At 44.1% G+C, this 72,089-nt stretch overlaps 1 protein-coding gene across 1 annotated transcript; it reads right to left on the bottom strand.

Annotated features, from left to right (window-relative positions):
- Positions 1 to 20,423: 20,423 nt before the first annotated feature.
- ONECUT2 (one cut homeobox 2) lies at positions 20,424 to 69,639 on the bottom strand. The gene is made up of 2 exons (XM_024235972.3): positions 68,064 to 69,639; positions 20,424 to 28,257 (listed from the first exon to the last, which is right to left on the bottom strand). The coding sequence occupies exons 1-2, from the start codon at positions 69,280 to 69,282 to the stop codon at positions 27,971 to 27,973; spliced, it is 1,506 nt and encodes a 501-aa protein (XP_024091740.1). The 5' UTR covers positions 69,283 to 69,639; the 3' UTR covers positions 20,424 to 27,970.
- Positions 69,640 to 72,089: the final 2,450 nt, after the last annotated feature.

Below are 72,089 nucleotides of genomic sequence, written 5' to 3'. Positions count from 1 at the left end.
AAGCTTAAGAAAGTGGGTGATCAAATAGGAAGCTATAATATTAAAAGCAACCACAAAACCAAGCTCTAACATTGAAATAGACAAGCTGGTTTTCTTTTGTGATTGTTAAACGAGCACTGGAGTTAGCCCTATGAAACGTCCATTGATCGGATCTTTCATTAATTGTAATTGGATGGTTCATTAATTGTAACAAGTGTACACATTTTGAGCCATGGCAGTACTGTTGGAATGAGGGCTAGTCCCATAAGTTGACTACTGTAGATATGTAAGTCCTAGAGTACTTATTTCAGACATATTCACACTACTTTAGAATGTTATTTAACCATATTATGTGTGTACCTTGACTCCCAATTGGATTATGAGCTTCTGAAGGAAAGTGGATTATCTTAAACTTTTTGTGTGTTTTTGGCTGTTAACGTAAATGTTGGGCGCAAATGAGAGTGCTCATAATTATCTGTGAAAAGAATAAGACGACAGAGTACTTATCTTGAGAATAAATAGACAGTAAATGCTGTGCTGTCTGGACTTTTCTCAACAGGAAAGCTTTGGAAGTGGGCATTTTTGATAGTCTCTATTGCAAATCATTGAATGCAGTCATTGAAATTCAACTGCAGCGCCAGCACATTTGAAAGACGCCTGATAAAAATGCAAAGCCTATGCTGTCTCCAATGACTTCAGCCAAGTAAAATAAGCCTAGAGGGGAAAATAAACCTTTTTCTAAAACTTCACACAGGGAAAAAGTTGCCTAAGGTTTTGAGAAATGACTAGTATTTCCAAAATGGAGTTGGATTGGGAATGTGAGAAGCCAAAGGTAACCACTGTGAAAAATAACGGGGCAATTGGGAAGCACAGGTTACCTTAATCAGGCTTGGAGAGGGAGTGATAGAAATGTAAATCTAAAGCTGCCTCTAGATCCCCTGGCTAAATAGAAACTCCTAGAGGCAGAATCAATTTTTCACTGTTCGATGATGACTGCGTTTTCTATAGGTTGAAAGCACAGAAGTAGGAAAGTTTTAAAGTTCTCAAGAAATAACAGGTGAATGAATTAAAAATCATTGCTTTTGCCAAACCACCCTCCCTGGCCTCTTTCTTCCCCTGGAGAGAGTTTGGTGTCTCCATCCTGCTCTGCCTGTCCTGGACACAGTTTGCAATCTCAGCTACTAATTAGCTTGTTATTGTTTCCCAGTTTAGGAAGGAGGAGAGGCAAAGAGACCCAGGGCTACTGGAGAACAGGCCAGGATGGGGGCTTTCATGGGGGACCTCTAGGGAGAGCCTGAAAAGGCAAGAGAGAGGACATCAAAGATAAATTCCTTTTGCTTCAGAATTTTGCGGAGGGTCTGCTCTACATCACACTGTGTGTGTGTGTGTGTGTGTGTGTGCATGCACATTAATGATCTGATGAACTTTTTCTTTTTCTTCCTGAGTTGAGGATTGAAGCATATTTAGGGAATGCTGGATGAAACTGCTGAGATTGGGACTTTTGTAGGAACTGTGACACCATTGTCTCCATCGCAATGGGAGATATAGAGACAGGTAACTTTTCTCAAAGATGGGGCTGCTCCTCCTGAGTCCAAGCTTGGCAAGGCCAAAGAGAGGAAGGGAAGCAGCTTGCAGCTCTGTGTCACTGCAAATGAACTCTTCGCCCCTGTCTAGGATCGAGCTGAGCTGAAGATTTTGAAAAGATGGGAAACGTGGGACAGAAAGTGGAAAAGAAGAAAGACAGCTCACTCTTTAAGTGTGGGCTGCACATAGTGAGTTCCCTCCAAAAAGGACAGTATGGAAGGGGGGTGGGTAAAGAGTAACTTCACAGTAGAGGAAACGGACAAGCACTACCTCAGCCAGGTGACTAGGTCAACATCAACAATGATAAGTCATGTCAATAGTGTATGCCCCTGATATGATGTGATAAGAATGGGACTTTACTTCTGTGGTTGCCCCCAAACCCATAGCCTTAGTCTAATCATGAGAAAAACATCAGATAAATCCCAATAGGAATACAGTCTATGAAATACCTGACTGGTAATCCTCAAAACTGCCCAGAGTGTCACAAATAAGGCAAGTCTGAAAAACTGTCTCAGCCTAGAGGGGCCTAAGGAGATAGGATGCCTAAACATAACATGGAATGAACAGGAAAGGACATTAAGTAAAAACAAAGGAAATCTGTCTGAAAAAAAAAGGACTTTAATTAATAATAATCTGTCATTATTGGTTCATTAATTGTAACAAATGTACTGTCCTAATGTGGGATGCTAATTATAGTGGAAAGTGGTTATGGGGTATGTGTGAACTCTCAATACTATCTTTGCAATTTTTCTGTAAACCTAAAACTGTTTTTTTGTTTGTTTGTTTGTTTTGACAGAGTCTCGCTCTGTTGCCCAGGCTGGAGTGCAATTGTGGGATCTCGACTCACTGCAACCTCTGCCTCCCAGATTCAAGCAATTCTCCTGCCTCAGCCTCCTGAGTAGCTGGGATTAAAGGTGCGTGCCACCATGCCCAACTAATTATTTTGTACTTTTAGTAGAAACAAGGTTTCACCATGCTGGCCAGGCTGGTCTTGAACTCCTGACCTCAAGTGATCCACCCGCCTTGGCCTCCCAAAGTGCTGGGATTACAGGCGTGAGCCACTGCACCTGGCCAAACCTAAAACTGTTCTAAAACATAAAGTTTATTTTAAAAATCAACGTCCACATGAAAATATGCTCAACATTATCAGTCACTAGGAAAGTGCAAATGAAAATGAGAATCAGATATGGCTTCACACCCATTTAGGATGGCTATAATCAGAAAGACAGACAATATCAAATGCTGGCAAAGATGTGGAGAAATTGGAATCCTCCAGCGTTACTGGTGGGAATGTAAAATAGTGCAGCTACCAAGACAATGCATGGGGAAAGAACAGTCTTTTCAACAAACGGTGCTGGGAAAATATGCAACAGCTAGACCTCTACCTCATAACATATACAAAAACTAAAGTGGAACAAACATGTACATGTGAGGGCTAAACCTATAAAACTCTTCGAAGAAAACATAGGTGTAAATCTTCATGATCTTGGATTAGGAGATCTTAGGTGTGGCAGCAAAAGCACAAGCAATCTAAGAACGTGAACTGCGGGGAAGAAAAATGAGTGGGAACTCCACGGATGAGCTGGAATCCACATCTGTCCCTCACTGCCTCCTGACGGCCAACTTTCACGATGCTGGTGCTGCAGAAAAAGCTGGCACCCTTCATGGAGCTGCTGTCACCAGCCCAGGATTTGGAGCAGCTAAAGGAGGAGCAAGGGCAGGAGCTGCGGGGTGGACTGCTGCCCTGCACCAATAAAGGGATCGGGGACAGCACGTGTAATCTGTGACAGCACCAGTCACCAGTGCCCTGCACTGTGCTTCCTAGGATTGAAAAAAAAAAAAAAAAAAAAAGCCCGTTGATTTACTTTTGATTTCCAGTTTATTGTGCAAAATGTCTCTTATGTTCATATGAACCCCCAACTAATCAGGGAAGAAAATTCTGGGAACTCAAGATCTAAGCGGACAGAGCCCAAAGCTACCACAGGCCATAGCATTTCCTCATTTCTTCTTCTTTTATTTATTTATTTTTTTTGGAGACAGGGTCTCACTCTGTTACCCAGGCTAGAGTGCAGTGGTGTGATCACAGCTCACTGAAGGCTTGACCTACCGGACTCAAGCAATCCTCCCTCCTCATCCTCCCGAGTAGCTTGGACTACAGGTATGTGCCATCATGCCCAGCCAATTTTTGTATTATTTATAGAGATGGGGTCTCATTGTGCTGCCTAGGCTGGTCTGGAGCTCCTTGGCTTAAGTGATCTGCTTGCCTTGGCTTCCCAAAGTGTTGAGATTACAGGTGTAAGCCACAGGACCCAGCTTTTCCCCTTCCCTCTCCCTCTCCTTCCCTCCTCTCCTTTCCCATTTCCTTTTTACTTCTTTTCTTTTTTCTTTTCTTTTCTTTGCTTTGCTTTGCTTACAGGATCTCACTCTGTAACCTTGAACTCTTGGGTTAAAGCAATCCTCCTGCCTTGGAGGCTTAAAGTGCTGGGATTACAGGCATGAGCCACTGTGCCCAGCAGCATTTCCTCTTTTTTACAGCTTAATCTCATTTACAATTCCCTGCATCATCCGAATTCTCCTTCCAGGCCTTTGTTTCTTCCACAGCTCTTATTGTAACTTTCAATTATTATTCTACATGCTGATTTTTTTAATGGTTTCTATATGTCTCTGCACTACTTACCTACAAACTCCCTGAAAGAAAGGACTTTGTCTTACGTACATTTGAATCCTCAGAATCTAATAATCATGATGACAATTATGATGATCAACAATAAGAATAGCAATCACTTGTAGAGCTCACGCCGTGTGTGAGGCCCAGTTGTAGTAGTTTATATATATTACCTTTTGCCTGATTGAACATCAAGTCCAATACCTGGCAGAGAGCAGGTGTTCTGCATCTGGCCTGAAACTCCCAGGAGGGTTGTGCTCATTGGGAACACCAGGGCTCAGCTTAGTTGCCTAATGACCCATGGGAGTGGATAAAAAGGGATTTCCTAGTAGCTACTCCTTGTTCTGAGGTGAAAAATATATTAGAGGCCTGGCACAATGGCTCACACCTGTAATCCCAGCACTTTGGGAGGCTGAAGCAGGTGGATCACTTGAGGTCAGGAGTTCGAGACCATCCTGGCCAACGTGGTGAAACCCCCGTCTCTACTAAAAATACAAAAATTAGCCGGTGTCGTGGCACATGTCTATAGTCCAAGCTGTTTGGAAGGCTGAGTCAGGGGAATCACTTGAACCCAGAAGGTGGAGGTTGCAGTGAGCTGAGATTGTGCCACTGCACTGCAGCCTGGACGACAGAGCGACACTCTGTCTCAAAAAAAAGAAAAAAAGTATTAGAAAGTAATGGGGTTTTGCAAAATCCCTTTTCTTACCTGAAGGAGCTGTTTATTCTACAGAAGATTTCATCCTGACCCACCTCTGAGAACATTTGGCCCTCAAAAGCACTGCCATCGAGAGCATAAGACCCTCCCAGGGGGCTCCCTGTTGTCGGTCCAACCCCTCTGGCATCCCCAAATGGCCTTCCCAGCAGTCCAGGCCCATCTTTCTCACAGTCAGGCCCATTGTCCATCATTTGCTAACTCGGTAGGAATGAACTTGAGCTTCAGGACATTGGAGTTGGCCAACTTTGGAGTCGAATGTTATTGAATCTTCTTTAAAAGTTGCTTTTAAACACTCTTTGCTAATATATTGCTGATAGGCCTGTGTTATTTGTGGTTCTATCGCCTTATTGATTGCTTTATTGATCCCGTGGGCGAGCTGAATGACTGAGGAAGCAGGAGCTGTGCTGTGATGAGCATGATCGCCTCTCAGAAGTCTGAACCCTGCGTGCTTCTGTTTCTCTAGGTTGTTCCCCTTGATTTAGGCTGAGACTGCTTATGGAAAAAGAAAACACCCTTCAAGTTGAAGTTATAAAAGTTAAAAAGAAAGTTTAGTAATGGAAGACACAAACAATCCATTAAAACGGATGGCAGCGAATTCAGGAGGGAAGAAAATTTTCCCAGATGGCAGAAGAGGGTCTGTCTTTGGGTCCTCCCACTTTTCTTTCTGCTTATATCCCCTACCTGAAGGCTTTCTAGCCTAGGCACCCAGGCCACTGAAGCTACTTCCTGTGAGGAAGATGGTCTGATGGATTCATCTGGAAGGTAATAATGATTTAATATGCTAATCTTATCATAGGTTATGTGCATTTTCAAGAAGAGTACCTTTTCAATGAGGGACCGACAAAGCGTCATGGCCTGGTTTCAGTATGGACTGGGAGAGTCTTTCTGGAGAGATGTCTGTCAATATCTGGTCAAGTTTACAATACACCTACCCGATATCCAGCAATTCCACTCCTGGTATTTACCCCACAGATGTTCTCATGCAGGGCCATACAGGAACATGCACAAGGACGTTCTCTGTAGCAAAGTTTATGATGGTAGAATGTAGGAGGCAACCTGGGGATCCCTTTCCAGAGGTGATGGATGGGAACAATGTGGTGATGCATTCTGTGGATTTCTATGTAGAACCCAGAAGCAATGCATCAGAGTGCACACAGTAATATAAACAGACCTCAAAAACAGTATAAACCATAAGGTAGAGTGAGATAATCTAATATAATACTAGATACATAAATTAAAAATGCATGCACCCTACAATGCAGATTTTATGTCAACACATACAAACAAAATGATAACATTGCTATGAGAGAAGGAAATGGGTATGGAGCAGAGTGTCTCATTCTTGGACTACTGACACTCAGGGTTGGAGAATCTTTGTAGCGGGTGGCCATCCTGTGCATTATAGGATGTTTAGCAGCATCCCTGGCCTCTACCCTCTAGATGCCAGCAACACTTCTTCAGCTGTGACAACAAAAAATGTTGCATATATATATATATATATATATATATATATATATATATATATATGTAAGAGATGTACTTTAAAGGAAAGATAAACAAAAGTGAATACCCAAAGAGGACAATGCCCCCTCTCCCCAATACGCTGTGTTGGTGGGGTTTTAGACACAATGTCAGAGCAGGTAGCACTTTTATCTCATATTCCATAAAGGCTACTGTCCATTCTCTGTGTGTGTAAGGTTTTCCACTGTGCATGCAGGAGGTACAAACTCATTCTTTGTTCTTAGACTTGTGGTTTTTGAAAGCTGTCCCTGAAAGAAATGCCTGAGCATAGCTCAATCCTGAGTAGCTAGATGGCCAGATTGGGTTTGGAAGGTGCAACTGCTTCTCTGAAGGGATACTAGTTGCCTCATTGGTACAGTGGACCATGAACATCCTTCTTCAGCCTATCAAGGAACAAGGACGTCCTGTCTCCTGTTCTGCTCTTCCCTGGGGGTAGAGGAGAGCCTGGGGGGCTGCTCTAGAATGCTGAGCAAGAAGAGGCCCAGCCAGAGGGAGGCAGCTGAGGAGCAGCGGGCAGTCATTAAGCATGGGAAGGAGGATGGTTTTGGAGGCTGTCCATTGTTCTGATTTGACCTTCTCACAGCAGATCTTAGAGAACTTTGATATTTTATATTGCACATTTTTCCTTAGGAAAGGAATGTCTCTAATTGTAGAATAGGCCAGTTCTGGAAAGAGGTGGAGTAAAGGGAGGCATGTAAATGGGTGTCTTAGGTTAGATTCCCTGGGAAACAGACTCTGAGAAGCCAAAATTTACATGTGGAGGTTTATTGGAAGTGCTCTTTGGAGTAACTCCTCCCCGCCTCCCTGTAACGGGTGAAGAAAGAATTGGCCTGCAGATTTAGGGGGGGGAAGCTCAACTTGGGGGGAATCAGCTTTACCAATAAAGCTGATTTTTAAAAAGATTCTCATTTTTGTGTCTTATTTCTATTCGATCTAAACTCAGAAAGAGAAAGCAAGAGTGTTATTTACTGGTCTCCTAAAAATTCAGCCAGGGTGGTGAAGGTGAAGATGATGATGACAACAATGGCAATGATGATTTTTGAGACCATTTAAAGCTCAAGTGAGGTTACCCAAAGTGCCCCTGTTTGGAGATGTATTTGTAGCCACTAGTTCATGCCAATACCAGGCTCTTTCTATCTGGTTTCAATGTGGCAGCTCTTGCAATCCTGTGAATATGCACAGCCAACAGTGATATCTTACCTGCACTTCTGTATGCTTCTGTGTGGTTTGGGACATCCCAAATCATTGGTTGTAAGCTCCACGGAGTTCCACACGCATGTCCTGAATGGAGTTCTCCAAGGGTGAAATGAAGACTTGGAAATGTGAGCAAGTTCTGAGCAGCCATAAACCACAGCATCACAGCTGTGAATGCATTTATATTAGAGATGCTGGGAGGGCGTTAGCACTAGTTACCTTCACTTCTACCCATCTCAGCTGCTTAGCAATCAGAATTCTGCTGAAAGAACACATGAGTCAGAGTCCTAAGCAGTGAGTACTAGAATAAGCTCTGCCATTGGCTGAAGGAAAACTCGACACTAATAATAGCTTAGCCTTGGAGTCAGCCTGTCTAGGGTGTGACCTGAAGCAAGTTACTTTATTTCTCTAAAGAGCAGTTCCTTCATATGTATTGTGGGGATAATTACAGTACTTGCCTCACAAGATAGAACAAGATGAGATAAATCATGAAAAGTTGAGCACAATACCTAGCACATAGTAAATATCTACACATGTAAGCTGTCATTATTAGATAAGGCAGTGGAAGATGATTTAAACTTTTACCATTTAATTATTCAATGGGAATAATAATAATAATACCTGCACTATAGGCTGCAGGAAAAAATGAGATGAATAAATGCACACATAAAGTGTCATTATATTGAAATTAACATATGGTCTTCAACCTTTTTCTTCGTTGCAATGACTGTGACTTATTTTAATAAACTTTGGCACAGACAGCTTGGTGTTACTCGTGTGTCTGTTGTTCAAGCTTCAATATGGGGGCAGTAAATCATCCTAACCAAGAACAGGGAGTTAGTGAACATTATTTCAGAGTGTTCTCACTGCAGGCTGGTCACTAACAGTGCTTCAGCCATCTGCATCTCAGTCTACTACAAGACAGTCGCCTATCACTGTATCATGGAAAATGTTATAAATGGATTCTGGTGACTGGTAAAATTAAAGGTATTTGAGATAGGTGGGTTGGGGAAGCCCTAACTCTGTTCTGTTGCATGGACAGAGTATAAGACTTCAGTGAAACCTTTAGCCTGCTTTAGGGAATACAGGAGAGGTTTGATCCCTAAAAGTTCCTGTGTTCAGTCCTCAGTCTAGAATATTACCTGTTGTCTGATGCTGCCCAAGGACTAATGAAAGCCTGCCTCCAAAATGTTCCTAGGTCTATCTGGAGTATGGTTAGGACTCCCAATAATACAGAGATCTCACACTTCACAGAACTCCCACCGTGAGTGGTATGTGTGGTTCTGTGCCTGATTTGCTAAATAAAACATGTTAGGTAAATACCTATATGTGGCAACATTTGGTTTCAGACTCACTTTCTTTAAAATCTGGCAAGAAGTTGTGGGGAAGTAGTTGACTCTTGCTCATCTCAAAACCTTTGGGTGGCTACCATTAGCTACCACAAGAACCTAAATATTGTGCATAACCAAATTGGCTTAGTCAGCTCATGGCACTTTTTATGAATAGTCATTTCAGGGCAAAACAAGCAAGTTTATAAATTCTTCTACTAGTTGCACTTCCATTGTCAAAGCTAATTGTTAAGAAATAGCTTACGTCTTGTGGCATGCTTCGCTACAGTGCCATGATGCAGCTCTCTCCTGTCACTAGGGGAATTCATGTTAGTTGACACTTTCAGGTGGGCTTTGAAGCTGATGATCCCGGGCTCAAATTCTGGCTCCACTACTGTGTTACCTAGGCCAAGTATCCTAACCTCTCTGAGCCTCAGATTTCTCTTTTATAAAATGTTGGTTGTCTTTAATAGCGATATATTAATATATACACACAACTTTGTGAACCAGGCAGGACAGTGATACAGTTTATATTCTTATCCCCAATTTATAGATGGGAATTTAAATGACTCTCCCAGAGCCACATATCAGTAATAGGTAGGCCTAGGACATGAATTAACATCTTCTGACTCAAACCACTGGTTTCTCTCTCAAATCAGAGCTAGAAGTACTACTGGAGGCATGATTCAGACATTTACATATTGATAATCTGAGGAAAATACTACCTGGGGTAGTTAGGTTAGTTACCTGGGAGCAGCTACCTGGGGGCAGAAATGTAATCCACTCCCACAAACCTAGATCACTTGGCCATGCATTGAGTTATGCTCAGTTAGATTTAGTAATAAAACTGTAGTACTTGGAAATCTTATGAAATGAGACAGCCCTTTTTGGACTAGCCCCGTTTGGCATGATCCCCATTTCTTCTGAACTCCTGGCATTTTTTTTTTGTCTGTGTGACTTATTTGGAATACAGCTGATATGGCTCCACAGCAGGAATGACTTGGTAATATATGCTCTATCACTGCAACCCGAGGAAGCATGCCTTACTAACTTCCAGGTCTCCATGGTGCAGCACCGAGTGACCAGTTGCACGGGGTCAACTCAGACATCTGAGTTTGAATGCTAATTCTGCCTCTTGGTCCTGATGTTGTTGCACCCTGCCCTAGCCTATGTCCCCTGAATGATTGTTGTGCAGATCAAGGAAGGAGGATTCTGGAGGTGACAGCATAGTGGCTGTCTCTAAGGTTGGCAACCACCATCATTAATTCTATTAATAATTGTGCTCAGTGAACCGTCGTGGACTGACCAATGCTTCCTCATGCTTAATGGATCCACATGGATTTATTCCTCCTTTTAATTTTCATTTTGCAAGTGATTTCCCCCCTCCTAGCCCCACTTAAGGAGGGAAGAGTCCAGGGAGAAGAAAAAAGTGAGAGAATAGATTTGCAAGGGCAGTTACCAATAACTTAAAGCATTTTGACTAAAGGATACTTCACACCATCAAATGGCTTTAACCAGAGGCTAAAAAAATGGGCTCATGCCAATGAGCTCCCAAAGTGTGGAAGTATTTTCCTTCAATGAGCCTAATCTCTCATTCAAAGGCCCCACCCAGACTTTTGCGTTTCTCTTAGTTTAGCTATCCTGATGTGGCTAAACTGAGACCAGAGATTCTTAGCATTGAAATTTGCCAGCTTTAGCTACTGTTTCCTTCTCTGAGTAAGAGTGATGGATCATTAGAAACAGGAAATAGCAGAGGTGGAAGAGGTTTTGGTGATTATCTAGTTTAGCATTGGCATAAGCTGAGACTATTTATGCAACTGTTCTCTTAAGATGCTCCTTTCTGTCCAAAGGTCTGCAAATAAATAAGGGCATGACATTCGAGGAAGAATGGTGCAAAAGCAGCACATTATGATAATAGGGATTTCATCCTAGAACCAAAGGCCATGCTGCTTTTTAGTCAAGATCTCCATGATGGACCCCAAGGTGGTGCCTAGGCCCAGTAATATTCTCAGCATGTGCCTGAGACAGCCCAAGATTCCTCCAACAGAAAGAACTCCATGTGTGGCTCCTGCCTTCCCAGGGCTTCCCACCAGCCCTGGGCATGGGATGGCTTAGTGAGTGGTTGCAGCCACCAGCAGCTGAGGCTGAGAGTTCACCTGCCAATAAAACCAGTGTCTAAATCCCTATGGTTTGTGGAAGACTTTTTCATCTGTATAAATTCAGCCTGTAATGATACCTACTCTACAAGTTTGAAAGTTGTAAATTGTTTCTTCATACAATGAGTTCAAGCAACACGATAAAGGCATTTGAGGGAGTTAACACAGATAAGTGTTGAATTGTGAGAAAAAAATAGAAAAGCACTAGGCTTTGAAATAATGCTTTGCAAATTTGGCTGCATATTAGAAACTCTGGGAGAGCTTTTAAAAATATAGATTGTGGTAGATTGTAAAAAATGCCTACAGTCTTTCACTTCTCAGTTGGTAATGTGCTTTTTCAGCTTTTCCCATCAACAAGTGGAATCTCTTTTCACTCCTACCCCTCTGAGGCTGGACCTATGGTGTCCTTCAGTGAGCAGGATGCAGCAGAAGTGATCATACCAGTTCCATGCTTTGGTCTTAAGGGGCCTTGTGTGATTCACCTGATCTCCTGGAACCCTACCCAGGCCAGTCTGCTGGATGATAAAGGACAGCAGAGCTCAGTTGATTAAACTAAGGCCATCCTAGACTGGCCAGCCCCCAGCCAACTGGGGAGCTGACTACAGATGCACGAGTGAGCCCAGCCCAATCAGAAGAACTACCCAGTTGAGACCAACCCCAATTGACAACCAACAGAATTATGAGTTATAAATAGTTGTTTTTTAAGCCACTATGTTTTAGAGTGGTTTGTTCCCACTAACAAACTAACTCTAGCAAAAGCTAATGGCTACACCAATGTTTGAGGCCCACCTTTGTGGAATTGGATGAATTGGTCTGGGATGGACTTTAGGTACAGTATATTTTAAAAGCTCTCTGGGTGATTCTCATGTGCACCCAGGGTTGAAAACCACCAGTCTAGATGAAGGCAATCAGTGCTTCATGGGCTGGGCTATAGGTGAGTTAGACCAAAGGTTAACCCAATGGGACTCCTTTGAAGCTTGTGGATATCTAAATTTTTTTCCCATAAGTTATTGGGTTACAGGTGGTATTTGGTTACATGAGTAAGTTCTTTAGTGGTGATTTGTGAGATTTTGGTGCACCTATCACCTGAGGAGTATACACTGCACCATATTCATAGTCTTTTATCCCTTGCCCCCCTCCCACTCTTCCCCCCAAGTCCCCAAAGTCTATTGTATCATTCTTATGCCTTTGCATCCTTGTAACTTAGCTCCCACCTATCAGTGAGAACATACGATATTTGGTTTTCCATTCCTGAGGTACATCACTTAGAATAATAGTCTCCAATCTCAGATATCTAAATTTAAAATGAATAGATGGGCTGGGTGAGGTGGCTTACGCCTGTAATCCCAGCACTTTAGGAGGCCGAGGTGGGCAGATCACTTGAGGTCAGGAGTTAGAGACCAGCCTGGCCAACATGGTGAAACTGTTTGTACTAAAATACAAAAAAAAAAAAAAAAAATTAAGCTGGGTGCACGCCTGTAATTCTAGCTACTTGGAGGCGGAGGTGGTGGGAGGATTGCTTGAACCCAGGAGGCAGAGGTTGTAGTGAGCCATTGTGCCACTGCACTCCAGCCTGGGTAACAGAGTGAGACTCCATCTCAGAAAATAAAATAAAATAATAAAACGATAAACAAACTCATTAGCTCATTAACTTAGAGAAAATAATAAGCGAAGATAAAATCTGTATAAAAATGTTAATATTTTCAAAAATCTGGGGCAAATTCAAAGATGGAAGGGACTTTTGATAAAACCAGGTTTAACCTTGACCTTGTACAGGTGGAGAAACTGAAGCCCAGATGATTTAAATGACTTGCTCAAAGCCATACAACTAATTTGTGGCAGGGTTTAGATTTCGTATGAGGCCTTATTTTTTATTTGTCTATTTTTCTTGATTCTTCCATAGGGTGACAATAACATGATCCTTCTTTTGACTCACCATATGTGACCTCATACAAAATCTTTGCAAAGATAAGTCTAGGACAGGCTATCTCTAAACTGTTAACAGGTTAAGAAAAAAGGTAGTTTTTATGGAGCATCTCTCATCTTTTGTGATTTATAACAAGGATAACAGGTTTGTTGATTATAAGATGTGTCTTGCATACTGTCAGAGATAGAAATTGTAGTCTCACTAACAACAAATTTACTGTTTTTCATGAAACCACAATGGGATGCTGTAGGGGGAAGAGTGCTTAATTCCTTCCATGAAAAGAGAAAGAAGGCAACTGAGCCATGGTCAATGAATTAAAGCAGTTTATTTAACATTAATTGCAGAATTTACAGCACTACCATTTAATGATAGGAATAAAAATAGAAAGAATCCAGTGTAAGCGATGTTGTAGACAAAACATTGGGGTAGGAAATGAGCAAAACTGAAAATGCAATTAACATTCAAAGAAATCTTCCAAAAGGACTGGGAGCTTATCGGGGATGGGCATCCCCTTGATGATGAAGTGTGATCCTCATCCCCACCAGGATTTCAGGGCAGCCACTGAACATATACCCTGTTGACCGTCCCTGGAAAGTCTTTCAGCACAGTCTGACTTAACATGTTTGAGATGGGGCAAAATCTGGATTATAATACACTTTGGAAATATAGCTCAGGGTGAAAGACGGTAATAGTGTGGATTTGTGTGTGGGTTTTCTTTTTCAAAATGGAAGAGAGTGCAAATTTTAGGGTGTGTTTTCCTGATTTTAAACATGAGAGGTGATGTCAAAGGGATCAACTGAAAAGAACAGTTTAAAGTTTTTCCCTACGATTTTCTTGGAGATAATACCTGTGAAAGCAAGAAAATAAAACAAGAGGAGTATATGTGACTCTGATCTCTTGTCCTTTTGGAATCTGGAAAGAGACTTTTAAAAGGTAGTTGGTTTCTACTAAAGGGCTGAGTTTCTAGAATAGCTACCTAGAAGGCAGGTGGCAGAGTAAGGTCTTTGAGAATATGGTCAAAGGAGGCTCACACTCTATAGCCATTTTCCCATAATTTAATGGGTCCCTTTTTTAATTTTAAAACTTTAAACAGATCTGGGACAAATTCTTCTCTCTTTACCTCCTCCTTTCTTTCCTCATTATAGTCACCTTTCAATACCATCAAGCAGTCAACAGTATAGAACAAAGGATGCAAGTTCTGCAGGCCAGCATGTGAAATTTAAAGGTATTTTTAAATAGCAAGAATAAACACATCTGAGGCCCGGGCCTAAAGAAAGAAAAGACCCAGGACTGACTTGGATTCTGAGAACAAAACTGGATGGAAGAAAAGATACTGGAACTTGTTTTCACTCACTTTGGTGGAAGGATAGTTCCTCTTGTAATAATTCACTGACCAAGGAAGGATCTACAGTATCTGTGTTAATAAAGTATTGTCTGGGTGGAAAAATTTGAATAGAAAGAATGAAAAAAAATGGACTGGCTCTTTCTCTCTGGTCCAGGAGAACACTTTTGAGAAATGCAAAGGATGAAGAAGAGAACTAATTGAAATGCTGGTCAATCCCTAATTATCTTTTCCTGTGAAGCCCTTTGGCATCCTAGACCTGGGGAGAAAAGAATGAACTGCTCTTGGATTGAGGGAAGGTTAGGTGATTGAAGATATGAATTAAAAGAGAAACCAACACCAAGATTTTGCCTGTATCATCTCAGTCCCTGCATCTAAACTTTAGTGGTTATTTATCAAGTCATCAATGTGAAGCTTGTGTTTTTGTTTCAGAAATTTCAGTATGCCAGGTGTTTTACAACATTTCATGGTAAGAAGTTTGCTGGCACCACTTGGACTTGTGTAACACAAAACAGTAAAGAAAGGAAACAATACTCTACCTTCAAGGAAGTATCTGTTAATGGTATGACTACCTATCCGATTGCTAGATAGTCTTTGGACTCTTTTCTTCCCAGGTGGCAGGTTCCTTGTCATAATTTGAAAAAACTTTCCTAGAGATAAAGCTGACTCTTATGCTAAAGGCCAAATTGGACCAAAGCAAAGGATATGGGGGAGAAAAACCTCAAACTCTACAACTTTTTGAATAGGACTTTCAAGCAGAGATAAAATACGCATTGATGGGCCATGTTTTTGGCTGGGGCAATAGCTGTGATTCAGCCTGTCCCCCAAGACAGATCAACAGCATAGGCAACGTGCACTGCCCCTGCCCCCTGAGATGGGAGCAAAGCACAGGGAGATAGTGGGGTCTCCTTTTCCCTCTTGTATTTTTCCAGTTCAAAGAATTGAGAATTGCTAAAACATAACCTAGCAAACAATAGGAAACCCCATTCCATGCCTTTCTTTGTTTTCTAAATAATCATCTCCAAAAGGTATAGATGGGATAGCTAAACAGGATGCAGAGGATGGTGGGAAGGGGACTTCTGATGTGGAAGAGCCCCACTGGATGGAGGGGACCTGGATCCTTTGCAACCCCAGGATGGAGGAAGAAGCCTTTGGTAATGTCCCATGTATAGCCACCAGATGGGCTGCAACAGCCTTGACTGGGTTGAGTGCAAGTTGGGGAAAGGTGAATGCCTGGTGGCCCACAGAAGATTCAAGGTTACTATTTTCTTTTTCTTGCCTTTCATGTATGAATTGGAGTCTGCCTTCATGCTGGCACGTACTCAAGACCAAAGGATTGCAGGGAAGTGTTGGAGTCCAGAGAGAGTGAGGTTAGAGATTTTTGGCCCAGTTCTCTTTAAAGCTGACAGATACACGGATTTCCTCCTAGTACCAAAACCTACCTTCCAGCCTATGACCTGCCTTTTTCCAGGCTAGGCCCATGTTTCCCCAAGAGGGCAGGAGAGAAAACCAGGCCAAACTGAGGTAATTTCATAGTTCTGTGTCTCCTAGGAAAAGGACATCCATTGGCACAAAGCATTGAGTAAAAACCCTTTAATAACAAAATAACATTCATGATGTAGCTACTTCAGTTGTCTGGAAAACTCAGCTTACACTTGATTCAACATACCACTTTCCACAATGTTAAAAAAAAAAAGGACATAAAATGGCATAACAAAATATACCTTGGGTTTCATAAGGCAAGTCTTCTTGGCAAAGTGTAACCAGCCAGACCCATGCATTGCCTGTGATTAAAAAAAAGGGCTGGGTACACTCATGTCTCAAACACCCCTCTATTTTCTTTGGATCAAAAATGGATTTGAACTTTGTAGATTCTACAATATCTGCATTAAGAGGAACAGTTTGTGGGTTTGTGAGTGTCAGGATAACTGCTGAAACAAATATCAATTTTATTGTGGAACAACATATAAAGCTTTCTGGAAGATTAAACACTATTATAATCATCAACTGTCTTACAAAAGCCAATCTGAAAAATTCTTGTATCTGTTCCCATCTTTGGCAGATTAATAAGGGAAAAATAAAAAGACTATATATCAAAGTTTACATTACCACAATCTAATTTATAAGGCCAAATAAAAATGTTGCTTTTTATTATTCACGAAAGCATGTTCCCAATATACCTTCATTGACAGATAATATGAATGCTATACTGTCAGTGATTTCCAATATTTTGCATAGCAGACTGCTGCTTTTCAACCAAGGTTCCCTAGGCTGCATACTCCTATGCAAAATAAAGTGTGCTTGGCAGTTGATTTGGCTTTATGTCAAGCATTTTGGTTTGGGAAATATGAAACTCGAGAATGGGTCTTTGAACCCAAGTATAAGAAAGAACAAGTTTGCCCAGTCCCCTGAAACTGAAAAATAGTTTTGACATATAGAGACCTCAGATAATTGAAGGATTTAAAGAAGATGGTTTTCCTAAAGTGGGTTTCAAAACTTCTTCTTATATTCCCTTTTAGACGGTAGATGGAACATTGTTGGGCAGGTAAAAATTAAGTGAGAGTCACCTCCAAGTCTAGGGAGGGACAGCCATGATAGCTGCACATGTGAAGTTTTGGGAAATGGCTGCGTATTTTTGCCCAAATCACTGGAACAGTTGGCGGGAATGTCTAGGAGAGTGGACAAAAGAGAAGTGGGCAGAGAAGAATTAGTAATATTGATGCCATTTGAGTTTCTACTGGGAGCTGACCTGATCACAAAATACTAGAAGAAACCACACACAGTCAAAAATAGCCATTCCCAAGCAGAGATCAAAGAGGGCCACAGCTGGATAAATTTGCACCTACATATACATGGCCAGTTAGGTCTAAGTTCCTGAACATAAAGCCAAAATAACTCCTTTTGGTGGAAATTAAATATGCAAAGGTGAGTTTTTCAATACTTGCTTTCAAACCCCTCTCAGATATGGTGATATATCTGGGTTATGAGGATCCCAATTTGTGGAATGCAAATTGGCTAACTCAAAAATTAGGAATAACATTTCTCATTATAAAGCTGGAACCCGATTCAATGTGACTCATTTTCAGATCCCAACAGAGGTAAAGGGTATTTTCGAGGTGACACATCTCCCAATAAAACCAATATTACCACCGTCTGAGGCTGAACTGTGTACATTTTCACAGTTTAATGTATACACAACTGTTCCACAACTGCTAACAAACAATAAGCGCCCATGCATAAATAAAGTCCATTGAACCAAAGGGGAAGATCTAGTTCAAAATGAAAAACGTTGCTATTAAGACCACAATGCATCACACTGCTAAATTTTTAGCCTCATGCATAAAATTATAGCACTGATTGGCAGTTGCTAATCATAATACTACACTGTTAACACAGAACAATTAATTGTTCAGACCAAGTAGCACAAATGTAGAAAATAATTATTCTTTTCAACAGAGCAAATGAACACAGATTGTTTTTTCAGCAAAATATGAAACTGTAAACTTTGGGCTCATTCTGCAACTTTCCCCAATCCAGCATAAATAAAATCCAAAGGGGAAAAAAAAAAACATACATTTTCTTTTTAAGCGCACCTTTTTCGTCTATTACAAAAGCACAACCTAAAACGTATAAAGCTTTTTTTTCTTTTTTCTTTTTTTAAATCACAGTTACCAAAAGAAACAGTGAATAATTTATTACATACGCTATAATAACATTACTCTAAACACTATTGTCTATGAGGTATATCTGAGAAAATTCGGTAAGGAATTGCGCGGTCTGCATTGCCAACATGCCCGGGTTCATAGTAAAGCTTTGGAACCATGAAGAACTAGAAAAAAGGGAAGAACGAGGGAGGCAGAGGAGGAGACATAGAGAAAGAACCTTTGGTATTAGTACAAATCTTGTTCTTTGCAGGGTTGCATTGCAAAGCACCACAGTACAATAAGCCCACCAACTGACTGTATGGAGGCCCAGTTGAAGCTGAGGTATTCACAGGAAGAATTAAAAAAAGCACAGAGAGGTCCAGACTGGCTAAATCGTTGCTTTGGTTCAAGCAAGGCACTCGTCCCGTGGTTATGTCACACTTTGCAAGTGAAGCATGAGGCTGGGGGGATTGCTGAGGAGGGGTCTGCCAAGTGGGGATGTTTTCTGTGTTCAGGCTGCCATCGCTCTTTCTAGATCCTCTCTCGTATGGGTGTGGCAGTAGGAAAGATGGGGAAGGTGATGTTCGCTTATAGGGGAGCTCTGCTGCTCAATGAATTAAGTCATCTTTGCTCTGTCTCCCAGGCATTCTGAGAGTTCTAATTCCAATAGGAATTTAGGAAGAAAACCAAAGCAATGTGCTCTTTGGAAGGAAGGCCTTACAGCTTTGCCTTGTATAGGGAGAAGATGGGCCTTGAGCTTGTTTGGACAGGAGGGAACTTTCACATAGGATGGTGCTTGAAAACTTCAGAAAGAGAGTAACAGTGTTTCCTACAGTTTGTCAATCTGCCATCTATATTCCTGTACTGGCTATGCTTTGTTGATGCATGGAACTGATGAGTTGATTGGTCTCTTCCTCTCTTTGCTTCTTTGTCTAAATGGTCTCTTTACAAGCTCAAAGATAACTACATTATGTGAAATGCAAAATACTAGCACTCAAAAAGAGCTATATGGACTAGAGGCAGATCTTTGCATTTGTCTAAAACCCATTTGGTCAGAAGCTGAGACAGATTCATTGGCTAACACACAAATCACGTTGATGAATGGCTCTTAATAGTGATTTAATCATTTAATGGAATCTAAAGAAACTTGAAGAAGACCAATTAATTTCATGAGTAAGAAGGAAAGAGAGAAGCAAGTTTAAGTAGCCATTTCTTAAACTGGCATATTCCTCGGTAATTTTTGGGTCATTTTTCATTTACCACGAATAACCCTTTAGTATCAAATGATGTAAGGCTTAAACTTCTCTCATAAATACAGAGTTGGCTTAGAAGTGAAATGTAAACACCTACAACTAAAAAGGAAAAGGCTGAAGAGCTGAAATGTCACATGTGCCAATGGTGGTCAAGTTCCCTTTCTTGATAAATACTGACTTTAAAGTACCCATAATAATCAAAGCCAACAGGCCAAGAATGAACTTTCTCCTCCCATTGAATTAAAAAGTTATTTATACAATGCTTTGTAATGGAAAGGTTCAAAAGTGATCACACTGTTGGGATCAACATGTTTTTCCTAGGGCAAAAATCCCATATGAGCCCTAGTGTTTCAAGGCAGGCCACCTTCACGAAGCAACCGACCATATGTGACTATGTACTAACGGGACACTGAAAATGCTTGTGACTAATTTTACAGCTGAAAATGTTAAGAGATAAACCCCAGTCCCTGCTCATTGCTAAAGGATTGCCACCGTCCTATTTGTCAATGTGGGACCACTCTCATGCAGAGGTAGCACTGCACAATAGGTGGAGCACTGGGGCAGGAACTAGGAGGCGTGTGTGGGCTTCCACTCTCAAGAGTTATTTGATTTGGATAACTATTTCATTCCTCCGGGCCACCAGGGCTTGGACTAAATGATTCCTAAGGTCTCTTCCAGCTCAACTACTCAATGGTCAGAGCTTCTGTGGTTCAGTAATTGGCAATCTTTACTGTGATAGGTCCCAGCAGGGATAGAGGCCATGGCTAGGACTGAAGGCCATTTCCAACCAGTTTCCTTCCCCAATTTGTAATCAGAATTTAAGGAATCCAATTACAGCAGCATCTGAACTCGCATCTTGAACATGTGGAGCAGACAGCAAACATATAAGAGAAACACAGAAAATATCCCTTTCCAAATTAGCAGCTGCCGTCGCATAGATAATTATTTCTTTGGGGTATCTGAGCTGTGGCTGTACATACCATATGTCAGAGAAAATCGTTCAAATTATAAAAGAGCACAAGCAAGATGCAGACCGCACAGAGAAAGAAATCTTTGGTATCTTTGGTGTCATCAACACGATTAAAATTACAAATGGAAAAAGTCAGTGAGGTAGCCTTCTTTGGTTCTCACTAGAAATAGAAAGTTTTTCCTTTTTTTTTTCTTTTTTCTGCTTTTTGTTTTTTTCCTTTTTTGTTTTGTTGCTTTACATACACACAGAGTTCATTCTTGGAAGCAGCTAGTGTAAGGGTTTCTCTCTTTTTGTTTACGATTTTTTTAAAATTTATTTTTCCAGTTTCTGTATAGAAGCCCCGAAATCCAGGCTGGTGAAGCAGGGTCTCAGCTTATGTTTTCTGAATGCACAGGTTCAGGCTGAATAGTCATTGCTTGTCCACAAAATTTGCTCTGTTGTTCTGACAGCGAACAAACTGCAGCGCTCTCTGTTGTTTTAAATTAAAAATATAAACTATACAGTGCACCTTTCACAGATGCTGAATAAGTTAAATAAATAAGTTACAATATGAAGGCTCTGAGGGCCACAATAAGTAAGAGATGAAGTTCGCCTGGTACCAGGTGGGGCTGCGAACTTAAGTTAAATAATTTAATAATTGTTACTTAGACTATTTTAAAAGTTAACTTAAGAGGGAAGAATATCCCAAATTTTCTTTTTGTAACCTGTATTTCTTCCCTGTCTGTAACAGAATTTCACTGCTTTATAAAGCAAACTAAACTTCAAGAGTATTCCAAGTAGAATTTTGCATCTCTGATGCACCATTGGTCTAGGTTTTGATAAATAAGTACAAGGAGTAGAATCAAACTAAGGAAGGATGATTAAATAATTACCCAAATCCTATACATTTACATACTAGAAACTAATTTAAATAAGTTAATTACATTAATGATACTTAGCTCGTTGGGTCATAACCCAAAGAGACAAGATAAAAAACATTCTGTGGGGTGGGGCAGAGGGTGTCTTCATTTTTTGACTGACAACATGTATAACTTCTTCTGATAGTCTAAATAAAAACAAAGCAGGAAATTATAACCTCTAAAACTTTCTCATGTTAAAGACCATTTAGATGTGACAAGCATGAAAAAAATCACCACTCCCCACTAGCTAACGCAGTCTCCCCAAGACCACAGTACCATTGTCTCAATCCTGGAAACCAGAGCCCACTGTCTCCCCAGTGGTTTGCGCTTGACTTTACTATTTTTTCTTCCTTTTCTTTGTTTTTTCTTTTTTTTTTCTTTTTGTCCTTTTTCAGGTCTTTGGATTTAGCTTCAGTTATGAAAAATCCAGAATAAAGCTATTCAACCAAAGTCATCAAGCACAGATGTCATCCTAACACAGATGATTAAATAATATACAAGATTTCTTGAAAGTTGAGTTTATCTTGGATATGCCCAGATGAAATTAATTCCAAGTGTACAGGATGAAGATGCTGGGATACTTTTGTTTTCCCTGCACTATGGTTTTCAATGTTACAACAAATAATGAAAACAATGTACACTGTAGAAGTACCACATACATGTTAAATGATGATTTAAAATTTATTTGTTGTAATGGATTACAGTATATACGTATGAAGCATGTCTGTACACACTTGTATGTACACAGTCTAGACACCTATAGGTGACGTGTGTTGTTATAAAGTCATCTATGAGAATACATGTTAAAATATGTATCTAATCTGTATACATCCAAGCAGATAGACTGTATAAGCCTTAGGCACACTTATCTGCCAAGGTTTATGCTACATGAAATGCTTGCTGCTAAAAATGGAGCAGAGTGGAAGACTTCTATGGGATGAACAAGCTGGTAGCAATGTGTTTTTCTCCACTAGAAAAGGTATTAGCTGGTTACTTCCAATCAACCTAACTCCAAAACCTCTAAGGAAAGCTTGGGCTCTAGCAAAAACTGCTTCAGGCTGTCAGAGTCATTTTGGTGTCTGAGAATAATGAGCCTCATTTAAGGTCCTGTGTGATTCACACAACAGCCCATCAGCCTCAATGGTAAGTTCTGTATCTAACTATGTGAGGTCCTATATATTTTAATAACTTCTTCTGTATTTTATAAGTATTCTGAGACTTTCTAAAATAGATAAACCCTCTCCTCTTTCCCTCCCCGACCTTGGAAACAAACAAATCGATAGAAAACAGGCATTGAGACATCCATATTTAAAGTCAACATCATTATCTTATAAGACTTACACAACCAACTGGGGTGCCATTCTTCATTCAGTAAGGATTTTTGTGGCCTTATTTTAAAACTAGAATCTCCTGTTGTTTCAGGGGTGACTTGGTCTTAGCTAAAGATAGAAAATTACTAATATATCAAGTTTGGCAGACAAATATCAGAAAGTTATAGATACACCAGCTCTACCCCTTCTTCATCCACCATTTCCACTTACTCTTCCTGGTTAGGCTAAGAAGTCTGAATCACACAGCATCAGCAACAACAAAAACAAAAAGTCAGCTCTAACCTGTTACGAATCTAGAAGATTATCACCAAGGTAGTTGTGTCTGGGCCTTGTGGTCAACCCTGACCATATGTATCATCTTTTTCTCCACTTTTTAATAGAGTCCATTATTCTTCAACAACATTGGAAACAGGCCTTTTCTTCTTAGATTTTAAAATATCCAACTATTCAAACTCCTGAAAATCCGAGTTCACTACAAAGGCATACTGTCATGACAGTTTGGTAATGATAACCAAACAGACATTCCTATAATTCTACCAACATTTTCAAAAGTGGGGAAGTTTCCCCCTATACCCAGGTAATAGTGATTTAAAAAATCTGTTCAACTTGAATTTACTGGCACTAGTAGGTGGGTGCCCAGTATAGACAAAGAAAATAACTGATTATCTAAAAGGTATTTATTTTTGGTTTTGAAATATGCTGTTTGACTTAGAAAAGTGTGTGTGTGTGTGTGTGTATCATTTACATTCCAAATGTTGATTTTATTTTAGCTTGAATTGAAAATTATTTTGGATTTCCTAAAGCCTACAATTGCCAAGAGCCTGCAGGGGGAAAAGGGAGCTTAGAAGCAACTCTTTCTGGATTTCTCCAGAGGAAGTGCCATGCTTCTTGGCTCAACTAGCCTGCACCTTTATGCATGGTGCAAGCTAAACACTTCTTTTACATTTTGGAAAAGCTTTTACATATTGGTGTTGAGTTTTTATTGTTGTTGCTGTTTCCTTTAAAAAAAGAAATGTATTGGCTCTGTTTTTTTTCTTTATTATTTCCTGGAATGAAATAATTACATCCCTAGTACCAAAATCACATTAAAACAAAAACAATGCAAGCCTATTTGTGTAAAGGAATAAAGGAAATTGTTTTTCCACTCAATGGCTCTGAGTGTTTTGATTTCTGTTGCCTCAAGAATGTGAAATTTGGCTGAGAACTGTTCCTTCACACTGTCCCTTTTGCTGATGGCTGAGGAATGCCTTGAATTTTCCTTGGATTGAGGTAATGGATACTAAACTATAACCAAACCCAAATGGTTATTTTCTCTGAAATTATTAACTTAAATTTAAATATCCTTGAGTAAACTCACTGGGTTAAATTCTATTACCTTTCAATATAGAATTTTTTTTCTGTTAGATTTCTAACAAATTGAAATTCTACAGGGCTTAAAATTTTGACACATAACTGTATAGATACACATATATATTTATATATGTATGTAAATAATTTTCTAAAAGCAAGCACTTCTCTCTGGTATGACATTATCTGGAATGAGACATTTATTAAAGCTCCTTGGGGAGAAATTCTTGCCTTTTTTTTTTTTTTTAACAATTATGACATGTTCTTCTGATTATCAGAGGACTGGTTTGACCAATGTTGTAATGTCCGGTCACAAAGGCAGCCTCTACTGGTCTAGACATCTTCAGAGGACGCTGGAGACCCAAATGCTGAGATTAGTATGTCAAAGAATCACTAACCAAATCATACAGGCTCCATTCCTCAATCCAGTCTGGAAAAGAGCAACCATTTCCACTGGACACATGTCACAAGGACTCATTTAGAAATACCCAAGTTGAAATCAACCCACATGGGAACATTCCTCTGCTGAAATATGCTCTTTTCTTAGTCCTTTGACAAAGGAAACATGGAGTATGAGCAAGGGACAAAGGGACACAAGGGAAAAGCCAAGGAACAATCTCCTAGGCAGGATGAATTATAAAAATTGTGGAGAGTCACATTCTCTCACAGCTCCTGCATAGGGAGACCCACATAGGGGGAATGAGGAGGGGGCACAAAGAACAACAATAGGGCTCTCCAGGGGCAGGACTCCAGGAGTATCCCTAAAATCTGCTTTATATTTTCTCTCCAGGATTGAGACACTCTCCCCCATCCCACCCAACACCACTGCCCACCCCAGTGCCAGCTGTGGTTGCACATAGGCTTGTCAAAATATGAATTGGTAATTACCACCCTGAGGAAATCTATCAACCCATTGCAACAGGAATTGGGCTTCCCCTGTGAGAAGTCCCTTTGGTGGACCTGCTCACTGAGGGGGTCTGGCACACCCAGATGGGACAGGGCAGCTCCTGGAGAACAGATTTCTGGGCCGGCCTCATATTCTTTAACTGGTGAAAATGGACCGCCGAGCCTTCCCAACAGTTACAGAAGATGAGCACCCCACTGTCAGGACCCAGTTCTGGGACGAGTCTGTTGGATGTACTTCACTCACCACCTTAATCGAGGCTGAGGGATAGAATAGAGATGACTCCGAATACAAATAAAACTCATTTACACCATGGATCCATTTATCAACAGGTTAAATGCTAAAATGCTTGATCTTGACTTTAAACCTTTCCCAGAAACTTCCATAGAGATCTGAATACTTCAAATCATCCACAGTGGCAAATTAACTCTGGAATGGCATGAGAAATGAGAAAAATTCTGAACCGAATACTTAACAAATGAAGCACTGGATCAAAACTAGACATGAATTTGGACAGCAATAATTTTGGTTATCACCAATGTCAAGTTGATCTATATATGTATTTTATATATTATATATATCTTTCTTTAGAAATGCAACTTTACAGCTGATTTTTAAAAAGCTAATAGAAAAGTAGAAACTGGCAATTATTTTTACATGTTTCCCCCCACCCCAAAATGAAGCCCTGTTAGGATGTAGCAATCACGTGAAAACGAGGTTGTAAATTCCTCTATAAACTCTTTGGTTCTGTGGCTCGGGAGAGGATGCATCACCAAGACCCCTATCCCTGACCCTCACTCCCTTTCCCTCCCCTGACGATGAGACTCTGAACATAGAAGGAACCAAGTCTAAGGGTTAAGCAAAGAACATTCAAATGATAATGTTATTCCCTACCCTCTGCTGAGCAGAGAGAACTGTTCAATATCCCAACATCTTAAACTTGGAGTCCATGGAAACTTTTGAGAGATTCCATGTTGGGGCAAAAAACCATAAAACAAAATGAAAAGGAAACAATAAAATCAAATAAATGGCCCTTTCCTTTTGTTGCTCAGAGAAACATAATTGATTACCTTTATACAGATCAATGGCGCTATTAGTATTTTAGCCAGGCAAGAGGAGATAATGAACTGAAACAAAAGGTGTGAGAAATCCTTATCTTTGGTATTGTAGCTGTTGAGGTTTCTGTTGCTCTGTTCCGTGTTCTTTTGAAAAACTGCATAGGCACAAATTAAAGACAATCTTCAACTTTAAGATTACCACATGAGTTGTCTAATGAAGCAGCAGCCACTGAGGCTCTTCCTTATTTCTATCTTTGTCTCAACCCTTTCTTTAAAATCTGCTTCCAAAAAATGTCCCAAGAGATCGGTTTGAACACAGTGTGTCTCGCTGTTTTTGTTTTCATTTATTTTCTGGCGTGCTTCCTTCTTATTGGTGGTGATTTCCATTGATTTACGGATTTATTTATTCATTTTAATGGGACAGTTTTGTTTGTTGCAGAAGTAGGTGCAGAAAAAGTTTCTTTGGTTTCGATTAAGTAATTCATAAAAAAGTCAGTCTCAAGTGTCTGTAAAGAATCATTGCAGCGTTTGGCTTGCTTTGAACACCCCCATGTGGCCCCACCTGGGGCCATTCACTGGTAAATATGCACATTGTGACCTTTGCAATCTCCCAGAGTTCTGTGGGCGCTCTTCCACTTGCTATGGGAAGGTGACAACTGGTGTGGCAAAGCCACCCCTCTGGGTGGCTTGGCTAACGTCCTTGGTGTAGCTGGTCTGCTCAGCCCGATGATGCGCCAAATGCAAGGGCTGGATGCCATTCGGAGTTGCAGAGGTTTTCTGATTTCTAAAAGTAATCACAGTATTTTTAGGCTAGAAAATGACAAGTCATAAATGTCTTTGGTTTGCAGTATTCTGCTTCTTTGGTGTGCTGTGTTTTCTCCAGATTTATTCAGCTGTTTTGCAAGGATGATTCAACAACAGAAGAGATTTAGGACTAGATGACAGTCATGAGTAACATGTATGCAGGTTTGATTGATTGATTTTTTTTTCTTGCTGGAAAACACAGAAAACATCCCTACTAATAGGATGGATGAGGAAAAACCCCAAATCAGAAAGAGTGAGAATGGATTACGTGGTGGTCATAACACACAGTAGGAGGGACCAGATGACTGATCAACCAAGAAGGACACATTAATGATCTAAAAAAACCTAGATCTTTTAAAATGCTGCATTCGCTCCATGCACCGTTAACAGTTAAATTGGCCTCCTGAGTGTGCGTCTGCATTATGTACAACAGAATTTGTAGCAAACTGCAAAATGTGCTTGAAGCCATGTTCTCATCAATTCCCTAATGACTTCACAATAGGTGTCTTGCAAATCCAGATGTGGTGAACCCAGAACCTTCCTTACTTCTGTTTATCTTTGTTGTGCTTGATACTTTGAGCGCAAGTGAACTGACTGGTTTTTTTTGACGGATCCAAGACCATATGAGATTTCCAGGAGGTAAAGAAAAAAAAATTGTAAGCTGGATCAACTTAAAGCTTTCTAAATCATTCAATGAAAAGATGTCTGGGTTGGAAAAACAGGTCCTTGGATTTTTTTTTTTTTTAACGTCCATATTTAAAACTTGTGCTCAGTAATTACCATTCTGTTGTATTTTATGTTATGGCTGTGAACTTGGACCTAACATGGTATAATGAGGCTAAGCATGTGGAAAGCAAATGAGGTCATTCTTGTTGCTAGATTCTTCTCTTATTGTTGTAGCTTGGAAGCCTAAACTCAGAGTCCTTACATAGGCCAAACTCCTATTGTTACTCATAGGAACTCTGACTGCAAGAAGCTGACAGGACCTGAAGTGGGACGGATGACATTTTAAGCAATCCTGAGCTTGGTTGACACCATACTGGAATTGACTCACTCCAGGAAGGCCCCATTTGGGTTTCTGGGATGCTTAGCATGCTCAGAGAACAGTGTCTGGTTCTAAGAGATTAATTTTTCAGCTTGCACTTGGACTCCGTAGCCATTAAAAACAAAAAAAAAAACACCTGGCCTATGATTACAGCTAGAATATAAGTTTCTTTGCAAGAGAATTGTGCTTTCAAATCACCAGTGAAGGGCCCCAGCTAGGAATCCGGTGTCTTTTTCCTTTGTTTTCTTTTGGTATCTGTTGTCCTCATTTGGAGGTGACTTGTGCCCAAGTGAGAGTCCTTCCATCATGCTTTCGTACACGTGCTGGAGGTGGACGAGGAGCCCCCTGTGCTCAGATCATCTTGCCACTTCTCCAGGCTGCGGCGCCGGGCGTTCATGAAGAAGTTGCTGACGGTTGTGAGCTCCAGGCCCAGCTGCTGGGAAATGGTGATCTGCATCTCCTTCGACGGGCGTTTGTTCTCCTTGAAGATGGCGAAGAGTGTTCGGCGTTGGAGGTCAGTGAACACCAGGCGGGACTTCTTCTGGGAATTGTTCCTGTCTTTGCTTGGTTCTTGCTCTTTGCGTTTGCACGCTTGAAGGGAAAGAGAAGAAGGAGAGGAGTCAGTGGGCTCACCTGAGAAGGTGATCCATGGAAAACATTGACAAAGTTGTACAGAGAGATGTAAACCGTTAAACTTTATTGTGCAAACTGCCCAGCTGTCAGTAACCAGCCTTCCCTGTAATCTCCGGGTGATGGAAGGCATCAGTGAGTGAGTGGAGGATGGGAGAAAGGAGAAAGAGCAGGGCTGTTTCACAAGTCTGGTTTTGAACTAACTGCAGTTGTCTTTCCCTTTTACATCCTCCCTGCTCTAGCATATCCTTGAAATTCTTTATCTCTGAAATCAGGTGCCACAAAGGCAGGGAGGACTCCAGACCCCGGGGTGGGGGAAGCCTGGTGAGGCAGTTCCTCTTTCATATTCACCCTCTCCAATTGTTTACAGCTGAGTTGAAATTACCTTCTGGAGTCAAAACTTAAAAGTGCATAGTTTTTCAAAATCAAAGCTTCTGCCCATGTGACTCTAAAAATTGTTAACAGAATGAATTTAGAAGTGACAGAATGATGGTATCATCCCAGCCCAAATTCCTTTCGTCCAGACTTTTGAAAAATTAGAACAAAACAAACAGAAGACCAAGGGAGAGAAAGACTAGAAAAATTGGTTTAGCCAATTCTCATTTGGCTAGTTTGAAATTGGAAGCCAGTACAAGAAGACAGGGGATGAGGGTGGGGGAAGAAGCCCAACGTTACAATAGGACTTCAGGCTTGTAGATATGTTAGTATATGCAGAGTCTCTTTGATTCAGCAGAAGTGAGTATCCATGCCTGGGCTGACATATGCAGTCAAGGACGTTACGTGTCACGACCTCTCCCTTAGCCTACAAGTTCCTAGAAGGCAGCAACCAGGCCTCTGTAGTATTCCTGACTGATTCTTTTTGGAGCCATGGATACAATGAATGTTTGGGACAATGAGGACAAATGGCTTCTTGACGCTTTCAGGGAATCTGTACACTTCACAGACAGGTTCGGTGTCTCAGAAAAGTGACCTATAAAGGTTAAATACAGTATTACAAATCATAATGCTAAAACATGAGAACGTGTGTTACAATCACTTGAAATGGCCAGGTGCGGTGGCTCACACCTGTAATCCCAGCACTTTGGGAGGCCAAGGCAGGCGTATCATGAGGTCAGGAGTTTGAGACCAGCCTGGCCAACATGGTGAAACCCTGTCTTTACTAAAGATACAAAAAAATAGCTGGGCATGGTGGCAGGCACCTGTAATCCCAGCTACTCGGGATGCTGAGGCAGGAGAATCACTTGAACCCAGGAGGTGGAGGTTGCAGTGAGTCGAGATCACGCCATTGCACTCCAGCCTGGGTGACAGGGTGAGACTCCATCACAAAAAAAAAAAAAAAAAAAAATCACTTGAAAAAAGTCCCAGCTCCCCTAGGGGTGTGGTGACAGTGTGGCCTCAACAGGAAAAACTGGGGAAAGGCCAGGAAGGAGCAGAGGCCCAGATGGGGCAGTCGCCCTCAGAATCCATCCCACTGGATATTCTGGCCAGAGGTTGAGAATCCCTTTGCAGTGGACTGACATTCCCCCAAGCCTGGCACCCAGGGTGCTGCTCAGATGCTTTCCTATGTTTCTCAAAGCACTGGCTTGTATATTTTGTTTCCTGGCCTTCGGGCACAGCATTTCCTACTCATTGTGTTCTGCAGGCAGCATCTTATGTGGAGGGTCTGCTACGGTGTCTGAATGTTTATGTCCCCGCAAAAATTCATATGTTACAATCCTAACACCCAAGGTGATGGTACTAAGAGGTGGGGCCTTTGGGAGGTGATTGGGCCATAAAGTTGGAGCCCTCAGGAATAGGGTTAGTGCCCTTATAAAATAAGCCTGAGAGAGACCTCTTGCCCCTTCTACCATGGGAGGACACAGTGAGAAAGTCTTCTCTATGAACCAGGACACAGACTATCGCCTGACACTGAATCCGCTGGCACCTTAATCTTAGACTTCCCAGCCTCCAGAACTGTCAGAAATAAACTTCTGTTGTTTATAAGCACTAAGTCATGGTATTTTGTTGTTGTGGTTGTTATTGGAGCCTTAACAGACTAAGACAGGATTTAACCTGAGGACAGACACTTATGGGAAAGATACTTGGAAGCTGAATTTCCTTCTACCTAACTGGCTTCCCTCCCTGCTGGATGCTGTGTGCTATAAAGTAATATAAATGAATCACTCCTGAAATAATCAAAATGCATTGATACTCTCAAAGGGCAGGAGGAGGAGAGCCCCTGAATGGGAAAGCTGCTAGGCTGTATCAGCTTGGCTAAACTCTTTCTTCCTGATTTTTCCTTCTCTCATTTCTAAAAGTATTCATATTGTCTTCAAAAATTAAACACACACAACACATCCACATAAAAACAATTTGTTTTCATCTTAAAACTCATTCTCTTGGGGCCTTTTGGCTTTCTTAGATGAGGAGCGCTTCCCCTGCAGTGGGAGCTCAGACAGAAAGGGCTAAGACTGCTCACTGCCATCCTTCCAACAGCTTACTGGTAATGATTTCCTCTTTGCTCATTCCTGTGAGGACTGCATATTTTTGTTGGATTCTGATGATTCCTGTGTGGTGGTAACACACAGAAATAGCCTTTGCAGGGGAACCTTGTTTTGAGGTCTACTCTCTCTTGCTCAATCTGAAGTCCTCTACAGCAGTGCTGCTAAACTTTAAGGTGCATAGGAATCATCTGGAGGGCTCATCAAAATGCAGATTCTCATGCAGTTCAGCCTGGACAGGGCCTAGGATTCTGCATTTCTCATGAGCATCCAGGTGATGCTGATGCTGCTGGTCCACATGCCTCGGTTTGAGTTGCAAGAGTCTGCCTGATTTCTACAGTCTCAGAGGAGCATGTTATGCAATGGAAAGCTCTGGATTCAAACCTGGGCTTCCCCACCTCCAAGACCTGGGGCCTTGCAAATTACTTAGCCTCTTGGTGCCTGTCTTCCTCATCTGAATAAGGAAATAAAAATGTTCAATTCTAGAGAGGCTTAAGTGAGATAACAGGTACATCTTCACTTCATACTTTCCCTCCCATTGTATTACCCCAGTAACTCTGAGCTAGGCAAATCAGGAAAAATGATTTTCATTTTAAAAGGAAATACATGGAGACCTTGGAGTATATGTGATGACACCGACACCACATCCCAGGTTTGCTACAGACCCAGGGAAAGAAAGAATAAACACTTCTCTTGTAGGGAATGGCACCCACACCCAACTGCACATCAGAGGGGACCTCTCTGTAGGGCAGCCTGTGGGTCTCCACCCCAGAAATTCTGATTTTCACCATGTGGGGCGAGGTTCTGGAATCTGTGCTTCTATAAACCTCTGCAGCCCCTTTTAAGATGTAGAAACCACTATGCTTGCCCCTACTGCCACTTCAGGTCCCTGGACAACCATCCCTGACCCTACCCCTGGGATAACTGGTGCCAAGCCTTCATGTGGAGGATTCTGAATAAATAGTGATGCATGATAATCTCCTGATAACAAAATCCAGGCAAATATCTTCTGCAAACATTGGCTGAGATCCTCTGTCAATTCACACTCCTTTGGATTAACCACACAGCTCTCAATTTTCATACCAATATTGATTATTCTTCAGATAATGCTGTATTCGTGCTTTTAATAGGGTGTTAGACAGTTTGGGTACAGGTCCACGTTGGCTTGTCAGATTATATTTTGTGTGAGATACATATATTTAAAATTATATATATACACACACATATTTAATATAAGATAAAAATATTAAAGACAATGTGAAGCAAACTGCACAGAGAGAACAGATCAATACATCCTGCCTATGCCTTCCCAACAGCCTTTGGAAGCCGCCAGATGCCACAGCAGTAAATGCAAAGCTGTAGCTTGCAGTCTAGAAGTGTATGGCAAGTCCAAATGCCCCAAATAATGAGGCAGTATGTCCATATGTTGCCCAGGGTTTTTATAGCTAGTAATTGCCAGCCATTGATTTTGACAAAAGCAGTTGGTCAGGAGCTAAAGGAAAATAAAAACAGGAGGGAGAACACCTGCCTTGAAAGTCTAAGAAAAAGTAGACAGATCCAATGACATCTAGGAGCTGGTGTGAGGCTGTGACCTCAGCATCCTCAGACCCGGGCTGTGGAGCCAGGTGTGTCTGCAGGCACAAGCAGAGTGCAAATGGCTTTGGTGCTGTTCAACTACTACACTCTATAGTCGACATGTGCCCATTTTTGAACAGCCGGGAAAGTCTCAATAGCTCCCTCCAACCCAAGGATGCGATAGAAACCCAACGCAACAGCAGGTGCTCCAGTGGCATTGATGGATTCAGTCTTGACACAGTCACATGCTGGTCATGGTCTCCTGAACTCCAACTGCTCAAAGCCAGTTCTGCCATGGAAGGTGCAAGGTTAGCCCAGCCCTGTCTAGACCATTTGGATCTGTTTCTTCTCCTCTCTCTTTTAGGAGGAAAGCAGGGAGGGCATGCCAGGAGCTGATGTGTCACTGCCTGATGGGGAGGTGGGTGTAGATCCCAAAAGCCCTCAGACATTCTTGAGCTCCCTCCCTCTCACAGGGAAGCAGGTCCTATGTAGGACCACATGGAAGGCCAAGCGCTTGCTTCCATTTCAAAGACGAAGAGAAGTCATTTGTTTACCTACATTAAGGCTACCTATGCAGGTGATAGTGCCTTTCCCCACTTTTTGAAATAAATAATATTGACTCAGATTGGTCATGCTGGTTGTGTCCTATGGCCCAGGACCTGGTACTGACAGGCATGTACACATCTGTGTATAATCTGTGATTAACAAGGATGGCAGACAGCTACTGCCTAAAAATATAGGTTCCTTGGTAGATAAATTTTTCAAAACACTGGGTTCCCAGGGTAAAATAAGGGAAGCCCTGACCTCAGGCACAAGCCCTGTCTGAGATCTTGAGACACCAACTTGCTTTCTCCCTGGCGGCCACTGGATTTTTGCTCCTCAGGAGGTCAGAAATAGAACAAAGTGCGTTTCCAAGAATGTGCTGCTCCCCATAGCTGATCTTCCCCCGCTCTAACCTGGAGAGAGAGAATGTCTCTCCACAACTGACCTTTTCTCCATGCCTTCCCCATCCCAACCCAACTCCATGTGGGCCAGGTCTACTTTGCCTCCAGAGTGGCTGCTCCTGGGCATTCTAGGAGTTCAGCTGCCCTCTGACACCCAGACTAACCGGCCCTGGCCCTGTCCATTGCCTACCCATGGGCGGCACAAAGGTGTGTGGTCAGAGTTGTGCAGCAACGCTCGTCAAGCCAGGGATGATTCCCATCCAGAGGCGATGCAAAGGAAGGCGGGACAGGGTGAGGGATTGTGTGAGACCAGATAACATCATGGAGGACAGAAAAGACCCCGCGGTGTCCTGTGCTCTCCCTTCTCAGCTTGGGGAGGGGCCTTGCCACCAACTGTGTGGTCAGTAACCGAGTAGCTTCCCTGGGCAGAAAGGCTGCTTTTCATGCATCACGCATTTTCTTTCTAGTAACAAAGGTCTTTGGATATTTGGATGCTGAGCAATAATGGGGTGTTGGAAGACAGGGCCTTTGTGCTGGTGGGGAGGGGAAGCAAGGAGAGAGATGGGGGAGGGCCCATTCCCGAACACAGGGTAGAGTGACCTCGGTTGTGTGTGTGTGTGTGGTTGTGTGTGTGTGGTGTGGAGGGTAAGGCAAGGGGGACAGTATCTGGTTGGTTCAGGGAGGCAGATACAGGTTGGGGAATTACCCTGGAACTGCATGTCACCTTGACACCCGGTTCCGCAGGTGCAGTGGTGTTAGCTCTTCAAGGCACCTGAACATCTTTTATCTCTCTTAGCTTGGTCCTCCTCACAGAGCCATAGAACCTCAGTGTTTTGTCCAGTCCAGGGTTGTCAGTTTCACATAGGGAACTGAAGGCACAGTGTGGTGAGTCCCAGCTGAAGCCAAAGTCTGGATCCCCCAGTGGGAATTTCTTTCCACAACATCTTTGAAAGGAAGGTGGGGCAGAGGTATGGATTCCCATTTTACTCTTGGAGAAGGAAACAGGTTTGTTTAGGGTGACCCAACTAGCACTGGATCCTGGATTTGATCTTGGAAAACCCCTTCCCTGCCTCCACAGTTTCTAGGAAGCCTGTGAAGTAAGAGCAACTCAACACCGGGTCAGAATCTTCCAGTCCTCGCTGCCCTGGAACTGAAACTCCCCACTCAACTTGGATGGGTTGTCCTGGCCCAGGCCATCCTGGACGGGCCAGCCCCAGCTGACCCAGCAGCTGACTAAAGATGCACACTTGAGTCCAGCTGAGATCAGCCAACCACGGCCTGTATCAGCAGACACACCCAGCTAACAAAGAGGCTTCTGGGCAAAAATAGATGTTTATTGTTTTATATCACCCATGCTGTGGTTCTGTGTTTTGCAGCATTATTGTGATGACAGATAACTGATCCAGAAGCCAAGAACGAACTTTGCCTTCCTGCCCAGGGGTGAGTCAAATGTACTGTAAGAAGCTCAGATGGAAGCCAAGACCCTCTTTCCTACTCCCTGTCATCCACTTATCAGCTGCAGGACTGTGAGCCTTAGTTTCCTGATCCTGTAGAGTGGGGATGCTAATGCCCAGCATTCCAGGACATCAAGAGGCTTGCTGTAACACTTGGCACACAGCAGACATTCAGGAAATGTGAACATTCTTTCTTCCTTCCTTAGAGAAAGCAGAAAGAGGGCGTGTAAGGAGAGGTTAAGAGTTCATGATTCCAAGTCTTACTCAATAGTAGATGAACTGCCCAGAGGGCTAATGGCAAATAAAAGGTTAAAGATGTTTGTTTTCTTTGTGAGGTTGTCTCATAGCCAATTCCCAGCCTCATATAAGAGGTAAGACTACGACGTGTTTTTACATATGTGTCAGAGATCCTAAAAGGTTTTGGACCACTGGAGTTTCCTAACATCACTAATTTATTGTCCAAATACATTCTACATATGATGGGTATTGTTAGCTCCTAATAAATAATGCAGAAGTGCTCTATTCTCCTTGCATTCAGTAAATACTTTCCCTGAATAGTTCAATGTGATCTTGTCAGGGCAAGGGTAGGGGGTGGGGAGAGAGACCATCCAGAGTGTGCATCTGTCAGCAGACACTTAGCCTCCAAGGATACATGTTTGAAAAGTACGCCTGCAGAAGAGGCCTTTTCACCTTTCAGCTGAAGAGCTTGCAGCTTCCCTCCTAGGAAGGCTTGTGCAAAGTGGGGAGCGTGACCCTTTCCACTAAGGAGGGCATTCCTCGGGAGGACATAGGGGCTGCAGTTCTGTTGGAAAGATTAACTAAGGCAGTCAATTGGGGTTATGTTGGAAAAATCAATTACAAAAGTAGGTTCACATTTGTACCTCTGGCCTTGTTCCCTGAGAAACCTACACGTGTTTGAGGTAAGAAGAATGGAAATAACCCCCCTTCACTTCCCTGCTCTGAACTGGTGGCCCTTCAGTACTGATAGAATGACAAGACTATGGGAGAGGTGATGGTGTCCAGTAGAGCACCCCTCCTTTGGAACTAATCTGCGTGATCAAGAGCCTTTAAAATAAAAATAAGATTCCTTGAATTCAAACAAGGAAGAAAGAAAATAAAAGAACTGTACACTCTGCTAATACATATTTGATATTCAGTAAGCCATAAATGCTGGTAAATCTCAGCAATGCATGCTTCTCAGGGTCAGCAAATAATTAGGTGCCAGCACATTGCCACAGAGACCTTGGGAGCGGGGGCCTAACACACAAGACTTGGGGCTCAGGCTCTAAGCAGCTCCACTGGCCACTCAGGGCCAGCTAGTGCCAGAAGCACTGATCACTCACCCGGGAGGAGTCAGGCCTTGATGGATGGGGAAGGTCTGTCTTAAAATCATTATTGGATTATTTTGTGCTCCCTAAATTTTGGAAACTATAAATAGTTCCCAGTTAGATGCCTTGCAGGTTTCCTTGCTTCATTGTGATTTCTGACGCATCACCAAAGGCCACTTAGGTTCAGATGACCATGGAGCCAGTACCATGAACCTGCCCTCCGCCCCCAACCACCCCTAGAACTAAATAAACTCTAACTTGGCCCTCATTTCTCCAAATGTGCCTGACCTGAGTCAGATGAGAAACTTAATGGCTTTGTTTCAAGGTTGAGAGCTGGCTTTCCTCAGAAACTTGGTCTTCATGTACCAGATGCCAATACGGACAGGCAGTGGAGCCAGTGACGTCCAGACCAACATCCATTTGGGAGGCCAAGGGCAGAGACAGGGTGGATGCTGTGCAAATGGATGTGGAGCCATTCTTGGTTGTTAGGTTCCCCTCCTCCTTTCATTCCCTTCTAATTGTGGGTGTATGGACAGGCCTGGCAAGACAGACCTCTAACCCATTTGGCAAATTATCCTGCACAAGGTACTCCAGTGTGAACCACCTATGGGCTAGTTGGAGCACTGCTGCCTGGCTTATTAGAGCAGGTATTGTGGGCGGGAGAATGGCGGAGCAAGAGGAAAAAGGAGACAGGAGGGAGAAGGAACAAGAAGGCAGGAGGGGCCACGCACGATGCACACATACACACTCCCCTCATTCTGGAGATGCTGGAGGGTAGGGGTAAAGCCCCAAGTTCTGAGCTGCCCGGAGCCCCGGGAGGCTTGGCACTGCCCTGGAATGTCAGGGTGGGCCGTGTCTTGGGCTTCACCTCTGACACAGGATAAATCTCTGATCCTGGGTGGATTTCCTGTAGTACATTCTTCCTCTCATCTAGAAAATGTGGATGATAGGCCAGGCGAGGTGGCTTATGCCTGTAATCCCAGCACTTCGGGAGGCTGAGGTGGGTGGATCACGAGGTCAGGAGATTGAGGCCATCCTGGATAACATGGTGAAACCCTGTCTCTACTAAAAATAAAAAAAAATTAGCCGAGTGTGGTGGCATGTGCCTGTAATCCCAGATACTCGGGAGGCCAAGGCAGGAGAATCACTTCAACCTGGGAGGTGGAGATTGAAGTGAGCCAAGATCACGCCATTGTACTCCTGCCTGGGTGACAGAGCAAGGCTCTGTCTTTAAAAAAAAAAAAAGGAAATGTGGATGATAAATGGCAAATCTCTGCTCTTTCTCCACACCGCCGCCTCTGCTTTCACTTGGATGTTGAGCAAGCTGGTCTTGACAAGCGTTAGAGCAACTCCCCAGTGTCCACTTACTGTCGGATGGAGGCAGACTGCATAGCGACCATTCTGCGTTCCCAAACTTCAAAGACATTCTCTGAAAAAAACAAGTTTTATTTCCTGTCTCTATTTTTATTTTCAATACAAAGTCACTGAAGGGGACTCAGGAAATGAGGGCTCTTGGATGTCTCACAACTTTCTTATATAGAGGCAGGGCCTGACAAAGGCCCCGAGTGCCCCTGGTGGGCAAATCTCCCAGGGGAAGGTTCAGGCCCCCGTAGCTGCCCACAGGTGCTGCCTGTGGGAAGCACACTGGAGCCTGCACACCAAGTGGAGATGTACCTCTTACCTCTGCTTCCCTCCAGCACAGGCTCTAACAAACATGAGAAGCCTCAAAAAACAGGCTTCTAATAGCAGATGGTCCAGGCCAGCTGCTAAAACCACAGACTCCTAGAAAGGCAAGATTTTAGAGAGCACTTGGTCTAACCTCGTTTTTAGAAAGAAGAGATCAGAACTCCCAGCTAGGGTCGCCTATGCAGTGACACAGCCCTGAGAACCCATATTCCCTCCTGTGTAGTCCAGTGGGGCTTTTATTTCCCACCTTCCTATTAGAATACGGGCACTCAGCCTTTGAAATCGCAATTCCCGGTCATCTCTTCTGCCTATGCAGAAGCCTGGCAAAGAGGGATCTTTAGCTCTGCTGCCAAGCTGCATTCCTGCAAGCCATCCAGGAAGTCGTGAGTTGCTAAAACAAATATTTAATTCCAGATACAAACATCTGGCTTAAAATGGGTAGGAGAGCATGGGGCTGCTTCTTCAACTTTCTACTAAAATTGTCTCGAAGTCCTATAATGAAACATAAAACAGCACACCAAAAACCAGGACTGCAGTCAGCCTGTTTTGGGGGGTCTGGAGATTTTTTACCTAAACACAAGGCCAATGCAACTAGGTTGAAATAGGACATCAGGATTGAAAAAATAACATCTGAGTCCTCCAACTGTTGAGAAATTTAAATTCAGCAGCCATCCATCTACTTGGTAGGTGCTGCCTTTTGAAAGAGCCAGAGTACTCCCCACTCCCTTCCACCTGCCAATTAAGAACTGCAACTCTCAGAAAACAACTGGGAAAAAAAAAATTGCGGGGTGGAGGAGGGACACCAAGGCTGGTATATCACTCCCTTGGAGAAGTAGTTTCCAGGGTGCTCAGGGTGAGAGTAGGGACAAAATTTCCGGAGCACTCAGGGTGAGCGCAGGCACAAGGGGAGCCCTCGATGTGCAGTATACTGGGGGTTGTCGTGTGTATTCCATTTGATCAGCTTCTCAGCATCCCAGGATCGGATGCAGGAGATGAGTGCACATCAGTTCAGCAGGACCACACAACAAGGAAGCTGGTTAGATGGAGGCTTGGTTAGGTGAATCAACTGGCGATTTAGTATAGGGCTTAGAGAATGAGTGCACTAACGTCCAGAAAGGAGGTCATGAGCAAAACATACACCCTTTCTACTGACCATGGTGAGCCAGAATGAGTCTCTTCTCATTTGAGAATGAATAAACAGGACAAAACAGGCAATTGAAAAAAATAATAGAAGACAAAAGGGATCCTCATCCAAAAACCAGAGAAAATTTAACAGATAATATCTTCCAGAAACTTAAAGAGCATTTTAGAGAATCATTTGATATAACAATATGATGCAAAAAGAGGTGGCTTTTATGAAACAGGAAGGGAAGATCATTAAGAAGAAAACAACAATTTATAAGTAACCATATGTCAGGAAAAGGTAGTACGATAAAAGATGCGCTGGATGAGGTGGCTCATGCCTGTAATCCCAGCACCTTGGGAGGCCAAGGCAGGCGGATGGCTTGAGCCCAGGAATTTGTGACCAGACTGGGCAACATGGCGAAACCCTGTCTCTACAAAAAGTACAAAAATTAGCCAGGCATGGGTGGTGCGCACCTGTGGTCCCAGCTACTTAGGAGACTGAAGCAGGGAGAACGATTGAGCCAAGAAGATTGAGGCTGTGGTGAGCCACGATCATGCCACTGCACTCCAGCCTGGGTGACAGAACCAGACCCTGTCTCAAAACAAACAACCAACCCCCTCCCTCACCAAAAAAAAAGAGGAATAAGATTTTTAAAATTTGCAGGAAAATGAGAAATACAGTAGTGGCACTGGAGGAAATTAAGAGCAAAACTGACACTGTGGTGGTAATGCTAGAATTTTATGCAGTTCAGGTGGTCTTTCCTGTAGAAAGGCATTCTTAGTTATTTAATGAATCAAAAATTCTAGCTATAGGCTTTCTATGAAAATAACTTCTATGAAAATTTTCTATGAAAATATTTTCTATGAAAATAACTTGAAGACATACTCTAGCTTACTAAGAATTTAATCAAACTTAAAAGCTCAAGAATGTGATATTGTCTTAAAAAAGAATTGGCCAACAGCCCTATGTGGCTACGAATATCCCTGAGCTCATTCCAAACATCCTAAAAAGTTTTATTACATGAATGAAGAGCACCTCTTCGTTAAGACTACATTAATGAATCTGCAGGAAGGAAAAAGGGTTGGTGTCTCCATTCACAACCAAATCTCGATGTTTAAAAACAAATTGTTTCATTATTACTTTTCATCTTTATGTGAATAATATAGTTTGAACAAAAGACATTCCTTTGGAAAAGAATCTCTGTCTTGCATAGTTTACCACCAGATTTGGAAGTCCAGTCAAAGATGATTTCAGATACGTCAAACATGAAAAGCAAAACAAAACAACATGCCTATAAAAAAAAAAACTAGAAAGAAATGTTTCAAAGTGTTGAAATTTCAGATGAGGTGTGTAAGCACCACTATGATTCAATGTTGTATCAGAAAAGGAGCCAATAGAATAAAATAAGAAAAAATAAATAAGAAGTGAAAATTTAGAAAGAAAATTTATAAAGGAATTTAGGAAACTGATGAAATGGCAAAAGCTTACATAAGTTGAGTGCTCATTATTTGACAGGCACAATTCTAAGTGTATAAACTCATTTAATTTTTACAACCACCCTATGAGGCAGCTTATAATTAATGATACCAAGGTACAGAGGATTAAGCAAATTACTTAAAGTTACATTGTAAATAACGGGCTGGGATTCAAATTCTGGTAGTGTGACTCCATACTTCTTTTACTTAACAGCGTCTTCAGCCAGAAACAGAATCCTCACAATTATAAGTTAATATGAGGGCTTTTTTTGGCTTTGTAACCTAGAAAACTCAAGATTTTGAAAGGCAAATTACTAGAACTAATTAAAAAGTTCAGTAAGGTGGCCAGTTTCAAGATGAACATAGAAAATCAATATTGATTGTGTGTACTTAAAAATCCAAGAGAATACATGATGAACTGTTAGAATTAGTACAAGAATTCAGTAAGATTCTAAGACTCAAGTCAGTAGACAAAATCGATTGTATTTCTCTATAGCACATCAAACAGTAAATGAAAACGATATCATTTAAAATAGGATCAAAACATCAAGAATGTATGTAGAATAGATCTAGCAATAGGTATACAAGACTTTGACAGGGAAAACTACAAAACTTTGTTAGAGAAAAGAATACCTAAATAAAGAAAATGTGGCACATATACACCATGGAATACTATGCAGCCATAAAAAAGGAGGAGTTCACGTCCTTTGCAGCGACATGGATGAGGCTGGAAACCATCATTCTTAGCAAACTATTGCAAGGACAAAAAACCAAACACTGCATGTTCTCACTCATAGGTGGGAATTGAACAATGAGAACACATGGACACAGGAAGGGGAACATCACACAGTGGGGCCTGTTGTGGGATGGGGGGAGGGGGGAGGGATAGCATTACGAGATATACCTGATGTTAAATGATGAGTTCATGGGTGCAGCACACCAACATGGCACATGTATATACATGTAACAAAACTGTATGTTGTGCACATGTACCCTAAAACTTAAAGTATAATTTAAAAAAAGAATAAATAAATTGATTGGAAAACTCAATATTGTAAAGAGTTTTAATTCTTTCCATATTGATCTACAGGTACAATGCAATCTCTAATCAGAATTCCAGCAGATTTCTCTCCCTCTCTTCCTTCCTTCTTTCTTTCCTTTCAAGAAGAAAGGAAAGAAAGTTTGAGTTTGACAAGCTGACTCTGAAATTTAACTGGGAATGCAAAAAATCACAGAATAGTTAAGCTATTCTAGATGAAAAAGAACAATGTAGGACAACTTTCTGTTTCAACTACCAAGATCTTTAATGAGGCTACAATGGATGGTGTAATACTGCAACAAGGGCATACAACTCCAGACCAGTGGAAAAGGACAGAAACCCAGAAATAGATCGATACACATATGGACACTGGATTCAATGACAAGATTGGATATGCAGAACATGAGGAACATGTGCTCTCTGCTATAATGGAGCTGGAATAACTGGATAGGCATTGTGGCATGATGTAATTCTTGACCCCTACCTCATGTGATACACAAAAAATGAGTTCTGCATGGATTAAAGACCTTAGTATGGATGGCAAAACAATAAAGTTTTTAGAAAATAACATAGGGTAGGCCGAGCACGGTGCCTCATTCCTGTAATCCCAGTACTTTGGGAGGTCGAGGCAGGCAGATCACTTGAGGTCAGGAGTTCAAGACCAGCCTGGCCAACATGGTGAAATTCTGTGTCTACTAAAAATACAAAAATTAGCCAGGCATGGTGGCAGATGCCTGTAGTCCCAGCTACTTGGGAGGCTGAGGCAGGAGAATCACTTGAACCCGGGAGGCGGAGGTTCCAGTGAGCCGAGATCGTGCCATTGCACTCCAGCCTGGGCAACAAGAGCAAAACTCTGTCCCCCCCACCCCCCACCCCCCCCCAAAAAAAAGAAAAGAAAAAGAAAATAACATAGGGTAATTCTTCATAATCACAGGAAAGGTTTCTTAGTACTCAAAAAGTACTAGCCCAAAGGAAAAATACTTACATATTGAGGCCCATTAAAATTAAGAACTTCTCCTGTGCAACATAGTGAGACCCTGTCTCTACAAAAAACAATTTTAAGAAGTTAGCCGGCAGTGGTGGTGCATGCCTATAGTAGTCCCAGCTACTTGGAAGGTTGAGGCAGGAGGACTGCTTGAGCCCAGGAGGTGAAAGCTGCAGTGAGCTATGATCGTACCATTATACTCCAGCCTGGGTAACAGAGAGAGACTCCGTCTCTTAAAAAATTTAAGAACTTGTTTTTCATAAGACAGGAATGACAGTAAAAGGGAGAGCCACAGATATTTTCAACACATATGACTGCCACAGGACCTGAAGCCAGAATATATAAAATCTTCTGAAAATCAATAAGGAAATGCCAAACATTCCAAAAGAAAAACAGGCGAGAGACTTGAACAGGCACTTCACAGAAGAAATCCAAATTTTCAAAAATTACATGAAAAGATGCTCAAAATTATCAGTAATCCAGGAATTGCAAATTAGACAACATTAAACACCTACCAAAATGGCTTAAATGTAAAAGTCAATACCAAGAGCTGGCAAGGACACAGCCCTGCGGGAGTTCTCCTAGGCTGCTGGTGGGAGGGCAAACTGGGACAACAGATTGGAAGACTGTTTGGCAGTATCTGCAATGGTTGAATATATATGTGCCCTATGACCCAAAAATTCTGCTCATGGAAAGACTCTCTTGTAGCCGACCGTCATGTGCTGCCACACTCTCTTGGCCTTCACCACTGCGGGCACACCAGCCCAACTTCTAACTGCCAGTACCTTCAGCTCTTTGCCTGAGGGCTTTCTCTGGCTGCCAGAGCCTGCTCTGCCCACATGCAGTGCAGGCCAGAAGGGCTGGGGAAGGGTCCAGGAGATTTCCTCAATTAGTGAATAATTGGAGCTGCCAGATAAATACCCCAGCACCCTTATTCTTCAGCTGGAACAACTCTAAGGCATGTTTTTTATGGAGTTTCACAGAGTTACTCAGCAGGATTAAGCTCCATTTACCCACTCTAGTAATGTGCTTCATGAAGTGACTCTTATTGGGCTTCTTCCCTTCCCTGTCTTGCTTCTCCACTCTTTTACTAGTGTTTTCTGGAATCACCTTTCAAATAAACTACCCATACTTGAATTCTTGTTTCAGGGTTTGCTTCTGAAGAAACTCAAATTAAGAAAACCCCACAGAAATGTATGGTTAAGTACATTAGGATGCATGTACATGTACAAGAATGTTCAGAGCAGCTCTGTAATAAAACTGGAAACAATCCAAATGCTCATTGACAGGAGAATTGATTAATTGTGGCATATGAGTTTAGTGGAATATTATAGAGTTATGAAAAAGAAGGAATGACTGCTACTACATGCAGCAACACATAACAGCATGAAGATAATGTTGGAAAAAAGAAATCAGACACAAAGGAATACACATATAGTGAGTCTGTTTATATGAAGTTAAAAAAAAAACAGCAATGCTAAACTATAGTGGTTAGGATACTTGAGTATAGAGAACTATGAAACCAAAATGCAACAGAAAAAAACCTTCACAACAGTAACAAGTAGCTAGAAATAACCCTAACCAAAAAATAAAAAGGCCAAAACTAAAACTTATTTTTACTCGCTGAGGACATAAATAAAGATTTGGGGTCCAGGCGTGGTGGCTCACACCATAATACCAGGGAGGCTGAGGTGGGAGGATCACTTGAACCCAGGCATTTGAGACCAACCTGGGCAAGAGAGTGAGACCCTGTCTCTACAAAAAATACAAAAAAATTAGCCAGGTGTGGTGGGTGTGCCTGTAGTCCCAGTTATTCAGGAGGCTGAGGTAGGAGGATCACCTGAGCTAGGGAGGTCAAGGCTGCAGTGAGCTGTGATTGTGCCACTGCACTCAGGCCTGAGCAACAGAGTGAGACCTCATCTCAAAAAAAAAAAAAAAAAGATTTGAATAAATAGAACTCTGTGACCTATGTATAATTGTGAAGATCAAAATAATATATAAATTCAAGCTGATTCTATAATTCCTATGGAAAAGTGAAAATACAAGGAAGGCTAAGAAGACGTAGAAACAGAAGATGAGGAGAGAAAATATAACCTATCAGAGCTCAAGATATATCATAAAGCAAAAATAATTTAAATAGCATGATGTTGACACAGAATTTAATAGATCCATGGAACAGAATGGAGTGCAGAAACTGACCCGAGTATACAAGGGAATGTAATATGTTATAAAGAAAGTATTGCATTTCAAATAGTGAGAAGAGATGAATTGTTCAGAAACTGTTGGATTAGTTGGCTACCCATTTGAGATTTAAAAAAATAGAATCCAGTTTCACATAATTTATAAAAAGCAACTTCAGACAAATTAAAGAATAAAGATTCAAATGTTTAAAAATGACCCAAGGCCAGGCATGGTGGCTCACGCCTATAATCCCAGCACACAGGCTGAGGTGGGGGGATTGCTTGAGCTCAGGAGTTTGAGACTAGCCTGGGTAACATAGCAAGACTCCATCTGTACGAAGAAAAATAATAAAACTAGCTGGATGTGGTGGCAGGCACCTATAGTCCTAGCTGCTTGGGAAGCTTTTGTAGGAGGATCACTTGAGCCCAAGAGTTTGAGGTTGCAGTGAGCTATGATTGGGCCTCTGCATCTCAGCCTAGGCAACAGAGTGAGATCCTGCCTCTAAAAAATAAATAAAATACATAAAAATGACTCAGGAAGCAAAACACATAAAGTAAAACAACAGCAACAAAAATATTAATTTGGGCCGGGCATGGTGGCTCACGCCTATAATCCCAGCACTTTGGGAGGCTGAGGTGGGTGGATCACCTGAGGTCAGGAGTTCGAGACCAGCCTGACTAACATGGAGAAACTCCGTCTCTACTAAAAATACAAAAATTAGCCGGGCGTGGTGGCGAGCCCCTGTGATCCCAGCTACTCAGGAGGCTGAGGCTGGAGAATTGCTTGAACCCAGGAGGTGGAGGTTGCAGTGAGCCAAGATCGTGCCACCACTGCACTTAGCCTGGGTGACAAGAGTGAAACTCTGTCTCATAAAAAATAAATAATATATCAAAGTTAAAAGAAGCCTTATTAAGTTTCAAAATAATACCATGGGATAAAATGCTTTCAATATATTATAGTCTATCCCTCCCTTTAGATCTATTAATGTTTGCTTTATATACCTGGGAGCCTTAGTGTTGGGTGCATAGATATTTCTAATTGTTATATCCCCTTGCTGTACTGACCCTTTTCTCATTATGTAGTGACCCTCCTCGTCTTTGTTCACAGTCTTTGATTTGTAGTCTATTTTATCTGATATAAGTATAGTTACTCACTCTTCTTTGGTTTCCAATTGCATGAAATATTTTTTCTACTCCTTCACTTTCAGTCGATGTGTGTCTTTATGGGTGAAGTGGGTTTCCTGAAGGCAACATATAGATGGGTATTGTTTCTTTACCCATTCAATCACTTTATGCCTTTTAACTGGAGAACTGAGACCATATTTGTAATTTATAAAGCAAAAATTTGCATCCAGAATATATAAAAAACAATGCCCAAACAAAGATATGAACAGGACATTCTCAGAAAAGGAAATATATATGACCAGCAAGTATATGACTGTATCAAGGCTCACTAGAAATCATAAAAATATAACAAAATGAAGCAACCACAAAATGTTATTTTTAAATCCAGCAACTATGCGAAAAAAAGTAAAATGGCTAATATGTTAACTTCTGGCAAGTGTCAGGGAAATAGGAGCTGTCTCCTCCATTGCTGATGGGGAGCCAATTTCGAAGATAGTGTGGTAGTGTCTATCAAAATTACAGTATGTGCATCTCCATGACCTCTCACTTTGCTTCTCAGTGTCCGCCCTAGGAAACATTCCCATGGGTACACAGGGAGGTATGTACAAGGATGTTCACTCATCACTGCTTAGCAAATAAAGCAAACAACCAAAAATGGTAAACAGCCTAATTGCCCATCAATACAGAAATGGCTAAATAAATGAAAATAGCCATGCCATGGGACACTATGCAATAAATGTGGGTTGCAAGAACCTCATTTATATGTAGAAGCTGGGTAGGCATACTATCAAAGGAAAGAAGGAGCTTTGGAATGACACATGCAGTGTGATGCCACTTATGTGAAAACAATGCGCAAATCTATGATACCTATCTATCTGTCTTTCTGCCTATCTATTTATACAATTTGTATGAGTACATATGTAGGTAAATAAATGCATTGGAAGAGCCTGGATTGGCAGACCCACTCTTTGTAGCCAGAAGAGTGGTTACTGCTGGGAAGTAATGAAGAAGACTGGTATTAAAGGAGATGGGCAAAGAGGACTTTATTCTGATCATTAATGTTTTGATTTTTATAAGTAGAATGTTTTAATGCATTGCTTAAATAATTAAAAATAATTTTAATAAAAGCAAAATATTAATGTGGTTCTCTTTGAGTGGCAGAACTTTTTTTTATTATTATACTTTAAGTTCTAGGGTGCATGTGCACAACGTGCAGGTTTGTTGCATAGGTATACATGTGCCATGTTGGTTTGCTGCACCCATCAACTCGTCTTTTACATTAGGTATTTCTCCTAATGCTATCCCTCCCCCAGCCCCCTACCCCACCACAGGCCCCAGTGTGTGATGTTCCCCGCCCTGTGTCCATGTGGTCTCATTGTTCAACTCCCACCTATGAGTGAGAACATGCGGTATTTTCTTTTCTGTCCTTGCGATAGTTTGCTGAGAATGATGGTTTTCAGCTTCATCCATGTCACTGCAAAGGACATGAACTCATCCTTTTTTATGGCTGCACAGTATTCCATGGTGTATATGTGTCACATTTTCTTAATCCAGTCTATCATTGATGGCCATTTGGGTTGGTGCCAAGTCTTTGCTATTGTGAATAGTGGAGTGGCAGAACTTTTAATAAAAAATGTTTTTAAGAAATGGAGTTTTAAGCTGCTGGAGTACAGTGGCTATTCACAGGCAGTATCCCACTACTGAGCAAACACAACTGCCCTTTGGATGCAGAGAGAAAAGGAAGCCTGCAGTGAGGGCTGGTCCTCCGGAGGGGTCTAGGGAAGCAGAGGGGAGGGACATCTTAGAGAAAAGGAAGTAGGGGCAGGGGAGGGAGTTCAGGAATTTGAACATCACTTTAACATCTTCTAGAACCTAGGGTAAGGACAGGATAGAGTAAAATCTGCCCTGAGAACTTGCACATAGAGTAAGGAAGGTGGTTTCTCTTCAGTTTCAGCAGACTTGCAGCCAGGCACTGAGCTGGAGTTTGGAAACCTGGTTCCCCCTCAGAGCTCTGACATCCAGTTCTTCCAGTTGAAAGTTTATTTGACCTCATTCCCATTAGGATGGCTGCTGTCAAAACAAAATGAAAACAAAAAATAACAAATGTTGGTGAGGATGTGGAAAAATTGGAACCTTGTGTGCTGTTGGTGGGACTGTAAGATGATGTAGCCACTACGGAAACAGTACGGCAGTTCCTCAGAAATTTAAAGTGTGAATTACCACATGACCCAGAAATACCACTTCTGAGTATATACTCCAAAAGAACTGAAAGCAACATGGCAATGGTTGTTTTTTCCCTCACCAACCTGGTGATACTCCACTCCCAGGAAGTCACCATATTGATGGTGAACTTAGTGAGGACATTGATGGGCTTGGGGTACTACGGTCCAGAACTCAGGCTCAAGCAATCCTCCCACCTCAGCTTCCCCAGTAGCTGGGACTGCAGGTACATGCCACTGCACCTGGCTTTTTGTTTTTCTATTTTTAATTTTTTTAAAAATTGAGAAAGCAATATAATATAAATAAATAATCTTTCTTTGAAATTGTGGTAAAATATACACAACAAAATTTACCATCTTAACTACTTTTAAGGTTATAGCTCCATAGCGTTAAGTATATTCATTCTTGTATAATCTCCAGAACTTTTATATCTTGCAGAACTAAAACTCTATACCCATTAAGCAACTTTCCATTTCCCTCTCTCAGGCACCTGGCAAGCACCATTGTACTTTCCGTTTCTATGAGTTTGACTATTCTAGATACTTCATATAAGTGAAATCATACAGTATTTGTCTTTTGGTGATTGGCTTATTTCACTTAGCTTAATATCCTCAAGACTCATTCAGACTGTAGTATATGCCAGATTTTCCTTCCTTTTTAAGGCTAAATAATATTCCACTGTAGGAAACTCCATATTTTGTTTATCCATTCACCTGTTGATGAACTGTTGGGCTGCTTCCACTTTTTGGCGGTTGTGAATAACACTGCAGTGAACACGGGTGTACAAGTATCTCTTTCAGACCCTGCTTTCAGTTCTTTTGGAGTATATACTCAGAAGTGGCATTTCTGGGTCATGTGGTAATTCACACTTTAAATTTCTGAGGAACTGCCGTACTGTTTCCGTAGTGGCTAAACCATCTTACAGTCCCACCAACAGCACACAAGGTTTCAATTTTTCCACATCCTTGCCAACATTTGTTATTTTTTGTTTTCATTTTGCTTAACAGCAGCCATCCTAATGGGAATGAGGTCAAACAAACTTTCAATTGGAAGAACTGGATGTCAGAGCTCTGAGAGGAAACCAGGTTTCCAAACTCCAGCTTAGTGCCTGGCCACACATCTGCTGAAACTGAAGAGAAACCACCTTCCTTACTCTATGTGCAAGTTCTCAGGGCAGATTTTACTCTATCTTGTCCTTACCCCAGGTTCTAGAAGATGTTAAAGTGAGGTTCAAATCCCTGAACTCCCTCCCCTGCCCCTACTTCCTTTTCTCTAAGATGTCCCTCTTCTCTGCTTCCCTAGACCCCTCCAGAGGACCAGTCCTCACTGCAGGCTTCCTTTTTTCCCTGCATCCAAAGGGCAGGACGAGGATGCAGCTGTAACCAGACCCCATCAGAGCTTCCCAAGATGCTCCTGTGGATCAGAACTAATGGCATTAGGCAATCACTCAGGGAATAGAGCTGCAATTACCCTTGGATGCTTTCTCCAGGATGACCACATGCAGATCACCAAGAAGGAGAGAGTAATGAGAGTAATGAATCACCAAGTGAATTAACTGGAAGCCACTCTAATTAGTGTTATAATTTTTCATGAAAACACTAATGAATATGAAATAATGTGGCCATGAAACCACTAGGACAATTAATGCTTGAAAGTAATTTGGGGTCAGGAAAGGATACTAGAGACTGTTTAAATAAACTTGCATGTTGAGAATTCGGTGGCCCATGGCTTCAAAATATTATCAAATAAAGTTGTTACTTCAGAAAAAGCAACATCTGGATGTCTATAGGTTTTCTTTCTTTTCTCTTTTCTTGTTAAGGATCCTAATTTGGGAATAAAGATGATGGTGTGAACCAAAACAGGAGCTTTCCAGGGAGCCAAGTCAGAACATAAGTGAATGGATTTGGGGAACAAGATAAAGAAGCAGGGCCCAGACATATCAGAAACAGAAAAGAGGTTAAAGAGGGAGCCATTCTCCTTAGCATTTTAAATCTCATGACCACCTGGGTGTCTATAAAAATAACTTTCTGATAAGGCTCCCCAAACCTGTGATCATTATAGAGACAGACGATATGAGTTTTGTTGGCTCAGTTGCCATTTTTATATGTGAACTTCCATCAAATATAGAATGTCTGCTCAATACATTACCACACTTGCAAAATGGACTATATTCCAATCTAAGCCTGTAGGGATTCAGTCAGAACCTACTGTGTGCACAGTCAACTTCTGGGTTCTAAGCATGAGCTTAGCAAAATGTCCATAACTGTTAAGTGAGTCTTAAAAGGACACTGGGGGTGGGGAGTAAATAGTCCGGATGCATGGTTGGCCAGTTTGCAAACAGTATGCCCAGTGATGAGTGTAGAGTCTGACAATCTCACTCATCCTAAATCTCACCTGAGAAAATGACAAAAAATTTATGTTGAAATACAGATGTGCCCATGTGTAATAGGATGTTAACTGTAAAACTGAGGAGATAGGAGGCAATGTACCAGGTGCCATATACCCTTATGGCATCTCATTTAATCTGTACACCAACTAGATAATGTCAGGACCTACCTTGTCCTCCTCCTACAGAGGAGGGAACTGAGGCTCTTCGAGAGTAGTCCCCTGCCTGACATCACAGAGCTAGTAAATGGTGGCTCAGATACAAACTGGATCTGTCTGGCTCATGCTGTCATTGACAATGCCAAGCAATATTCTTAATATATAAAAGCTATGGGAACATTGGTGACTCAGGCCAAATTTCCTGCTGATACATGGAGAAGTTACAAAAAATTAATCAATCAATAATAATGGCAGCTATTTTAGCAAGTATTTACTATTTACCAGTTGTTCTAAGCATCTATATGCATAAACTTACTTAAGGCTCACAATAACCTTACAATGTACCTATTGTTATTCAGAGGCAAAGCCATAAGCAAGAAACTTTAAAGACCTTGGCAGACCTTGAAGGTTATAATGAATTCAAAAGTGTTCAAAGGCTAATTAACCATGCAACAAAAAGCAGTTCTTTGGAACAATTTTTTTAAAAAAATTAAAGCAGCATTTATGGAATGCCAATTCTTCAATTACAGCTTGAACACCATAGAGTCCCTTGCCATAGAATTTAATGGAATGGCTGTCTCAAGGACAGGCAGGATAAAAGATGAGGAGGGCTTGTTCTGTCCTCAGTAGCAGGGTGGGTGGAGTTGAAAAATAAGGGTTTGTTCCTATGTCTTGTTTCCAAAGATGCACACGGGAATACATCTTCTGATAATTTACCCTATTTGCTTTCAAACCCAAGTTGGAATTCTACCCCTTTGGCCATGCAGATAAGACTCTGGTATGACCCAAAGAAAGCTAGCCACTGTGAGCTGGACTGTGAGTCTGTAAATGAGAGTCCTATGACTCCAGCTAATGCATGAAAGAAGTTATGAATTTAGTTCACAATGCTCAGCATCTGAATAAACCAGCCTGCCAAACCACAGGCATAAAAACACAAGAACTTTCTGGGATTACAGGGTAAACACGTTCAATAACTAGGGACAGCTTGTTATGAATTACAGGAGACTACAACTGCCTACTAAGGGTGCCATTTCTTCACATTCAGGGGAACTGTGAGCACTGGGTATTGATTCATAGGACACCATTTCATATGCATGTAGAACAAATCTAGCTAAACAAAGTTATCTACCCGATGGAACTCAAAAATATTTCTCAATTTAATTTTAAACAGACTTTGACGTGAAGGAAATTTAATTATGTGAGTAATATAGAACACAATGAAATGTCCATCAAAATTGCTTCCAAAGGCTTAAAATGTTTTCCTTTTCAGACAACATAGTCAGAGCAGCTAAGATATCTACGTGAGTACAGTGTCTTAAAAATTGGGTCTTGGAAATCAATGTGATCACCTCTCTGAATTAAGTATGCACAAATGACAGCAACTGAGATCCATATAAGTCAGCTCAAGTAGCCCTCTGTGCACCAGATCATTAGGGGACAGGCAGGGAAGAAGGAGGATGCAATAAACACATGATCTGGGGTGTACTCACTAATGGACGGCATCCCTTAACACCCACATTAAGAATCAAGACAAAACTGTCAAGCATTTTTTAACACTGCTTATGATTTATAAAAAGTATGCTCCAGATGTAGAACCTAAGGTTAAAAAAACTTAGATATTGTTAAAGTCATAAATGCGCAAACCTTTTGATCTTTTTGATATCACTTCCAACTTGCTTCTTTATTCATTGGTAAACCCTAAGGAGTGTTTGCTTTGTTTAGATTTTCTTGACACAAAATAATTGAGATCTGAATTGGATGCCTTAACTTCTGTAGGCAACAGGCTTGGACTTTTGTTCCCCTGGAATTTGGTAATTATTGTAGTAGAACAAAATTTAAAAGTTTAAAGTGAAACCCTATTTTACAATACAGGTTGAGGCCAGGTGTGGTGGTGCACGCCTGTAATCCCAGCACTTTGGGAGGCCAAGGTGAGCGGATCACCTGAGGTCAGGAGTTCGAGACCAGCCTGGCCAACATGGCAAAACCCCATCTCTACTAAAAATATGAAAATTAGCTGGGCATAATGGTGGGCACCTGTAATCCCACCTACTTGGGAGGCTGAGGCAGGAGAATAGCTTGAACCAAGTAGGTGGAGGTTGCAGTGAGCCAAGATTGTACTACTGCACTCCAGCCTGGGTGACAGAGTGAGACTCTGTCTCTAAAATAAAATAAAATAAAATAAAATAAAATAAAATACAGATTGAGCTACAAGCAATCACCTGGTGGGGCTTGAGGGGATCTCCCATTGGGACACTAGAGCAGTGGGATGCTGGGGATCATTTATCCTTGCATATTTACTAAGTGCAAACTATGTGTTAGGCATTGTGGTGGGGCTAAAGGGAAGATGCAGGAGAACAAAGCTCAGGGTCCCTGCTTGCTATGATCTAGTCGAGAAGATCAAGCATGTCACAAACAGTCACAGTACAAAGAGGTGTGGTTCCTGTCCAGGTGGGCATAGTTTTGTTACTTATGAATGTGAAATGCCCCCACACTTATCTTCTGTCTGTTGCCAAAATTAGCCCTATACTATTGGACATCCTTGATGTCTGTGTATCACCATAGCAGTGGCATCTTCCAAGAACAAATGAGCTAAAATACACGGCATGAGGTAGAATGCAAACAAAACAAAACAAACAAACAAAAACACCCCCCCCAATTCCTCATGCTTGCCTTTTCTGTGCCCATGCTTCCTGCCATGTAACTTTGTAGAGCCTTTCCACCCTGTCTCTGGGCTCAGGCAGGTGACTTGCTTTCACCAATGGAACCAACTTGCTTTCACCTCTTGCTTTCCAGGGGTGGAATACTTGGATTCATGAGTTGGTGTAGCTTATCCACTTAGAAAAGTCCACTTGTCTCTGCTGTGAATTTTCTGCCCTTTACCCTCCAATCCAATCACCTATGTACTCCACACCCTGCCCTTTTAATGGACTTTCCAGAATCTGCCTAAGCAAGCCTGAATCTAAGGATCTGGATGGAGAACAGGTTAGGGAGGAGCGGGGCTAGCGATATAGACTCCTTCTGGTCCCAGCTGCTTCCTTTAGGAAGAGGGCAGAAAAGGAGGCTAAAGAAGCGTATAGCCTTTGGTGCCAGCCATGTCTAGGCTATGGTGCCATAGCCAGAGAACAGGGTGGCCTCTGACTCCCCCATTGGGAGTCCAAGGCCCTTCAGGGAGGCCTCAGAGCTGCTTCCTGCCCAGCTCAACCCTGCCTGTCTCTGCCTCAGTGTCAGAGGAAACTTGGTTTGGTTACGCAAGGCACAAAAATGCAAGGCACACAGGTCAATTGCTTACCTAGTTATCATGCAGCACAGCAATGCATTCAATTCAAGGCAACAGAAAACAAAAATCTGTAATGCTTTCATTTAACACTAAATTCTGTTCATAAATGGTTAGTCTTCATAATTTGTTACTCATGTAATATGAATGTCAAAACATAACTGTAAAAAAGATGAAATATCACAAGCTAATATATAATTTCCACATAAGATGTATAGCAAATAAATGATCTTAGTTTCAGTTTCCAACTGAAGTTGAGATAGTAATAAACTCTGTTCTCAATTCCATATGGATATTGTAAAGGTAAGTGAGGATATATCCATTCAAATCTTAAATATACAGTAAAGTCAAAGAGGGACAAGGGCTAGTTCATATATTTTCACTCCTAACTACTTAGTTCAGTACAGTGTAGACAGCAATGGATTCAACAAAGGAAAAGAATAAAATATAAAATAAAAATAAAATAAAAACATAAAAATATTAACCTCTGGTTTTTTTCTTCACAGGTAACTTTACTTTATTAACAACCTAAATACTTGCAGTATCTCAAGTAATGGCTGTTTAAATGCAAATTTAGTTTACTGATAATTAAAATGATTTAATATAGGAAAGCAGTCCTTCTGATTTGCTGATATGATTGCTGGCACAATTGCCCTGAGGTGGGTAAAATTTTCCACTTTGTATGAAGCAGAACAACCTTTGCTATTAACGAAGACATCACAAGCCCTGTTTCTCTATATTAAGCTTATGTCTCATTTCAGATTAATACAGAAATCCATTTTAAATTATGTAAGCCAGTATTTCCCTCAATGACCAAAGCATTTATAGAAAAGAATACCCCTTTTTCAGGTTGGGTGCAGTGGCTCACGCCTGTAATCCCAACACTTTAGGAGGCCAAGGCAGGTGGATCACTTGAGGTCAGGAGTTTGAGACCAGACTGGCCAGCATGGTGAAACCCCATCTCTACTAAAAATACACAAATTAGCCAGGCATAGTGACAGGTGCCTGTAATCCCAGCTACTCAGGAGGCTGAGGCAGGATAATCAATTGAACCCTGGAGACGGACGTTGCAGTTAGCCAAGACCGTGCCACTGCACTCCAGCCTGGGTGACAAAGAAAGGCTCCAGATCAAAAAAATAAAATAAGAAAAGAATACCCCCTTTTAAGAGAAGAAGCTACAAAAGAATGATAGATGTAAGTAAACATACCCAACCTATTCTCTCATTGAGAATAGGGGCTTCTGTAAAGATAGACAGGAGGCCATCAAATGACTTACTCAAAAAAGAATATCTGATGTGGGTTCAGCCATGGACCAGCAGTCACGGGGAACTCAAAGATATGCTATCTCCCCTCCAGAGCCACGGGGAAGAAAGGGAGACACAGGAAAGACCTAGAGAGCAGTGTAAGACCAGAGCCAAAAAGGCTGTTCTGTCATTTGCAAATCGAGTTCAGAAAGAAAGAGAAAGGAATCGGCCAAAGTTAGCTGGGAAGATTTCAGAGGCAGATCGGAGGTGGCTAGGAATGATAGGACCTGGAGAGGGACTGATGAGATAAGGAATTCCAGGAAGAAGGAACAGAATGTGCAAAGACATGGACAGGACAGTGAGGACAATGTCTGAGCAGGAAAACGAGGAGAACTGACTGACTGGGGAGGGTTACTTTGGGGGAACTAGAGCCAACTGGCAAAATGGGTCCTTAGTCTAGAGTCTAGTGATGATCATTTCACATCTCTTGCTCCACTGGCGATAATCTGAAGATTTGGATAAGACTCAACCCTACTTTGAGATTCTCTTAAAATTAATACATAGTTATAATATCATAATTTGGGAGGAAAATGACATTGATGAGAACTTGACATTGTGAAATGCTTCTCCTAAATGATGTGCTGGGGCTGATGATTCCTGTTCAGATGCCATCTACAATCATATGGGGGAAATACAATGGGTAGAAACAGTGTCATATAAAAGAGAAGTATTTATTAACTTATTTACAGATATTTATTGGCTGCCTCCTGTATGCTGTATCTAACCTCCTCTTCTGGATCTTAATCTAATGGGCTGACACTGACAAGTCAGCAGGCGATATGTATCTATGTTCTAAATGCAAAGGGAGGGATGGTCCAAGGAGATCCCAATTTAGGAGGACAGAGAAAACTTCACAAAAGCAGGGACATCTATATACAGGAAGAATGGGGTCCTGAGAAGGCAGGAGAGGATTTGGTCTTCAACAGGAAGTCCATCTCTTCCTCTTCAGAAGAATGAAAGAAAGGATGAGAAGGGTTAGTCATTGAAAGTGAATACAGAATTCACTCTTGTCCCTTGAACATGAACTGAAATGAACTCTGGTATACATTAGGAGGAAATTGCATCCAAGAAGACTTTTTCCCCTACATCTTTTAGGTTTGGGGATCTATGGCACTAATTCAGAAAAGCATAAAATTATCTTACTCCACACATTTTTCAGTATTTAGGGTCAAAACAGATAATAGAAAAGGTCTCGTTTATGTGGCAGTTCTGTCAAAATATCTTTTCAAAAGCATATTGAGTTCACTACAAACGAAATGCATTCAGTACAAGTCCTTGTAGAGTGTTATGCCTCATTTTAGTAAGATGCAGTGATGCATATAAAGTAGGCCAAAAAGGCTACACTTACTGTTGCCAAATCCATGTTTTACTGGAAAAGGTTTTGACAGTGGAACCCAACAATTCCTGAGAAAGGTACGTCCACAGATTCGAAGACTACACAGCTGGAAGAAACTTCTTTAGTCAAAGCTTACAAAATATATTTAACACCCATTTTTATATCTGATTCAGATACGTTCCTGCTCATTTTTACAACAAAATTTTGGGCATTTAGACACACAGAAACAATTTTTTTTCAACATCAAATTTGAATGCTCTACCAGGTTTGTTTTGTTTTGGGCTGGATTTTCCCTCCTTTTACACAAGAGCCACCTGGAACTTGAAGATAAATTGTCACAGGGGAAAAAAATTCTCATTTATCATACCCTTGACTTTTAAAGGAGACACACTTGTCTATTCCAATGCTCCACCTCCCTGAGAACCACCTTAGCAATAAATTAGGTCTGAACTGAAGTTATTTGAAATAAAGCAAAAGTTTTACATTTTAATTAGCTCTGGGAAGTCAAGGGCCATTTTACTCGAAACCCAAAGAGATGTGAGTTGTGCTCAATCATTGATCAAAAGGACCCACCTATCTCTTTTCTCTGGAATAAAAACAGAAATAAAGCAGAGCAACTGATTGAAAAAGGCCAGAGTCAGAGGTCAGTGCCTACTGTCAGTTCTCACCCTGGCCAGTGCCATATGACTTCACTGTGTGGCCTGGAGGAAGTCACTCAACATCTCTGGCCCTTTGTAGGGGGTCAGGGACAGAAGCAGTGGCAAGGTTTTTCTTAAAAAAAGCCTCATCACTAGACTCTCAAGAAATCAAATCCAGTTTCTAGATTTATCGAAGGTGGTGATGCTCCACAGTTGGCTCTCCCTGTGACATTACTGCTGCTATAATGTGAGAATATTGTTTAATATAATGAAAGTCATGCTTTCAAAAATCAGGAGCATGCAACTGGGGAAACAAAAGCATCCCTTTGTGTATACCTGGGGGGTGGGGCGTGGGGGCAGGTAGACAGTAACACTTGAAAGGAAATCCTAAATCTAAAATATCCCGTTGAGGGTGGCAATCATGCCTGCAGAAGGCAGCAACATGGAGAAAAATAGTTCAATCCCCCGCCCCCCAGCGGTGGTAATGCTCTTCCTCTTCAGAAGGAAAGAGTCTTTCAGCATCTTTTGTCTTCTCACCCAGCTGCCGCCTCCTCTTCCCTTTATTATCACTGATCTCACACAGAGAACTGAAAAGCCACAGGGCTCCAGAGGAAAATATGAGGCCCTGCACTGGGGGGCTGAGACCTACAGAGCTGAAGTTACTGGTCAGGCTCTTGCCTGGATTTAACCGCAGTAGAGGGTCCATCTCCAACTCGCTCAGAGTTCCTCCATGGCGCTGTTCGTGGTGCTGAAGCCTGCGCCGGGGCGTGGAAGCAGCAACCCACCCACAGGCGCTCTGCTACCACGGGCTCCAGGCAGGGGTCCATGTGAAGCAAGTGTGGAAATAGCTGCCACCCACAGAGCTACAGCCAGCTCCACAGTCTGGCTCGAAGTCTAGCTCACTGGCTCACTTCTTTGCAATTGCAAAACGGCTGGTTCACTTTTTCTCTTTCCAGGGGATTTCACAAAGCCCAACTCGAGTTTGCTGATTTGGCATATCTCTTTCTCGATGTCCTCCCTGTAGATGCTAATTCTCTCCCATCCTCTCTCCTTTGTACAATATTTTATCTTTGCAGAACACCTTACAGTTGGCACAGCCCTCACTGGCACAATCAACGGAGCCATTTTTCTTCCACACATAATCATTCGTTTTGCCTCCCACGACTATTTTTTGCTTTCTTTGCTTCTCCTCCCCCAAGCACAGTCCAACTGAGCAGGAGACTATTTCCTCAATGTGCAGGATGGGCAAATCACCTCACCTATGACAGCAGAACTGTTGATTTCTCCTTGGCAATGAATTAGAAGAGGCAGAGGTTACAGTATCAAAGGACCAGGAAAAAGCCCTTTAAGCTACTTCTAGGAACATAATGCTTGCATGGGTAGTGATCTGGTGGGTGGGGAATGGGGACAAGGATATTAGGAACAAAGTGAAGGAAGGGGCTTGGACCTTGTGGGAGGTGCAGGGCTTAATGCAGTTAGAAGACTCCCGGCAGGTGGCACTCTAGTTCACCTGCCAGCGGTGGAAGCCCTGACTGTGCTCCCCGACTCCACTTGAAACCTTTCTTCCACCAAACAGCCCCCCAGCCATGTTTGGAGGTCTGTCTTCCCCTTGATCCAAGCACTTATCCAAAGTATATTCCTGCTAAAAGCACCGTTTGCACAATTCTGTTTACTGTAATGCACAGTAATGAAGGGAACATAAATAGAAAATAGAGGGGCAGTGGGGGGGATTTTCTGTATGTGTGTGATTGATGGTGCTCAGATCAAAACTGTTTAATCATCAAAACATGATTCAGCAGTCGGGAAATGTAAACAAGTTGTGCAATTGCTTGCTTTAGTCAAAACTCTGGAAAGGGCCCAGAGGGCTGGCCCTAGCCCCTGGGAGGGCAGTGCCAGCAGGATGCGACCCCAACCTTCCTACCAGGGCAGAGCTGCTATGCCTACAGACTGACTGGCGTGACCTTTGGCTTTTGCAGCACACAAGCAGTTGGGCCGGGGTTAATGGCACTTTGCAGGGAGCTCCAATTGAGTAAACAAAAAATGCCTTGCCCTTTTCTAATGGAGCACATTATTCTAAGGTCTAAGCCTTCATCCAGGCTCCTGCAGCTGCTCTGCAGGTCAGTGCTACCAATAAAGCAATTAGCCAATGAGAAAACTCTTCTTCCCTGAGGGGGACTCCAGGGTATTGCTGCAGTTACTGTGCTTTGCTTTGGTTTTTTAAACAAGTGATCCAAGTTGATCTGAGCCTCTTACATCAGATTCTAGGATGAAGACAGTGAAATTGTGTTTGCTGAGTGTGATATTCTAAGGGACTGATCCCTTGTTCAACACAGCCTGGAGAGCTCACTGCTTCCTGTTCAATTAACCTGAACCATAGCTGAACTCTGCCCTTTGAACTCGCTCAGCAGATAAATACATTAGCTCACCTACGAAATCATTAATATTTTTCAATCACATAAAACAAACATGAATGTACAAAAACAACCCAACAGATAGCCAATTAGGAATAGGTCATGTACCACGTTGAAAAAAATCACAAATGGATGCTATTTAGACAGGAAAAAAAGGATCAGGGAAGAAATGAAATTTCTTCATCGGATTGTGCCGATGGTTCTGGAGGCAAATGAGACTTCCATTTTCACATCTACAAGCAAGAGGGATACTGAGCAATATCTGGCAATTCCTATTCCATCTACTCTGCTCCACAACAAAAGTTCTACCCACTGCTCCCCACATTCAGCAGAACACAAAAACTCCAAATCCTCTCTCTTTTCAAGTGACTTCAGTGTTTATGCTCATATACAGAGTCTAAAATATTGCATTTCTGGGGATAATCCTTTTTCTGATTTGCTACAAATGAACCAAAATAATTGTGGCAACATCACTGCTTTTAAGTGAACCAACTTTAATGAAGCAAACTGGTGGTTTAATTGAAATAATCTTACGTAGAAAATGATGTTCCTGAGACATTTTTATTCTAGGCATATAAACAGATTTTCTTTTCTCAAAAAAAAAAAAAGATGCCAAATGCATCTATTTTGTCTTTATCCCTGCATGTCATTTTAGAAGAATGAGAAAAACATCCCCAACTGGGTCATTACACATTTCAGTTTGATTTAATTTCACTTCCCACAATTCTGCCTCCTGACCCCCTCTCTTCCCACCCCCCTTCTCATTTTTGTTTGGTTTGGAGTGTGGGCTTAATGCCCAGCTATCCTAGATGAGAACACTTAAAGTAATATCACAAGCATGAAGGGTAAATCTATTGAACGAGGGTCTTTAACTATGTGGTTTCCTTAAAGGGAAAGGTTGGATCAATAGGATCAATATGAAAGGTTTCCCTGGCCCTGCATAAAAGGGTAAGGGCTTCTCTTTTCACTGGTTTAACTTTACTCTCTGACAAATGCAAATCAATGGATATGTGTTTACAACAGATTCCCTAACAGACTCAACTTGTGCAAAGCCCAGAACCTCACCCTGGGGGGTGGGGACTCCAAGCTTGCTCCAGGAGGACACGGTAGGGCAGAGCTTCATGCTCAAGGGCACTGGGGTGGAGTGGGAAGCAAGCTGACAATGGCTGCCAATCACCCTTAAAAAGAAAGGCTTGCTACCCACTCAGATCCTGCTGGAACTCAAGGAGCTGCTGCTGTCTGTGGCCTCTCCAAGTAGGGCAGAAAAATGAGCCGTCAAACAGGTTCCTTCGAGGATGTCAATGCAACATAAGTAATAAAGCCCACATTCTAGAATTTGGTGAGCCAGTCAACCTAGTTTCCTATCCTTAACCATCTCCGAGGCTGATTGCACAAACTGTAAATGAAATATCTACAATTGGAGCAGCACAAGTATTTGTGCTCTAGGAATGCTGCTTCTGCCCTTTCTTAAGTGGTAACTGGCTCTTCTTAGTAATGGCAAAGCAAACCACTAACACTGCGGGTTCTTTTCCCCTTAATTTTACCTTTCCCTTTAAAAATGTGATGCTTTCCAGAGATTACATGACTTCAAGTCAATACCAGTTACAGAGAAATTATTTTTCTTCCTGCAGGAGAAAGTATATGTATATTTGATTATAAGAGCCAAAGTCCAATGCTGATTAAATTACATGGAGGTGTGCTTCCAACCCAAACAAAGTCTGCTTTCTACAGAAGAGTAATGGGTCCTTAAATGGTGAAAGAGGCACCGAGGTGGAATGCAGAGCCTCCCTGCCCTCTGGGACAATTTGTGTGGGACAGTTTTTCATAATAAACGTCCACAGCTTCTAGGAATCCTGCTCCCGAAGTGAGGCTATCTCTATCTGCACAGCCCACAGTCTGCCTCCAAGTCTTGCCCATCTGCACCATGTCAGGCATTAGATGGGCTGGGTCACCCAATCCACGTCCCTACCTCTTCCCCACCTGCCCCTAGAAAAACCTATGAACACTTTTCCGCCATTGCCTTGAATGAGACTGGGAAATCAAAAAGCCTTTCCCCCAAAGGCACTGAGGTTGGTTAGGGAAAAAGCCTGGGTGATAAGAGGGGGTGACAGGGCCCCACAGGGTGATTTAGCCTGATGGAGCTCTATACCTGACAGCATAAATAAATCACCCCAGAGGGTTTCCTCATTATGGACTCTCCCCTCTAAGAAGAGTTGTCTCCCTGGAGGAAGCAACTTTTCCCAAGTCAGGAAAAACAAAGGTCCCTAAAAGGGTCAGGAGTCAGCACAGCCCAGGGAGTCTAGATGAAGTTTAAGGCCTAGGGTGCCTCGTCTTCACCCTCCTCCCCAGGGCCCTTTATAAAGGCAATTATTTCTATTTATTCCCTCCTAATTTCCCTTCCTTTGGCAAGAACCCAGAAACTAAATCTCTCTGCTTCTCCCTTGAGGTCTTCCTTGCTCTAGGGATCCCCCTCCATGATACCACTTTTCATGAAGACAGTTTCTGCCAAAACCAGCCACTAGCCGTGGAGTGTGGAGCCCAGGACTTTCTTCCTGAGAGTTTTTCAGTCCTGTTCCTCTGGTCTCTTCTTTGAAGAGAAAAAGTGCCTAAAGGCCAGAAAACCTGGTGGGGAGGCTCTCTCTCACATCAGGGGGTGACTGTAAAATGAAGCCTTGGTTTGAAGACAGCAGGAGAGGCTGTCTTTCCTTCCCTCGGGCTGAAGTCTGGCACTTGGCATGGTAAAACTTGCCTAGGGTGCTGTTACCTCAGGGCAGACCTGGCTCAAAAGGAGAGTGAAGCAGCTGCTGGTGCCTTGTAGGGACAGAGAATCTGGGGTAATCAGTTTATCCTTTGCCCAGCCCTCACCATTCACCAGGAATCCTGCCCAATCTTGGAATTCTAAGATGGGATTAGGAGAGAGTCTATGATTCTATCCTCTAAAGGTCCACTCGCCCCTCCCAGAGCCTAGGAGTCTTTCAAGTGGGGGCTGTGGGGAGGGAGCCAGTTGTCTGCCAGACCAAAGGGAAACCACCTACTCTCCTCTTTAGCTACATATCTGATTACCCAGCTAACTCATTGTAGTTTAAAAGGGTAGGACATTTTCTGACTAGGAACCAAGGTGGTGTACCAGAGCTCCCTTCTTTAAGGAAGAACACTAGTGGGAAGATGAGGAAGAAACACCAGCCTACCCTCTGCCTCAACTCAAAGCAGAACAATGCACGATTTGCTTTCCCATCTCTCTTTTCCTTCCTCTTATTAATTACTGTTCTTGGAGAAGGCTGGAAAACACTGCTTTCCCTCCCGATTGAGATCCGCGGTTGGAAAAGCTCAGCCTTCTTCAACAGGAGGGATTCATAATTTCAAAAAAACCCAGAAGAATTAGTTCTCATCCTACTCCCACTTCGGTCCCTGCTCTTTTATTTTTTTCCATAAAATTCACCTTAGTGCTCCTTCTCGAAAAACAAGCCACCATTTGGCCAGGGGAGTGGTTGGCAGGGTGTGGTGGTGTCCCCCACAAGCGGGAAGGAAGAGCTTTAAAGTTCTTTCTTTTCCAGTCAGTGCAGGTGTTCCACAGGACACCCCCTTACCCGCGAAGGGCCAGTGACCCGGGCCTCGGCCCAGGACGTCCAAGGGGTGGGAAGGGGTGGGGCAGGGGTTCCCCAGTTTGCTTTACTTCCTGTCCTAGCCAAGGTAGGACACAAGATTCTCCCTGTTAGACCCGACCAGTCCAGCGTAGAGCCTGCTACTCGGAGGGATGAAGCTCAGACTTTTGTTACTAGGGCCACGTTTAATTGTCCAACGAATGCACCTGCGTAAAAAGCCTGCGCGTGAGCCTTTTTAGTAGGAGAACCCATGAGGATGGGAGGGGATCTGCGGCTGATTAAGCTCTGCTGTTAGCCGGCAGCTTTAGCCACGTCATTTTCAAACTTGGGCTTAGTCACAAGGGCCCAGTGGCAACGGCCAAGCACAAGATAGTTAGGAAGACTCGGGCACCGTTCCGCGCATTGGCTTCGCAGACCCAGCCGCCCAGGCGGATCGCCGGAAGCGCAAGTAGCGGTGTGTGAGCACAGGGGCGGGTGGTACAGAGGTGGGGGGGTGCAGAGGGCAGGGAGCCCCGCGAGAGGAGGAAACCTCGGGGAAGTAGAGGCGGGCTGGGGCCTCGCAGGGGAGGAGCTGCGGTCAGACCGGAGAACCCGCGCAGAGCTGGCGAGGCGGCACCGCTGGAAAGCCGCGGGGCCGTGGCGCTGGCGAGCGCTCTGCTGGGAAGAGCGCGCGGTCGGGCTTACTGGAAACGCGCCGGATCAAGTTCCAGATCAATGAAATCTGGGTCCACACGTTTACGTTATTGTTGCCAGCATTAATGCTCTTTTAATCTTCTAAACATTATCAGCATCGATCTCCCTCCATATACACATTTGTTTGAGAAAGTGACATAACCACACAGTGGAAAGCCTGGAATAAAAATAAATGCCCAGCCTCTCGCACCGAGGGCGCCTGGCTGCCTGGGCTGCTTCTCCTGCTCGGGTTCACTCTCCTCCCTCGGGTCCCGCCTCCTCTGCTCACTCCCGCCCACCCTGATGCGTGTTGGGAAGGTGTTCTCCCGGCACCCGGGACTTGACGAAGCAGATACTGCAACGAACTTTTAAATTATTCATCCAAGCATCTAGCAGGCAAACATATCGTCTGTTCCGTACTGGCACGGGTTGCGTTCAGCCTCTCCAGCTCGGATCCCTAACTAAACCGCCAGGAGAGCTGGGCTGAGTCGGGAGCCCTAGCAGCGAGAGACGAGGTTGGGGGGTGGGCGCGAGACTCTGCGAAGGGGGTCCGCTTTCCTCGGCTTGGGAGGTGCCCAGCGGCCCGTGTCACCCAAGGACGTCCCCGGTGCAGCGGGAGACAAGCATGCACGCGGTGCCCCTAGCAGGAGCCACTGCGCACTGCCCGGGCCGTGTCCCGCCGCTGCGGGCGTCAGGTGGCCCAGGCGACATCATGGTGGGTTGGCTAAGGGCCCTCGGCCGCCTGAACAGAACTGGCTTCAGACTGGCCGCTGGGAGCTTGCTGCCAGGAGAGGGCCGTGCGTCGGACTACGGCGGGGACTGGAGACCAGCTCCGGGCAGGCCGCTGGGGGATCCGGGCTCACTGGAGGCGGAAACTTCTGCAGGAAATGTAGTCGGGCGCTCCGCTCGATTTTCGGGCGTCGGAAGAAACCATACCTGCCACCAAAGCCTCACTTTTCCTCAGTGGGACGCCAGTTCAAGTTCTAGCCTGGGTTCTCTTACTTCCTTCTTGTTTGTGCTTGGTTTAGAGGTCTCTGGGGCCCAACGCCCGAGAGTGTGTGCTCGAACCCGCGGAAATTTGTCTTGGCCGCCTCTTGTCAGGTTGCTGAAAACCGCCCTGCAAGGGCTGGTCTTGGGGAACCTCTGCGAAGGCCCGACCGGGCGGGGTTGCAACAGCCGCCCTTTCCGAACGAAACCCTGCATTTGGAGTCAACTTCTCTGAAATTTAATGTTGGGGCAATCTGAATTTCTCCGAAGTTTTCTCCCTTTTCCTTTCAAGTGCCACCCTTGGCTGTGACTACACCGGCAGGCTGGGGAGGAAGGACTTGCCTCTGTTGTGACCTCGCCTAAGGGTGAGCTTTGCTGGCGCTGGCCAAATCAGACCTCTTCATTCTGAGCCCCCAAACCCCGGCCTGCTTGGCCGTTTGGCAGGACGCGGGGGCGGGGCCAAAATGAGAGAGAAAAGGAACCTATAACCTACGAGAGAGAAAGAGAAGAGGCAGGTTTGGCGGGAGGGGGGTAGAGACGGTGTCTTCCAGGCACGGGTCTGGGAGTCCGGCCGAGCCGCCTGCGGAGCCGCTGGGCTTGTTAAACCCCCGGGGCCCAACGGCGAGGGCCCTCTGCGGCGTCCCGGCGGGGATTCCGATCGATACTTCGGGCGGAGAAAGCCTCCGCTTTTCTTCTCCATTTGCTCCTGTCCCCTAGCGCTCCGAGCACATAATACCTACTTACCAGTCCCAGCTTCTGCGTCAGTGTCTGAAGAGACTGATCTACTGACCCCAAACTGAAAAGCCTCCTATGTAATAATAACCACTCAACACACTTGTAGTTGCTGATAAAATGGCCAGATAAAAAGGCTAAAGCTCTTGTCCCTTTTCAACCCAGGGTAATAAAACAGACACACATTTGAATGCTCGAGCAAAGCGGGGTTCTCAGCAGGGCTTTTCCACTCGCTAGAGGAGGCATTCTGTCTCCCACGAAGGCGGCTTCAGCGATCCTCTGCGGAAAATCTAGCAGCGTGGGCAGTGCTCTCCCGGGCCTGTCCCTGGAGACTTGCACCATGGGCGTGGGTGGGGCTGAGGACCCCCGGGATGCCACGCTTTCTCATCTCAGCAACGCTTGGGATCATTTTAAAAGCTGAAACTCGCTAATAGGCGAAGCATTACTTTCCTCATCACTTTCAGACCTATATGGGCAGAAGGCACGTGTTTTTTAAAAGCTGTGCTCTTTGCGCGACCGGCATGAGGGGGCGGCAGCGCTCTGAGATGAGCAGGAGTAGAATAGCTGTCATCCTGCCTTTAACTGTATCCCTAAGACCAGCTGCCAAGTTCCTTCTGGTCCCCAGTGCCCAAGAAGCCAGCGGGTACTAAAACCCACTGAAGAGGGCCTGGGACATTCGGGGGGATCTATGACAAAATGTTAAGAACTATCAGTAAGCCTCCAGTTTATTTCCCGCCGCTATTATTATTACTCTCTACTGGCTGCTTTATCTTGCCCCGAACCAACAGCAAACCAGAGAAAACTGTAGGAGAGGATGAAAAATAAACTAAAGGAGAAAGATTACATAAATTTCTAAATCCACTCAAAGTATCCGGAGTCCGCCGATTTGTGGGAGGCTCTTTGCAGGGAAACCTGGTTTTCTTTACCTTCTTAGATCAACACCGCGGGGCGATTACCGACTGGCAATAGGAATCCACCAGCAGACAGCAAAGGAAAATGCTGTCAAAGCGGAAACGCCCCCTCCCCAAGCCCGGGTGAACCTGCTGCCTGTCACATTTCCCAGCCCTGTCGGGCGTCGGTCGAGTGCACCCCACAAGCTGGGCTCAGCGGTGCGAGGAAAGCCGGGGGGATCGGGGGTGGAAACCTGAGCTCGCAGCTCCGGAAGCGAGCTGTGCGAGGCTGGCTCGGAACCGCGCGCATCCCAAGATCCGCGCTATGCAAATCATCACCACCACGAATTGTTCCCCTAGACCGCCCGCCGATCCTGAAAGATACCCCCCTCCACCCGGTCCATGAGAAGCCGCCCACCCTGGCTTGCAATAGGGTATAGTGTGTCCTTCCCAGTGGGGGGCCTGGACATATTGCCCTTCTGGGCCCGTGGCTGGCTCCTAGGGGCAGCGCAGTCGCCACGCACACCGCGCGGGGTCCGTGCGCACAAAAGCGCGCAACTGCGTGCCAGTCGCAGTAACTACTGCATCTTTTCCTCTAGCTCGCGCACCCGCCGCCCACACAGGAGGTTTCTGTGCTCCTAGAACAATAGAGGGCTGTACCTCGCAGCTTGGCCGCTAGAGGAGGCACAAAGAGCCGAGCCGGCTCCAGAACAATGTAACCCGCGCCTCTACCCGTCTCCTCCCGCGAGCCGCCAGTCCTCCCCGCGGTCGCCAGGCGCGCACAATCAGCGCCCGCTTAATGCAAAGGCGGAGCCTGCAGCCCGCGGCAGGGATGCATTAACTAACCTGAATTTTTAATTTCTCAGCACCTCTTCCTGCGAGTGCTCAGGGTCTCCCGGAGCTGCGGCAAATCCTGGAAAATCCCAGCAAACGCTGGGACCGGGGCAAGGGCGGCCGGTGAGCAAGGCAAAGCGCTTTCCACCTCAGTCTCTTCTCCCACGTCCTCCCAAAGCGGTGAATGTGACCTTCTCAACCTTACACCCTGCCCTCGCTGTAGGTAGTGACATTGGAGCTGGCCCGAGCCCCTCAAGCCCAGTCAGAAAGTCCCTGCGCCAACGTCAAGGCCAGAGATGGGCTCCAGGAGCGCTGTTGTATCCTGGCCGCCGGTTCCCCGCGCGGGCAAGGCTGTGCCTTCGGCCAATGACCAAATAAGTTTGCCTATATGGTGGGTGGGAGAGTAGAGAGCTCTTTTCCCTCTGCAGAGCAAAGCCTCTCAACTGCCTCTGCACAGGGAGAGTAGCCAGCCCGGAAAATTGAAATGTGTTGTCTAAAAAAGACTTGAAGTGCATGGGGTTTTGAATAAGGGCAGGTCCTGGTTTCTGTGAGTCTTGGAAAGACAGGGCTCCTAGAGGAAAACGCACACCCCCATCCCGCCTCCCAGTACCTGGGAAGATCGGAAATAGGGCAAAGGTTGGCACATTGAGAGGAGGGCGAATGAAATGGGGGGGGGATCGGTCAATGAAAGCTCAGGGACAACGAGAGAGTAAGAAAGAAAAAGAAAAGGGAGAAGGGAAAGTAGGGGAAGAGCAGAAGAGAAAGAGAAAATGGAAGAAGAAACAAAAACGAGAAAAAAGAGAAAGTGTATAGGAAAGAGAAGGAAAGAATCAAGAGAAGTGACTCGGCGCGCAGACTTGGGCCACAAATCCCGGACCCGGAGCCCTCTTCCCAGCAGCCTGGCCCCTGGCTAGCCCCGGCCTTACCTGCCAGGCGTAAGGCGGACATGCGCTGGAACTCGGGCTCCTGAAGCCACTTCCACATCCTGCGGAAGGTCTCCCTGCCAGATTTGAGTTTACTCCACGGTTTTGGATTCCGGAGCAGGTCGGAGAGAGTCCCCTGAGACCGGCACAGCACCCTCTGCGCGAAGATCGCCTGGGGGATACTGTAGCGCTTCAGCTCCGCTGTGATGCGCTGGGCCACCTCTTTGGTGTTGATTTCTTCCAGCTGGCCCGATGTGGCCACCTGCGAGCCCGATGAGGACGAGGGTGGCCGCTCGCGACTGGGTGCCAGCACCGGCCCGTGAGACTGAGTGTGGCCCGGGTGATGCAGGCCGTTCAGGTGCGACATCATGGCCGCAGGAGGGGTGCCCAGGCCGCGGGACAGGTGTTGCTCACCGCGGGTCAGCATGGCAGTGTGGTGCGCATCGAAGTTGGGGCTGAGCATTTTGTCGTGGCCCGGCGGACCGTAGTTGGGCAGACTCTGCTGCGCGTTGTGGAGGCCGCCTAGCCCGTTGCCCAGCGGCGTGGCGGCCAGCGGGGACAGGCTCTGGCTCATGCCGGGCATCTCCTTGTAGGGGCTGTAGAGGTTGTTCATGGCCGGGAGCCCGCGCTCGTCGCGCATGAGGGTAAAGCTGCCGCTAACGTTGCCGGACAGGCGCTGGTGGTGGTGGTGGTGGTGGTGGTGCGGATGGTGGTGCGGGTGCGGGTGGTGGAACTTATCAGATACGGTGGAGATGGGTGGCAGCGGCTGGAGCGGCGTCAGCGTGGTGTAGGTGTTGCTCATGCCCATGCCAGGCGGAGACGAGTCGCAGGACATGCTCATGGCGTGGTGCAGCGGGATGGAGAGCTCGGGCCGGTAGTCGCCGCCGTCCAGGATCGAGGCCATGCTGGTGACCATGGCCGAGCGCGACGCCGCCGCTGCAGCCGCAGCCGCCGTGCCCAGCTCCTGGTGCGCGGTTGGAGGCGGCGGAGGGCCCCGCAACGAGCCAGCGGCGCCGCGGCCCGCGTGGTGGGGGCTGGGGCTGGCCAGCAGCTCCTGCTCATGGCCTGGGCCCCCGCCGCCGCCCCCGCCGCCGCCCCCGCCACTGCCGCCGCCGGCCGGCCCGTGCAAAGTGCCCAGACTTTCCATTGTCAGCTCCGGGTTCATGGCGCAGCCTTCTAGGTCTTTGGTGAGGCATCGATAGGCGGTGTAGGCAGCCTTCATTCAGTCCATCGGGGCCCGGGGGCGGCAGGGGCGGCGGGGGCGGCCGGCGGGCGGGCAAGGTGTGCGTGGCTGGGCTCGGCCGCGGGAGTGGGGGCGGGCGCGGGAGTGCGAGAGTGAGTGGAGGGGAGCGCGCGTGCGGGTGTGCGCCCCGGGCTGCGGGCGGGCGGGCTCGCCCGGGGTGGGGGCGGGGTGGGGGCGGACGGGGCGTGCGTGCGGGAGAGGGGAGGGGACGGGGAGGGAGGGAGGGAATCACCGGGCCCCGCCGCTCGGGCCGGCTCGCAGCCTCGCCATGTCCGAGCCCGCTCCGGCGCCGACGTCTTCTGTTTGGGTGAGCGGGAGCTGTCCAGAAGGGCTCTGCCGCTCGCCGGAGTAGCCAACCTACCCTCCCGGACCTGGGGTGGGGCCACGCCCGACGGGCGCCACTCGCAGCCACTCCGAGGCCGCAGCTGCCCCGGGAGGCGGGCCTTCCACGGGAAGCTACCAGTGGCTGTGGAGGGGGCGGGGCCGCGCGTTTCAGGTTTGGCTGACGGCTCGGTGCCTTTTTTACCTCCTTTGCTACTGGAATCAAACGTCAAGGAGAGGGAGGGAGGGGAAGGGGGGGTCGCGGGGGAGAGGGAGGCTGGAGTGCGAGCGAGCGAGAGAGATTCGGTGAAAGATGCCGTGCTGTGTCCCCCCTGAGCAGCTGCGATCTGGGGGAAGGGGCATTGCTTCAATCGCCTTCGCCTCACCCCAAAGCTTTCCTGGAGGCGAGTAAGCCGGGAGCAAAAGACTCCGCTATGTGCCAGTGTAGACAAACACTCGTCACTAACAAGCCACTTCCCGAGAGTCCCTAGCTGGGAGCCAATAGTTTAGCCTTTTAAAATGCAGGCGCTAATGTATTCTAATGCATGGTAAATTCCCGAGGCCGGGACGTGCATAATCTACGCGGCCAGAGCAACTGTAGCGCCCTCGCCGCCAGCGAGCTGCGGCCGGCCGGCGGCCCACGGGCGGCGCAGGCAGCCGTAATGCATGCAAAGTTAACACAATAACATCATTTAATTACCCGGTGAGCCCATAAATCTCAGTTATGAGGCTTCCGAAGAGCCCTGCTAGATTGCAAAACAAAACTAGAATTCCGGGAGCTGCCGTTTCAAGGTGACCAAGTGCTTTCTGCATCAGTGACTTGGAAAGAAGTGGGGAGAGTGTAGAACCGGTGGGGTGCAAGTGAGGAGGGTCGCTGGTGTCCCTAGTGAGCAAACTTCTCCTGGGGGCAGAGAGTAAGCAAACCAGCTGAGACGGCAACCGCGGACCTTTCTCCTAACACGCGACACACACGCGCGCGCGCGCGCGCACACACACACACACACACACACTCCCGCTTCTCTCGAATCCCCGGGAGAGGAACGGCCGTGGGCAGAAGACAAGGAGTCCTGGCTGACATCTGCATATTCAAACCTTGTTTCTGAAAAGACCAGCGCCCCGGCCAGCCCGAGAACGCTCGCAAGCCAAGGCTTTAAAAAGTGCACCTACGTCTTCCTAGAATTTCCGTTGTTTGGCAACCCCAGGTCTGGAGGTGGGAGTGGAACTGGGGGACAGAGGAGTTGGAGATTTCTGCAGCCCGAGTGGGGGTGGAGGGGTAGTTGAAGACAGAGAGGCCAACCCCCGGCATAAAGCCTTAAAAGTAACAGATTCTTCCAAAGCAGGTTGCGCTCTGTTTGCCTCCGAAGATTCAAGCTAGCTGAGGTTGCGCAGATGTTGCCTTTGTTTAAAGAGACAGTAATTAAGGACAGGGTGGACATAAGTTTGAGAAGCGTGACCTATTTTCTTTTGATCAGCTGTCAAAAGAAGAGCAGGGGGTCTCCTTAAGACAGCCCCCTTCAACCACTTCCAGCTGTTAGAGAAAACTTGATAAGAAAACAAGGGCACAGCTCGGAATACTGTATGTCCCTTCTTGGTGCCAGAGAAAGGTTTGATTCATTTGGAAAACAGTTCTTAGTCTCAGTGACCTTTTCTGCTGCCCTCCTCTCTCTTCTAGCTTCAGAGCAACACCCCCACCCCCACCCTGTCACATGAATGTACAGTGACGTTATTCATAGATCAACTTTATTGAGCTCTGGCCAATACGCTGCCAATTATTCTTTCAAATAGCGTCTTCTCTGTGTTATCAAAGCCTGAGTAAGGAAGCGGCAGATCCTCTGGTTTGCCAGGCATATTTTTCTGGTTGCTCACATTTCTAGTGTCACAACAGGAGCCAGGTAAAATAACTCAGGTTTTGGTTTCTCTGTTTTTCCTCTCCTCCTCACCCCTTCCTGCTGTCTCTCTTTGCACTCTCTACCTTATATATGGCAGCTGGACACTTGGGATGATTTGAATCAGTTAATGTTTGAAATACAATACTGAGTTGAACAAAAGTTCACGAGAGTGCAACCTGCTCTTGGTCCATGAGTGCACAGGGACTGAAATACAGCCGGAGAGATGCAGAACTGGGAAGTAGTGGATCTGATGTGCCCCAGTGCTAAGGTAGCCTCTGCTGCTATGCTGGCTTCAGGCTCAAGGAGTGGCCAGTTACCCCTAGGCTGATGCTTCCTCCATACAGAAACCTAGGTATATAAATTGCCATTTAAATAAATTTTCAAAATGTTAAACTCATTTGCCAGGACACCGAGATAAACCTGCTTTTGGGAATTATATTTCGGTGTGCCTGGGAGCAGAAAGGTGAGTTGCATTTTCTCGCTGCCTCGCTTCCTTCCTTCCTGCCTCCCTCCTCCCTCACTCCCACCATCCCTCCGCCTTCCCTCGATCAATATTGGCGATCTCAGGGAAATCAT

Source organism: Pongo abelii, chromosome 17, assembly GCF_028885655.2.
Source record: "Pongo abelii isolate AG06213 chromosome 17, NHGRI_mPonAbe1-v2.0_pri, whole genome shotgun sequence".
Lineage (NCBI taxonomy): Eukaryota > Metazoa > Chordata > Mammalia > Primates > Hominidae > Pongo > Pongo abelii.
This window is presented reverse-complemented; position numbering and strand designations above follow the sequence as displayed.

Excerpts from the sequence above, each read along its gene's own strand:
- ONECUT2 (XM_024235972.3), bottom strand. The coding sequence starts at position 69,282 with ATGAAGGCTGCCTACACCGCCTATCGATGCCTCACCAAAGACCTAGAA. Across the intron at positions 28,258-68,063 it reads GTCCGCCTTACGCCTGGCAG|CGTGCAAACGCAAAGAGCAA; the intron begins GTAAGGCCGGGG and ends TTTCCCTTCAAG.